General features: G+C 43.5%; 1 protein-coding gene and 1 pseudogene across 2 annotated transcripts; both read right to left on the bottom strand.

Annotated features, from left to right (window-relative positions):
* Nucleotides 1-28773: 28773 nt before the first annotated feature.
* LOC123123029 (calmodulin-binding protein 60 B) lies at nt 28774-33845 on the bottom strand. Of its 2 annotated transcripts, none has more exons than XM_044543441.1 (15): nt 33630-33845; nt 33462-33519; nt 33170-33306; nt 32712-32763; nt 32565-32617; nt 31942-32417; nt 31042-31202; nt 30543-30740; nt 30252-30444; nt 30050-30178; nt 29823-29920; nt 29625-29736; nt 29433-29527; nt 29253-29312; nt 28774-28976 (listed from the first exon to the last, which is right to left on the bottom strand). In XM_044543441.1, exons 1-14 carry the CDS (start codon nt 33728-33730, stop codon nt 29280-29282), a joined length of 1896 nt encoding a protein of 631 aa, XP_044399376.1. In that variant the 5' UTR covers nt 33731-33845; the 3' UTR covers nt 28774-28976; nt 29253-29279. The 2 variants fall into 2 exon arrangements, with proteins under 2 accessions (XP_044399376.1, XP_044399377.1); XM_044543442.1 differs by having other exon boundaries at nt 28774-28973.
* Nucleotides 33846-62802: 28957 nt separating this feature from the next.
* On the bottom strand, nt 62803-67613 carry LOC123125631 (uncharacterized; annotated as a pseudogene).
* Nucleotides 67614-72089: the final 4476 nt, after the last annotated feature.

Below are 72089 nucleotides of genomic sequence, written 5' to 3'. Positions count from 1 at the left end.
TAGGGGTTGGCACACGTTTTCGTCTTGACTCTCTGGTAGAAACTTTGGGGCACTCTTTGAAGTTCTTTGTGTTGGTTGAATAGATGAATCTGAGATTGTGTGATGCATATCGTATAATCATGCCCACGGATACTTGAGGTGACATTGGAGTATCTAGGTGACAGTAGGGTTTTGGTTGATATGTGTCTTAAGGTGTTATTCTAGTACGAACTCTTGAATAGATTGATCCGAAAGAATAACTTTGAGGTGGTTTCGTACCCTACAATAATCTCTTCGTTTGTTCTCCGCTATTAGTGACTTTGGAGTGACTCTTTGTTGCATGTTGAGGGATAGTTATATGATCCAATTATGTTATTATTGTTGAGAGAACTTGCACTAGTGAAAGTATGAACCCTAGGCCTTGTTTCCTAGCATTGCAATACCGTTTACGCTCACTTTTATCGCTTGCTACCTTGCTGTTTTTATATTTTCAGATTACAAAAACCTATATCTACCATTCATATTGCACTTGTATCACCATCTCTTCGCCGAACTAGTGCACCTATACAATTTACCATTGTATTAAGTGTGTTGGGGACACAAGAGACTCTTTGTTATTTGGTTGCAGGGTTGCTTGAGAGAGACCATCTTCATCCTACACCTCCCACGGATTGATAAACCTTAGGTCATCCACTTGAGGGAAATTTGCTACTGTCCTACAAACCTCTGCACTTGGAGGCCCAACAACGTCTACAAGAAGAAGGTTTTGTAGTAGACTTCACGCGTGTATATGAGCGCTTGTGTCTGTACTGTGTTAAAAAAAAAGTCAGCTGACATTACAGGGGTTCACAAGTGATGTGAGGAGAGGAACTCACACCAAGGCCGACGTGGCCCTTTAAGGTATCAGACTTAAGTCGATGAGACCAAATAACCAACTCATCCATGATAGCTCTAACAGAAACTGACGCGTCAATATCAAGGCCTTGGGAAACTTTCTTGTTCCTGGCATCCCAAATTTTCAAAAGGATGAGAAGGAACATGAAGGGACGAACCGAAGTGGGCAGCTGCGCGGGAAGGGGAGTGTTGAAGAGCTCGCTAATGGGCGCTGCCATAGGCCAAATGCCCGTTGCACTCCAAATCCCTCAGGCTGCTGGACAGGAAAAGAAGAGATAGTCGCGATCCTCCACCAAGTGACTACATCTTGAGAAAACTTCAGTATCCAGGATGTTTTTCTTGTGTAGGTTGTGCCTTGTCTTAAGGCAGTCAAGGTAGAACAACCAACCAAAAATCATAACCTTTTTTGGCACCTTTGAATCGTAAATTTTAGTGAGCATTGGCTCAGCAAGCTGAACCGAGAGAGCAGCATACGCGAAACGAGTGGAGAAGGCAGCACGGTTGAGCAAGCGACGAATATCCGGAACCTGAGAAAGCAAACAATCCTGCAATAGTGAGTTTAGAGAAGCGAGTTCTGCGATCGCAGTAGAGGTTACTCGATTACGAAGAGCAAGTTCGATCCCATCAACGAAAGGAATTCGTTTAGTCAACGCCAAGCGGAGAGAGAGGGGGGTGGATGGTGGATTGTGCTTGTGGGAGCGAGAGAGATTCCCTTTTCATCATCTGAAAAAGGGTAAACCAACCCAAAAGGGGACCAGCCCGAGTCAGCCACAATGTGCGCTAAAGCCTAGTAGCTATTCCATCCGTGATGTAAAAGAAAAAAAAAAGCTATTTCATCCGTTCACCATTACACTTACAACCTTCTAAACACATCAAAGGAGTAGATCTCTTCATACCCCTTCATAATAAAGGGTAGGATGATCTTCTCCAAAAGTATGTCACTCGCGCTGGTCTGTGTACATACTGGTCGTACATACACAAACACCCATACGTTTAAAAAATTGTGGGGGCGTCAGTGGCGAAGCCATGAGTTCAAAGTTGTGATGTCAATTCAAAATTATGATGTCAAGTAGTTGTATTTAGATTAATTCTACATTATTTTTTGGAGGATTTCTACTGTTTTTGTCTTAATCATGTGTAGTCAGCTGACTACACAGAACACCCCTGGCACCGCCACCGGGGGCGTGATTCAAACCCAGGACATCCTTGTTAAGTGTACGCTGCAGTAGCCAACCAGACAACTCCTTTCTTCTTTCTTCTGATCGTGTCCCACTAAATGAGGAGGTCGCACGTTTTCATTTCTTCTTTTATGGTTTTGTTTGGCCGAGGAGGTTGAGGGCTTTTTTTCAAATTTTTTTACTAAATTCACAATTTTTTTTAAAAAAAATTGATGATAGCGACCAGTTTACCGTAGCGAAACCAGTCTTTTCGCACTATTTGTTTTTTTCTTTTTCAAAGAAAAATTCCTTTTTTGATTCTTTTCCCTTTTTCCAAATAAAATTGAACTTTAAAATTTTATTCAAAACTTACTTTGAAAGCTTTTACATAAATTTCAAAAAACTTATTGTATGTTTAAAAATTGCTCATAATGTCAAAACATGAACATTTTTAAAAAGAGCAAAGAAAATTTTGAACAAGAACATTTTCTAAAAAATAATAATAATTGAAATTTAAAAATTCAGAAGTATGAACAAAAAATTTAAGCCATTTTTATGAATTTCCCCGAACATTTTTTATAGTTGCATAGAAAAACAATTAAAAACATGAACATTTTTTAAATTCCGAAAAAAATTTAAAGCATGAACATTATTTGAAACTCCCTGGACGTTTTTTTTTTTGAATATTTGAATTTTTTTTAGAAAAATTTAACATTTTTTTGAATTTGCGTACAACTTTGAAAATAGGAACATTGGGCTTCCCCAACCGGCGCCTGAAGGGAGCGAGGTCGTCGCCTAGTTGGTGCCGGAAATGATTTAAATATGTCATGGATGCCTATCATGGGCATGTCCACCTGCTTGCAAAAGTTTGGATTCATTTTAAGAATGTCCAAAAATAGACCATCTTCAATGGAGAGTGTTCAGGTAGGCCAGAAGGCTCTGTCTAAAAGCTCGTTGTTTCTCGACATCCTTGAAATGCCCTCAATTTTTGCCATGTCCTTTTATGACCAATTTATGGCATCATGCCAAGTTGTTTGGGTTTTCGACAAGTTTTGCCTTTTCTACAGTTTGTTGGTGAAAAAGGCCGATAAATGGACGGACGTGCCGCAACGTACAAACGGTGTCAGAAGTCATTCAACCTAGCATGGATGCATCATATTTTTGTGCCAAGCTGCTCCAAGAAGTCGGGCTCATTTATCCATAGTCCCAAAATCCCCAATTCAGAGAAGTGTGCCAGACTACGCTAGAGGGGTGCATCCCTGAGCATGTAGTTTTTTCTAATTTGAATGTTTGTGTTATTTGCAATTTTCATCATTATCAACCAACATGAACATTTCTTATGCCCAAAACATTTCTTGAAATTTGCAAAAAAAATTTGCAAAAAAAATTGAATTTCAAATTGTTTATGAAAATTTTACAAAATTGAACACTTTTTTCAAATTGTTAAAAATATCCAACAATTGATGAAAATTTTGAACAGAAATTGCAAAATACATACTTTTTGCAAAATACGTACTTTTTTATTATATCATTTTTTTAAAACACAAACTTTCTTATATCGGTGAACAAAAAAAATTCGAAAACAAGAACATTTCTTGAAATCTAGATTTTTTTAAAATAGAAATATTTGAAAATAAGAACATTTTTTGGTATTCCAAATAATATTTCAAACTTTTTAACAGATTTGAAGTGGAATAACAAAATTCAGAAAGAATTATAATAAATTAATGAAAAAAGAGAAGCAAAACAAAAAAATAGAAAGGAAAAAATGCTTAGGCCTTGGCCCAACTAGGCAACGACATCGCTTTCATCGCGTATTTGACGCTTAGAACTTTTTTGCCAAACTTGTGAATTTTGGAATTTTGCGATTTTTTTATTTCGAAAAAGTTAAATTGTATTAACCAATATAAAAAAATACAAAAAAATACAAAAGATAAATTGTATTACGCAAAGACCACCAATTAACCAGTATAAAAAAAATACAAAATGCGTAGTAACTTACAAAGGTACCACACACCTACCGATCCCAACCAGCTTGATGCATCGATCGATCATCCCTCCGAAACAAAGTGAGAGGCTGCAGCGTGTTACCAGCTAGCTAGCGCGCGCGAACATGAAGAGCAGGAGACGGCAGGGGCCGTCTATATATCTCGCACAAGCCGCCATTAGCTGAAGAAGTCGTGTGTGTGTGAACGATGGAGACGCTGCGTCGCCTGCGCGGGTGCGGGGATGGACGGGGTAATCCCTGCGCTGCTTCCGCCTGCGAAACGGATCAATAAAAAACATAGAATTCGGAGAGATTAAAGCGGACCGCGAAGACGGGGAGCGGAGACTTGACTTGGCGGCGTAGGATGGTTTTTTTTTCTATGCCTTTTCCCATCCATTTTCCGTGGGGTTTCAGGGGATCTTCTGGGCGTTTTGGTCAGACTATGCAGGACTGCGGGGCTATTTGGTTCTAGGCCTAGGAATGTCACATTCTGCCATACAATTTTTGCAACACTTGCCTAATGTTAGTTTTTCAAATAAGAGTTATAAGTTGGCAAGTCTAAGGAAATCTTGCACATTTTTTGAGTGTATGTCATGTGGGGCCCTAATGTGACAAAAAGTATATTGTCTAAGATAAGACTTGAACCAAACACCCTTCTAAATTGGTCAATGTTGCCTAACCTTAGGTGTGGCAACATGTGGCAACCATAGTCACAAACCAAACAGCCCCTGCATTTCATCGAGATTAACCTATAGAGCCAGTCTCCAATCCTCCAACGGAGGAACGCTGATCGGCCGGCCTTTTCCTGATATGCATTCTTCCTGGAAAGCTGAACGAGGTTTCTATTCTACCGTTTTTTACTTCACACTATCTTGGATGGATTTTAATAAATGAGTTCTCTAAAGTAGTGAAATAATGGAGTAAAGATGCAGCTGGATGAAGTAGCTTTGTCCCGTCTTGTCAAAAACTAGTTTTAAGTATCTCTCGGAACAGCCTCAGAACGAACGTCAAAGCAGAAAATAATGTTCAGGGAAATGAACCGGCCAGTCAAAAAGATTGAACTCCGCATCCAACTCAATATCAATATTCCTCGAAAGAGGCTATATCTCGTCATGCTTTGTAGATAAAGCATAGATCAAAGTGCATGGCCGAAACCGCCAACTGAACATCAATATTCAGGCCTTAGTGTTTTTGAACGCTAATGGACGTAGGCTCCCTATTGTCCTTTTCGATTTTGGAAGAAAAACTAACTAGGAATGATCATGTAATGAAAAATTGAATAATCCAATTTCAACGTATTTGAGCAATCAAATCTCTCAACATATAGTCTTTGAGAGATCTTGTAAATTTCAACTAAATATTTTTCTAGATATCCTAACAACAATAATGTCATGCAAGCATGCAAATGACTCCTAATGACATCTGGTGGGCGCATACAGACAAGCAAACACCATAGCCTTCATATGACATGCCTGATCGATGTTGATGCAACCTACCTATCGATCTAGCATGCCCAAAGTCTCTCATGACGTTTTTATTGGAATGTACCTAGGCTCTTAAATATTTCCACCATTCGTTACCCTTTTTTGTTACTCTTCATTATTATGTTGCATCTATAAATATATACATACACGCTTCTGTTTTTAGTCATGTCACGCACAAGCTCAATCCTCCCTCGGTGAGAATGCATACGTTTCTTAGATGCTCAATCGGAGGGAGGAGTTTGTTTTGCTTTGCTTCTTCGGAATGGGTGGCATCGAGAAATGTGTTAACATAGTTCATCATTCCTGTACGGTGTTGTGGGATACACCTCCATATGAATGCATGCCGTAGGTCCTAGCTAAACCCCTGCTCTTGCATCGAGAAAATGCAGAGATCATTAAGTAGTATTAGGAATGCGGAGATCATTAACTAGTATCACTAGTAGAAAACTGGGCTTTGGTCACAGGGCAATATTCACATTAGTTCCGGTTCAGTCACGAACCGGGACTAATGTGAGCATTGGTCCCGGTTCGTGCGGCCAGGGGCCTGCCGGGCCTCGTGGGGGCATTGGTCCCGGTTGGTGGGACAAACCGGGACCAATGGGCCACGCTCCTAGCCCACCACCCTTTAGTCCCGGTTCATACCACAAACCGGGACTAAAGGGCTGGTCCTAGTTGCGGCCAGTGTTTAGTCCCACCTCGCCAACCGAAGGGCGCTCACACCAGTTTATAAGCCCGTCCCTCTCTGCCTTGTTGAGCTCCTCTTAAACTGAAAATAGATGCCCTTATACAGGGAATTTGACCTAAATTCACAGTAAATTTCATAGAAATTTATTATGAATTTAGATTGAATTTCCTCTATAAGCGCATCTATGTTCATTTTTTTTATAGTAAATAAAATAAATAAATCTTAATAAAATAAAATAAAATAAACTATAGTAACTAAAATAAATAAACCTTAATAAATTAAATAAAAATAGCAGCAGTAAAATAAATAAAAATAGCAGCAGTAAAATAAATATAAATAAAATAATTAAAGTAAAATACATAAGTAATTAGAAATAAAATAAATAAGTTTTTTGTTGTAAGTAGAAACAAAACAAAACAAATAAAGCAAAAGAGAAAACAAAAAACAGAGAAAAAAATTATGCCACCTACTGGGCCACCACGGCCTGAATACGACTTGAAACCCATCCGTGGGCCAGGATTCAGGCCCGCAGAAGGCCCAGTAGGCCCCACAGGCAAAGAGAACGGTTAGGCCCGAAAGCCTGCAGTTGAGAGGAGCTCGAGAGGGTGGGCGCAGCAGCGCTTATAAACCACTCTCGAGCCCTCTCAACTAGCGAGGTGGGACTAAACTTTTGACGCGGGGCAGCACAAGGCCTTTGGTCCCGGTTGGTGCCACCAACCGGGACTAAAGGGGGCATTGGTCCCGGTTCGTGGCACCAACCGGGACCAAAGGCCTTTAGTCCCGGTTGGTGCCACGAACCGGGACCAAAGAGTTCCCTATATATACCCCATCGCCACAGCAGAGCACTCCAGAGTGCTCTGTTTTTTCTGGCCGGCGAGGGGAGGGCATTTGGGTGCTCTAGCTCACCTCCTATGCACATGAGGTGTTCGATGAAATGTCTGAGCCACACTAGTTAATCTTTCTCCTCTCGAAACTCGACCTCCGAGCTCCATTTTCCCCGAGATTTGTCTAGGTTTAGCGGTCCGTCACGTCCCGTCCCCGTCTTCACCGCCGTCGATCGCCCGCGCCGATCTCGTCGCCAGCACCACCGTGGTGAGCCTCTTGTTCTTATCTTCTTTCTGAAAGGAAAAAATTCTTACTTTAGATAGTTACTTGTCTAATTTTGTTACTTTTATTATTCCTTCTTATTACATAGTGCGATGGTTTTGGTATCCGCCCCCGTCGGCCCTCGTCCTGTCTATGATTCGGATGTGGTATATATTATCTTTTTATAACTATTTGGTTCATTTATTGTTTATGACAAATATACCGACCAACGTGACATAGATTTTATTTATCTAGGAGGTGGTTGAACCGGAAATTCTAACCGACCCTATTGTCGAGAGGTTAAATTTAGTTGAAGAAGAAAACAATTACTTGAAGGAAAAAATAAAAAAAATTGAGGAGGAGAAGATGATATTGGAGTTGCATGTTGCGGATGTCGTCGATGATCACAAGATCAAGATGGATGCAATGCGCTTGAAGATTAGAAAGATTAGAAAATATGCCATTCATACCGAGGCTTGGTATCATTATGCCGTTGGATCAATTGTTACCTTGGTTGCGATTATGATCGCATTTGTTTTCGCATTGAAATGTTTTACATAGTTTCAATGTATGGTTTAATTAATTAGATGCTCTGGAGAGCTATATATATGTTGTTAGATGAGAACTATGTATGTACTTTGGTTTTAATGTGATGATGAACTTCTATTAATTTGGTCACTTAATTATCTATTCATGATGTTCTGTAATGGTTTTTGACACACTTAATTATATATAATGCACGCAGATGAACCGGCAATGGATGTACGGTGACAGACACACCTCCGAGTACATTAAGGGCGTGCATGATTTTCTCGAAGTGGCTGAGGCAAACAAGCAGAATGGTTTTATGTGTTGTCCATGCCCTATATGTGGGAATACGAAGTCTTACTCTGACCGGAAAATCCTTCACACCCACCTGCTTTACAAGGGTTTCATGCCACACTATAATGTTTGGACGAGGCACGGAGAAATAGGTGTTATGATGGAAGACGGCGAAGAAGAAGAGGACGATGACAACTATGTGCCCCCTGAATACGGTGATGCTGCAACGGGGGAAGCTGCTGAAGATCAAGAGGAACCAGACGATGTGCCCAATGATGCTGCAAGGGGGGAAGCTGCTGAAGATCAAGAGGAACCAGTGCCCGATGATGATGATCTCCGCCGGGTCATTGTCGATGCAAGGACGCAATGCGAAAGTCAAAAGGAGAAGCTGAAGTTCGATCGCATGTTAGAGGATCACAAAAAAGGGTTGTACCCCAATTGCGAAGATGGCAACACAAAGCTCGGTACCGTACTGGAATTGCTGCAGTGGAAGGCAGAGAATGCTGTGCCTGACAAAGGATTTGAGAAGCTATTGAAAATATTGAAGAAGAAGCTTCCAAAGGATAACGAATTGCCCGACAGTACATACGCAGCAAAGAAGGTCGTATGCCCTCTAGGATTGGAGGTGCAGAAGATACATGCATGCCCTAATGACTGCATCCTCTACCGCGGTGCGTACAAGGATCTGAACGCATGCCCGGTATGCGGTGCATTGCGGTATAAGATCAGACGAGATGACCCTGGTGATGTTGACGGCGAGCCCCCCAGGAAGAGGGTTCCTGCGAAGGTGATGTGGTATGCTCCTATAATACCACGGTTGAAACGTCTGTTCAGAAACGAAGAGCATGCCAAGTTGATGCGATGGCACAGTGAGGACCGTAAGAAAGACGGGAAGTTGAGAGCACCCGCTGACGGGTCGCAGTGGAGAAAAATCGAGAGAAAGTACTGGGCTGAGTTTGCAGCTGACCCAAGGAACGTATGGTTTGGTTTAAGCGCGGATGGCATTAATCCTTTCGGGGAGCAGAGCAGCAATCACAGCACCTGGCCCGTGACTCTATGTATGTATAACCTTCCTCCTTGGATGTGCATGAAGCGGAAGTTCATTATGATGCCAGTTCTCATCCAAGGCCCTAAGCAACCCGGCAACGACATTGATGTGTACCTAAGGCCATTAGTTGAAGAACTTTTACAGCTGTGGAATGGAAACGGTGTACGTACGTGGGATGAGCACAAACAGGAGGAATTTAACCTGCACGCGTTGCTGTTTGTAACCATCAACGATTGGCCCGCTCTCAGTAACCTTTCAGGACAGACAAACAAGGGATACCACGCATGCACGCACTGTTTAGATGACACTGAAAGTATATACCTGGACAAATGCAGGAAGAATGTGTACCTGGGCCATCGTCGATTTCTTCCGACCAACCATCAATGTCGAAAGAAAGGCAAGCATTTCAAAGGCGAGGCAGATCACCGGAAGAAGCCCGCCATGCGTACCGGTGATCACGTACTTGCTATGGTCAATGATTTACACGTAATCTTTGGAAAGGGTCCCGGCGGACTAGCTGTTCCGAATGACGCTGAGGGACACGCACCCATGTGGAAGAAGAAATCTATATTTTGGGACCTACCCTACTGGAAAGAGCTAGAGGTCCGCTCTTCAATCGACGTGATGCACGTGACGAAGAACCTTTGCGTGAACCTGCTAGGCTTCTTGGGCGTGTATGGGAAGACAAAAGATACACCTGAGGCACGGGAGGACCTGCAACGTTTGCACGAAAAAGACGGCATGCCTCCGAAGCAGTATGAAGGTCCTGCCAGCTACGCTCTTACGAAAGAAGAGAAAGAAATCTTCTTTGAATGCCTGCTCAGTATGAAGGTCCCGACTGGCTTCTCGTCGAATATAAAGGGAATAATAAATATGCCAGAGAAAAAGTTCCAGAACCTAAAGTCTCATGACTGCCACGTGATTATGACGCAACTGCTTCCGGTTGCATTGAGGGGGCTTCTACCGGAAAACGTCCGATTAGCCATTGTGAAGCTATGTGCATTCCTCAATGCAATCTCTCAGAAGGTGATCGATCCAGAAATCATACCAAGGCTAAGGAGTGATGTGGCGCAATGTCTTGTCAGTTTCGAGCTGGTGTTCCCACCATCCTTCTTCAATATCATGACGCACGTCCTAGTTCATCTAGTCGACGAGATTGTCATTCTGGGGCCCGTATTTCTACACAATATGTTCCCCTTTGAGAGGTTCATGGGAGTCCTAAAGAAATATGTCCGTAACCGCGCTAGGCCAGAAGGAAGCATCTCCATGGGCCATCAAACAGAGGATGTCATTGGGTTTTGTGTTGACTTCATTCCTGGCCTTAAGAAGATAGGTCTCCCTAAATCGCGGTATGAGGGGAGACTGACTGGAAAAGGCACGCTTGGAGGGGACTCAATAATATGCAGGGACGGATATTCTTGGTCTCAAGCACACTACACAGTTCTACAGAACTCTACCTTGGTGACCCCGTATGTCGATGAACACAAGAACAGTCTGCGCTCCAAACACCCGGAGCAGTGTGACGACTGGATTACATGTGAACACATCAGGACTTTCAGCAGTTGGTTGGAAACACGTCTCAGAGGTGACAGCACTGTTTGTGATGAGTTGTACTCGTTGTCCAGGGGACCATCTTCGACTGTATTGACTTACAAAGGATACGAGATAAATGGGAATACATTTTACACGATCGCCCAAGATCAAAAGAGCACCAACCAAAACAGCGGTGTCCGCTTTGATGCAGCAACCGAGAGGGGAAAGGACACATATTATGGTTACATAATGGACATATGGGAACTTGACTACGGACATGATTTTAAGGTCCCTTTGTTTAAGTGCAAATGGGTCAATCTGTCAGGAGGCGGGGTACAGGTAGACCCACAGTACGGAATGACAACAGTGGATCTGAACAATCTTGGGTACACTGACGAACCGTTCGTCCTAGCCAATGATGTGGCACAGGTTATCTATGTGAAGGACATGTCTACCAGACCGAGGAAAAGAAAAGATAAGGAAGCGAATACATCATACGATGAGCCAAAGCGCCACATAGTTCTTTCAGGAAAAAGGGACATTGTGGGAGTGGAGGGCAAGACAGACATGTCTGAAGATTATGAAAAGTTTCATGAAATTCCTCCCTTCAAAGTCAAGGCTGACCCAAGCATCCTGATAAACGATGAAGATTATCCATGGTTACGGCGCAATAAGCAAATGACACAAGCGAAGAAAAAGTGAAGACTTTCTCCCGCAACTATTATGATGATACCATGCCAACTTTGTAACAGACGAGTATGATACCATTGTCCGTTTTGTACAAGAAGTGCATCTAGTTTTTGCCGTAACCCTCTCAACTTTCTTGCACATGCTATGTGGATGAAATGATGATACCATGCCAACTTTCAACCTTTTCAGAGTTCATTTGAAATGCTTTTCAATTTTAGGGTCTTATAGCTCAAAATAATTAGTAAATGCATGAAAAATAACAGGCCAAAAATTAAAAATTATGCCACCTACTGGGCCACCACGGCCTGAATACGATTAGAAACCCATCCATGGGCCAGGATTCAGGCCCGCAGAAGGCCCAGTAGGCCCACAGGCATGTACAGAGAGGTTAGGCCCGTAAGCCTGCTTTAGAGAGGAGCTCGACAGCTCAGGCGCACCGCACCTTATAAACAGGTGCGGCTCTCTCTCAGCTAGCGAGGTGGGACTAAACTCACCACCACGCCGCTGTGCAAGGCCATTGGTCCCGGTTGGTGGCACGAACCGGGACCAATTCCACCCTTTGGTCCCTGTTGGTGCCACGAACCGGTACTAATGAGGCTGTGGCCCCACGAGCACCTTTAGTACCGGTTCGTGGCACGAACCGGTACTAGAGTTTCTTACTAAGCAGTTTTTTAGTCCCACCTCGCTAGCTGAGAGGCACTAGGAGCGGTTTATAAGCCCTGAGTGCAGAGACGATGAAGAAGAGGCGCAATGCTCACGTTGCTTAGCTTCAAGCCTTGAGGAATAAGGTAGACTGCATGGAGCTATGTGCAGTGCAGTCTACACTATTCCGAAAGGCTTGAAGCAAATCAACGAGCATTGCGCCTCTTTTTTATTTTTAATAACTTATTACAACTCCGGACTTCTTGTGTTCCGACAAAATAAAATAAACTTTAATAAAATTTATGAAACTAAAATTAACAAAGTATTTTCTGTTCAAAACATTATAAGAAACCTCTATTATTATTGAAACTAAAATCATATAAAATTGATGCAACTAAAATTATCGAAGTATTTTCTGTTCAAAATCATTAAAAGCAAAAAGAATTTTCATAAAGAACTTTTTTTGATAGAAACTTTAATAGCAAAAGAATTATCATAAAGTAAAATAAATAAGTAATTAGAAACAAAATAAAATAAAATAAATAAGTTTTTTGTTGTAAGTAGAAACAAAACAAAATAAATAAAGCAAAAAAGAAAACAAAAAACTAAATACAGCAAAAAGAATTTTCATAAAGAACTTTTTTGATAGAAACTTTAATAGCAAAAAGAATTATCATAAAGTAAAATAAATAAGTAATTAGAAACAAAATAAAATAAAATAAATAAGTTTTTTGTTGTAAGTAGAAACAAAACAAAATAAATAAAGCAAAAAGAAAACAAAAAACAGGCAAAAAATAAAAATTATGCCACCTACTGGGCCACCACGGCCTGAATACGACTAGAAACCCATCCATGGGCCAGGATTCAGGCCCGCAGAAGGCCCAGTAGGCCCACAGGCATGTACAGAGAGGTTAGGCCCGTAAGCCTGCTTTAGAGAGGAGCTCGATAGCTCAGGCGCACCGCACCTTATAAACAGGTGCGGCTCTCTCTCAGCTAGCGAGGTGGGACTAAACTCCCACCACCACGCCGCTGTGCAAGGCCATTGGTCCCGGTTGGTGGCACGAACCGGGACCAATGCCACCCTTTGGTCCCGGTTCGTGGCACCAACCGGGACCAATGCCCCCCCTTTAGTCCCGGTTGGTGCCACCAACCGGGACCAAAGGCCGCCGGACCAAAGGCCGCCGCTTCCCGCCCTTTTCGTTGCTGAAAAGAGGGCTTTGGTCCCGGTTGGTGGCACCAACCGGGACTAATGCCTACCTTTAGTCCCGGTTGGTGCCACGAACCGGGACTAAAGGCTTTGCTATATAAGCAAACACTCAGGAAATTTTTCAGAGTTCATCTGCAGTTTGCCCCGACGCCGCCGACGCCGCCAGGCTGCCCCGACGCCGCCCGCCGCCCCCGCTGTCGCCGTCGCCCGTGCCCGTCATCGCCGTCGCCGTTGCCCGTGCCCTCGCCGTCAGCCGCGCCCCTGCCCCGATGCGCGCCGCCCCGGCCCGTCCCCGTCGTCGCCGTCGCCCTGCCCCGCCCTTCGCCGCCGTCGCCCCCTACCCCGAGTGCGCGCCCACTGCCTCGTTGCCATCCTCGCCGCCGACCCCGCGGTCCTCCTCACCTTGGTCCGGCCGGCACCCTTTTTTCATATATATGCTTGTTTTTTTTCATATATATGCTTGTTTTTTCATATATATGATGATATGTTCATGTATGAGTATATGTATGTATATATGTTCTCTGTGTATATATATGTTCATGTATATATGCAAAAGATAGATTTTTAGAAAAAAGTTAGGATTTTTTTTCTGTTCATAGATTTTTTTGGTGACATTAATTATTGTAGAATATGCAAATGTTTGTATATTCATATGAACAATGCATTAGGCAAAACCTTTACTTTTTTCGAAATTTTCTATTTGAACATTTTTTTTATGAATGAGAGGAAAAAGGAAAATAAGAAGAGGAAGAAAGGAGAAGAAGAGGAGAGGAAGAAGAGGAGAAATAAATAAGAAGAGGAAAAAAGAAGAAAAAGAAGAGGAGAAGAAGAAAGGAATAGAAGAGAAGAAGAAAAAATAGAATTTTTTCTATTTTTTCTTCTTGTCTTCTATTCCTTTCTTCTTCTCCTCTTCTTTTTTATTCTTTTTTTCTTCGATCTTCTCCTCTATTCCTTTTCTTCTTCTCCTCTTTTTATTTCTTCTTCGTTTTCTTATGTTTTATCGGGTCTGTCGTCGTCAATATACCCCTCTCCCGATAACTTCAACACGAGGGGGGGTCGATATACCCCCTCCCCGATAATATTATTTTCCCATGTACGTATCTAGTCGTTGTCGATATAACCCCCTCCCGATAACTTCAACACGTGGGGGGGGGGTCGATATACCCCCTCCCTGATAACATTATTTTCCCATGTATGTATGTCGTCGTTGTCGATATATATAACTCCCTCCTAGATAACTTCGACATGATGGACGGTCGATATTTATACCCCCTCTCGACCGTGATAACTTATACCACGGGAGCATCCCCCGGCCCTCTCGCTCGACCAAAACTCTCGAGGACACCCAAACCCTAGAAAAAAACGATGTCGGTCTCCTACCCCCTCCCACCGCGCCCCTACCCTTGAAGCGTTGCCGAGGCCACCCCAAACCCGGAATAAGCTAGGTCTACGTTTGCACTAATATATCCACCTGCTGTCATGTTTGTGTAATAATTGCCATGTTGTAATATTTGCAGAAACGATGGAGCACGGACGAGACGAGCAAGCAGAAGAGATGTTGGGGGACATAATCTTAGCCGGAGGTGATATCTTGTCGTATCTTAACGACAATGATGGTCTGGAAGAACAGGGTGAAGAAGCAGGCTACGGTGATCGAAGAGTGGAGGAGGAAAGACATGATTATGATGGCTCCGATGACCCAATGCTGGTGCAAGAAGGAGCCCGTGGTGACGGCTCCGGTGACCGAACAGAGTCCGGCCAGGTAAATATATTAGTTAAGCCTGTGCTGACTAGCTAGTTGATGCATTCATTATTTTGGTATGTACACATATTAATTAACACTCGTCTTTCTTCTTTTTTCTAGTCCTCCAGATCGAGCACAACTGCAGTAAAGAGACGAGGCTCGAAGAGAAAGTTGCGCTCGAATGAAAGGTTTGAGATCACAGCAATCGCGCGCGACGGCCAACCGATTGAACCCATCCGGACAAAGGATGCATTTGCTGCTCAGTGCGGGGTTCTAGTTAGGGACAAGATCCCGATTTGCATCCACCAATGGTATAAGCCTAAGAAGGAAGACCCTGAGGTGTCTTATGTCAATGATATGCAGAAAGATGATCTTTGGACTGAGCTGAAGGCAAATTTCACCCTACCGCCAGAGGAGGATCCGGAGAAGCCAGTTAAAGAGCAATTAATCAAGTCTCATGCTCTTAAGAAGATGGCAGACCTATTCAGGAGGTGGAAGAATGAGCTGAAAACGTTTGTCGACAAAGAAGAGACACCAGAATTCATCGGCCGGTATGAGAAGATCAGAGATCACTGGCCCGCATTTGTGGCCCACAAGACATCGGAAAAGAGTAAGAAGATGTCAGCGACAAACAAGAAGAATGCTGCGAAGAAGAAGCTTCACCATCGCACGGGGTCAGGTGGCTACCTCAAAGCCCGACCTAAGTGGGCCAAGGCTGAGAATGATCTGCTTGAAAAAGGGATCGAACCACAGACAATGAACTGGACAGACCGTTGCCGGACTTGGTTCTTCGGGGCTGGCGGAACCTTGGACCCTGTATCAGGGAGGTGCGTTTGGACGAACGAGATTTTGAGAATACCATTCAAGAAGATTCAGCAATATATCAATGCAGCGCAGGAAGGGATGTTCGTTCCAGACAGAGAGAACGACGAGCTCACAATGGCCCTCGGGAATCCTGAGCACCCTGGATGGACACGAGGCACGCCAGGCTCCGTTCCGTGGAAGGCTGGTTTTCCGGACGCGGGCTGTTACAAAAGCCAGGAGAGGAGGAAAAAAGTGGAGCAGATCCAAATTCAGAAGCTGCACGAAAGGGTTCAAGCGCTAGAGGAACGAGACGGCAATCGACATGCCGAAACTGCCCCCGAAGCTACACCGCCATCTCAGCGGAGAAGCAGCGTGGCTTCCACCGAGCTGCTTCAGCTGGAGCATGCGGCTCCTGCTAGCTACCCCGTGGATGCTATCACGGAGTCTCAACATTGCCACCTTATGGCGGAATGGCAGAATTTCAAAGTCAAGGCGGCTGTTGGCTCTGTTTTACCTCCTGAACCCGGCGCAACCTACCACTGCCGGCCGATTCCAGAAGGATATGCTAGGGTGATGGTGGATGAAATAACGGAGGGATTTGAGGAGCTCCAGCTTGACCACCCTACCGGTGAAGGGGAGACTCGGCTGGGTTCTGCTCTAAAGACTCCATGCCTATGGCGGAAGGAGCTCATCAAGCTTCCGAACTGGATGGCTCCGGCGTGTAAGGGCACTCCGCCTCCTCCTCCGGCGAGTGATCAGGGCACTCAGCCTCCTTCTCCGGCGCGTGGCGGCACTCCGCCTCCTCCTTCGCCTCCTCCTCTGGCGAGTGATCAGGGCACTCAGCCTCCTTCTCCGGCGCGTGGCGGCACTCCGCCTCCTTCTCCGCCTGCGCCGGCGCGCCAGAGCAGCCAGCCTCCTCCTTCTCCGCCTCGTCAGCAAGGGCGGAAGAGACCCGCCGCCGCTGCGGCTGCTCCGGCGCGTCGTAGTCCTTCTCCTCCGCCTCGTAAGCAAGGAAAGAAGACAGCCGCAGCCGCTCCGTCTGCTCTGCCGACGTCTAGCAGTACAGCTGCCAGAGGCGGGAGGCAATACAGATTCGGTCCTTCTCTGAAGACTCCAGAGAAGTTACCATACGAGAGGACCGAGGAGGAAACCAGGAAGATCGTGCGAGCCGAAGTGACAAACTTCTTTGAAGGGGTGAAAGCAAAGAAACATCCACCTCCGGAGGAGAAGGTAGATCCGGTGAAAGCAAAGCGCACTCTGGCTGCCCTGACAAAACCACCAAAGTCTCCGCCGAGAGGCAACTATGAGCGCATTCTTGCAAAGACATATGCCGAAGCGGAGCGGTTGGGAAGTACTGTCAGTGATCAAAGGTTAAAAGAACAACGAGCTGGGAAAAAAAATTGCCCAACTCGGCGAACAAGCGAACCAATCGTGCCCCCCGCTCAAGGTGTCAAAAGACATCGTCGCTAATGATCCGAGGATGATGCCCGGTTATAGCAATCTTGGAGATTACCTGCCCGACGATGTACATTATGAAATCATGGAAGTGGACGAACACAAATACCATTACGGGAAGCCTCTCGTCAAAGATGAAAGATCTCTAACAACGATGATGCGAAGATTACATGATTGGTACATGAAAACCTGCAGAGTGTCTGATGGGACGAGTACTTTGACGCTGAGAGTTAAACCGGAGCATGACCTCGTTGGAATTGAACTGCTGAATGTTCCATTTGAGGATTTCTTCCAGTTTTAAAATCAAAAGGCCCTCGATAAAACAACGATCACTTGCTACTGTCTGTAAGTAGTACTACTTCTGTCATTAAGTCTCTCTATATAGGTCAACTCTTTCATTGCATGTATATATAATTATCCTCACTATATTATGCAGATTGAAGATCGCCAATTGAGGAAAAGACAAATCGGTGATATTGGGTTCATTAACACAAATCTCATAGATGCATATACGGTTGAAAAACATCCCAAAGAAGCTGAGGCCAACTTGCTACAATCGTTGGTATTAAATCAAAACAAAGATATAATACTCTTTCCTTACAACTTCAAGTGAGTGTTACTGTCTTGTGCATATTCGGTTTCCCTTATTAGTCCAGGTTATGGTAATGTAATTGATGACTTATGCATGCATGCGCAGCTTCCACTATATTCTCCTAGAGATTAAGCTTGAGCAGGGAGTAGTAACCATCTTAGACTCGAGACAAAAAGATCCCCAGGACTATGCGAACATGACTCAAATGCTCGAGAAGTAAGTTAAATCGATCATTATCTACCATATCAGCAACTTTGTTCATTTCCTGATATCAAGTAATTGTTTTCTTTGTCTGGCAGGGTTTGGAGAAAATTCACCACAAAAGCTCCGGGACTGCTGAAGAAGCTGCAATTTAAACACCCGAAAGTAAGTACTATAGTAGCATGTTCCGCGCATCTCCTAGTTATTCAAGCGCTAGTTTCATCAATACCATTTAGCATGCTTGCTTATCAGTTTGATTGACCTCTATTTCTTGTAAAGTGGTTGTGGCAGGAACCCGGGAATAATTACTGTGGATACTACGTTTGCGAGTCCATCCGCTACACGACCTGTGAGCGGGGCTACACTGAAGAACAATATGAAGTGCGTAAGCAATAATATTCACAATTTTATTTTATTACCATCATTTGTGTTGAGTTTCATTTATTCATATATATATGTATTGACCCCCTTCTTCAAATTAGATGTTTCGGAAGCGGGATGAACTCCTAGCACCAGATCGTATGCGAGCAATTCAAGAGGAATTGGCGGCATTCTTCCTTGACCACGTGATCGCTGAAAACGGAGAATACTATGTGGACCCTGTGTTCTTACAATTTAATTAGGAGATTGTATTGTAAGATATAATTATTGTATATATGTAGCCGGTAGTGTCGGATAGATATACGAGAACTTGTTGTCGACCAATCTCTCGGAGAAGGAGAGGTGGTCGATATCACTTCTCTCTGTATTGCATATGTTCATGACGATCTTCTGTTTCCTTTATTTGATTACTAGCTAGCGTGTCTAGTCCTCTCCATATGTATATAGTACGTAGCGTCGACCAAGCACGGAGATAAGAGAGGACACTTCTCTCTATTAATTAGCTAGCTAACACAATATATGAAACACCTAAATTAACCCCCCAAAACCCCTAAACCACCCCCTTTAAAAAAAACCCAGCCCCTGAAATGGTGACGCGTGGATGCCTATTGGTCCCGGTTGGTGACACCAACCGGGACAAAAGGCCCTGCCTATTGGTCCCGGTTGGTGGCACCAACCGGGACCAAAGGCCCCCCTGCCTGGGCTGGCAGCAGCGGCCACGTGGAGGACCTTCTGTCCCGGTTCGTGTAAGAACCGGGACTAAAGGGTTAGGGCTTTAGTAACGACCTTTTAGTCCCGGTTCGAAAACCAGGACAAAAGGCCCTTACAAACCGGGGTAAAAGCCCCTTTTCCTACTAGTGTATAAGGAATATGAGATGAGTATATCTCAAAAGACGATCATCGACACTGCATACCAAAGACGATCATCGACACTTGCAGTGTATCTCGCTCGGCCCGCTAGCAGTGTATTAGCAGCACGCAGGAACATGAAGAAGATGTCGGAGGGCAAGTTATAGATCTATGTTGCGCATGCATGAATAAAAATAATTGGAAAAAAATCTAATTGAACTTCGTGGGAATGCAGGGGGGTTGATGGCCACGATGGTAGATGGTAGGATGAGGAGTTCATGTTCCTTCACCATCCATTTTCCGGCGGTTTTCAGGGGATCTTCTTGGAATTTTTGCCTTGCCTTTGTAGGATGCAAGACTGCACTTCACCGAGGTTACGAAGAATCCCCTAACCTTAGATTGAGGAACACTGACCGGCTTGCCTCTTCCTGGAAAGTAGAACACAATTTCAGAGGCTTTTTTAAAACTTGAGACTTTTTTCACTGGCCAAAATTTAAGAAGCTGCAGATGGATGAAATAGTTATGCCTTCCCACAAAAAAAAGTGATACACTTCTCAGAACAGACCTCAAAAAAATGATGTTCAGAGAACTAAACTAAACAACTGAAAACATTAGGTTTGTAATGAAACTGAAAATATTAAACTACACAATGAGTGGAACATCAATTTAGGCCTCAATATAATTAAACGGCTAATCACATAAGGCTATAAGCGCATATAATAGTGTGTCTTAATTTTGAATAGAAATGATTATTTAATTGAAAAACAGTCTGTTTTAGAAATTCTTGTGAATAATCCCAGCCTTTTCGGCCACTTAAAGTGGGCTCCTCGCCATGCTGGAATGCCAAGTCAGAGCTGCTGGCGTATACAACACCGTATTTGCACCGTCAAGCCAAGTTCTTGAACCACTTATATGTACACCACAAGTTCTAGGACTAAAGTGATTATTTGTGTCAAGTTCTAGAACCAGTGGTGTAATTGACTCTTCTTTTTAACTACAAAACCCAATGTATGACTATATACTCTTATGATAAGTCTGCATTGTAATAAAGTGCAAGAGTCCTCAGATATCTCTATATTTATTGTACATGCCCAAATGTTCATGTTTTTTTACAATCTCAAAGGTTCGGGCTATCAAACAACTCCTATTAATATCTGGTGGGCGCAAACAGACAACCAAAGAACCATATAACTTGCATAACATGCATGGTCAATATTTTTACAGAGCATTACTTTCTCTTGTTTATGTGACCTAGGCTCTTAAGGGTGTGTTTGGTTTCAGAACCAAATGGAATGGAATGGAATGTCATGGTTCCATTCGTGTCGAACGGGTCGGTTCCATTCCCATGTTTGATAGTTGTAGAAAAGTAGAATGAGTTGATTCCGTTTTTGTGTTTGGTTGGAGAGGTAGAATCAGAAGAATCTAGTTGAGCTTACTTTCCATATGCACACCATGTGTAAAGTGAACAAATATATTCATGTGATGTAGAATCTCAAGATTTATAACTCTTTGTATTTTTAGAAGCATATTATTTCAATTTTTAAAAGTATTTATTTGTATTTGTAACATAACTATTTGTATTTAGGGTCTATCTAGGGAATATCTAGATGTGCTCTAGTTATTGCACATCTAAGTGACTCAATCAAGCATTAAAATAGAAGGAAAAAGAAAAAAGAAAATACCCACACGAATCTCCTTGTAAGATCAATAACATAGAACTTAGTTGTGCAATATTAATAATATTAATGGCACATCTACATGTGCTTCAACAAAATTGTTGTATTTACAATGTACCATCGCACAAAATGAAAAAGTAGCTTAGAACTAGTCATGCTTGCTATTCATTGCCCATTTCGATTTTTTAAGACAAAATAACTAGGAATGATTGTAATGAAAAAAATGAATAATCCAATTTTGACATATTTGAGGAACCAAATCCCTCAACTAAGAGGGTGATATTCGCGAATATTTTTCTAGATATCCTAACATCAATAATGTGTTCACATCTAGCCAAAAGAAAACCAAAACTACAACTTTTAGCTATATACATCATGCGAGACTGCCTTCTCTTATGATTGACTCTACAATTTTAGGTAATCCATGGAGGGGTCCTTGTGATTGAAGATAATTTAGATAAAGGCAACTAGAGGTAGTAAACTTTGTGCATTCACCAATCATGTATATTCTTTGATTGTCACTTTGCGTTATGGCTTCGTTATGCTGTGATAATTATTTAAATTTAAACATGTCTCAATTTATGGTACAAAGAAACGCATAAGCATTGCGGCTTGCTTTACCGATTCTACCAAAAGGGGGTTTGTGTGTGACTAGGGTTCTTGGCATCCATGCAGTGTGTCCGTGTTGTAGCTTGCAATGTGAGCGTCTAATGTTATGACGGTGGCTTGGAAAAATGGTGTTGTCGGGTTGTGCATGGTATCGTGGTGTATCTAGAAGTCGGGGGCAGCGACCCTAGAAATGTACTTTAATTAGGCGGGTCTAGCTTGTCTTGTGGATTTCGGCCAACTTTACATATTGATCATCAATTATTATTGAAGGCACATGTGTTCCATGATTTTTCAAACAAAGTTCGTGCTGTATCAAAAGAAGTTCGCAAATTCAAAAGTTTACGTATTTGAAAAAATATTGCAAAATAAAAAAGGCCACAAATTTTGGGAAAAGTTCATGGTGATTTTGATAAAAAAGTTTGTGGTTTTGAAAAAAGGTCATCGTTTAAAAAAAATACTTATTTGTAAGAAAGTTTGCAGATTTAAAAAAAGTTCATAGTTTTTGAGAAAAAAAGTCACAGGTTTGGAAAAAGTTCATGGGTTTTAACAAAAATTTCATGGTTCAGAAAAAAGTTCACGGATTTAATTTTTTCGTGAATTTATGAAAATGGGCATGAATTTGAAAAGTTCATGAATTTAAGAAATGTTCATGAAAACAAGGAAAAAAACAAGAGAGAGAGAGAGAGAGAAGAAAAAAACAAGGAAAAATTGGCCAAACAAACAAACATGAAATTATTGCATTTTTTAGCGTTACATTTGATGAAAAAAAGAAGTAAAATAGGCACAACAGGTACGATATGCCACTCTGTTATTGCGGTTTGAACTAAAACAAATGGTGTGGAGTCCGAATCACGTCACACACACCCATTTTTTGAAGGTTACCAGAAAAAATATTAAATGGGTTGCGGCCCAGGAAGGAGGGGGGTGCGCTGGTTGGCGAAATATACTATAACCGCGCAAAGGCTATATTCGCTTCAAACGAGACGGAAGGATCTCTCGGGTGAAGCATCTAAGGTAACGGGCAAAGGCTATATCTCGTTTCGCACGAGACAGAAGGATCCCTTGCGTGAAGCATCTACAGTAACTGGCTGAACCACTCGCGAACACTTGAAAGAAATAAGTGAAGAAAAAGGGAGCGCTCACGGGATTCGATCCTATGTCTCGTGTAGAGTTGGCAGCGTGCTAGCCACCGGGCTCTCATTGGGTTCCTGATGAAAAAGTAGGGCGCAACATACTTGGGGCAAGACGAGCCCGGTATCAACTAGTTTTTCCCGATATCTCTATTTTTATTGGGTTTTCTATTTTCTTTCTTTTTGCTTCATTTCATTTTGTTTCCTTCATTTTTTCTTTCTTTCTTTTGTTTTTGGTTTGGTTTTCTTATTTCTTCTCTTTTTTGTTTCTCTTTTTGTTTTTCATTTTGGTTTTTCTTTGTTTCTTAAATTGTTTTTATTAGGTTTTTTCTTACTAATTTTTTTGTCTTGATTTTCAACATTTTTTGGGTTATTCTTTGTTTCTTTTGCTTTTCATTCTACATTTTTAAATATTTTTCAAGAACATTTTTCGAATACATGTTTAACATTTTCCAATACATATTTAACATTTTCTAAATACATGGACAAAACAAGCTTTATACACATTTCCAACGCTTTTTCAAATGCTTGATTATCATTTTTCAAATATAAATTTAACCTTTTTAATACATGGAACATAAATACACAGTTTTTAACATTTTTCAAATGTTTGATTAACAGTTTTCAAGTACAAGGTCAACAAGTTTCCTATACACACTTTCTAAACATTTTTCAAATGCTCGATTAACATTTTTTAACACATGGTCAACATTTTTTTCTATACTCATTTAACATTTTTCTAAATTCCTGATTAATATTTTTCACATACTTGTCCAACATTTTTCAAATGCTTGATTAACATGATTTTTCAAGTACAAGATTAAGGTTTTCTAATACATGGTCAACATTTTTATTATACACATGTAACATTTTTAAAATGCTTGATTAATATTTTTCATATACTTGTTCAACATTTTTCGAATGCTTGATTAACAATTTTTCAAATACGATATTTATGATTTTTTAAACATAGTCAACATTTTCTCCATACAAATTTACAATTTTTCAAATTCTTGGTCAACATTTTTTGCATACTTGTCCAACAATTTTTCAAATGCTTAATTAACATTTTTTAACACACGATCAACATTTTTTTGTACACATTTAACATTTTTCAAATGCTTGATTAACTTTTTTCACTACTTGTTCTACATTTTTCTTCAAATGCTTGATAATGTTTTTAAAAAAATACACGATAATTTTTTTGGTACACTTTGTATATTTTAGTGTACATTTTTTGTATACATGCTGAACATTTTCTCTATACACATTAAATATTTTTCAAATGCTTGGTTTTCTAATGTTTTATGTAGAGTGTTTTCGGTAATATATATAATTAGAATAGTTGAAAGTATGAACAAAATTTAAAAATAAATCCAAAAGGAGCGACTAGGCCTTACGTTTTTCTCTTCCCTTATTTCGAGTGATCTGATCCTCAATTTTTGTTTTTGAGTGATCATGACACCTCGTCTGTAGACGGTCTATCTTCCCTACGGGGAGCTCCGCCAGTGCTTCCATCTCTTATATATGCAAGAGACTCCTCCTCCTGCTGCATCCCCGTCCATCTGTTATTCGATTAATCATTTACTCGTCTACCATATCTCTATGAGGGAAGACTGTGTACAGGTAGGAGTTAAATATATCACTTTTCAACCAATTAGTTAAGCTTTGACACTGAGGCCTACACCATGTCATGAGTCCTCGTGTTCTTACATTGATTCCCCTTTGAAATGAGTGGCATCAGGAAGAGGTAGATGGTGCATGCCCTTACCGCACCAATGTGTCGTGGGACATCATCTAGATCCTCTAAATTTAGTCAGGCATAGAAGATGTTGCTCTGTCACAGCCACCAATGTTGGCCGGGTTACGAGACACTCTTATCTGACTTTGCGGGTTTGGGGACTGCATCTCGTTAGCATCATACTGCTAGCAAGTCTGAAACTCCTATATAGTGCAGGAACACTGACTGACCGACGTATTTTATATATATGCGTTTTTCCTGAAAATCAGCTTCAAGCGTTTTTTTTACACTTGAAGACTTTTATTCAGTAGCCTTTCCTTCACTAGTTCAAATTAAGAAGATGCGTCTGGATGAAGTGGTCACCGCTTTGGAAAAAGTGATATAGGTTTGTTGTAACAATATCAGAACCGAAGCAGAGGAATAATGTCCATGGGCTAAACTGATCAACAGAAAAGATTAAACTCTAAAGCAAATTGAACAACAACATTTGGTCCTCAGTTTTTTTAATGTCCACGGCTATTCATAGAGGACCACAAGCGCATATAATAGTATATGTCTTTTGTTGTCCTTTTTGGAATAAAATTAGGAATGATTTTTTAACAAAAAAAATGTATTTTAGATATTATTTCGAATCCAGTGCAGCCATGTTGAATAAGAAAATGCATCCACATAGTTTTTCGAATTCTTATAAAACTGGACTAATTAATAGGGCGATATTCAGGAAAAGGTTTCTGTATATTCTAAGAAAAATATATGTTTACATCGAGCCAAAATTAAATGATAACTACAAATTTTAGCTACTTAGCTTCCATTTCCCTTTTTAACAAAAGAAGTTAGTTGTCCCTTATGATTAACTCCTTGTGTGCAAACAATTTTGGTCCCTTTATAGAAGTGTCCTTTTGACTAGGGATAATTCAGCGAACGCAATTGGAATGGTAGTAAACTTTGTTCATTCTGCAATCAGGAGGAGATTATTCAACAACTTTTCCTTGATTACCGTTGCGCTATGGCCAGTTTTATGGTACAAATAGCATTTAATTTAACCCCTCCACATCCAATCACGCAAATGTTTGGTAATTAGTTGCGGGGAATTTTTGTTGGGGTTAGCACATTATGTTGGTAATTTTCTGTACATCGTAATGGTGTTGTGGTTTTATTAAAAAAAATAGATAACTTCTAATCCTTTGTAGGTTACATTCTTTTCTATGGGTTAGTTGTGGTCTTGGTCCATGTTGGTTGCATTAGAGCGCCACGAACATGGTTGCAGGGAGTACCCCACTGCAGCGAGTTACTAGGATAATTATGTACCACCATGGGTGTTGGTGAGTGTTTTTTTTTTTTGAGGGAATGGGTGGTGAGTGTGTTAGTTCCTCATTGCTTTTGTTTTGTTTTATTATTTTTAATGAGCTCTCAAACTTTGTAACAATAGGCTGTCTACATATGTAGCTAGCTAGGTGTTCGAGTTTCATGTACTATCATATGACTTCCATGCAACTTTGCAAGAGAGTACATGCATGTTCATAGAGGTACATCATATATATGCATAATTGTCTTTCATCGTGTGGGACGCAACCATCAATCAATGGCCACCTGCACCACTTTGTAATCTCATGATATTAATTCCAGGTGTCAACTCCACCTCCTGACACATTAACATTGTCTTCTTCCTTTCTATCCATCCATCTCTTATATACGAGACTCTTACTCTTGCTGCATCCCCATCCTATCTCTTAGTTACTAATTTACTCAGCTACCATATCTACATGATAGAAGAGCGTTTAGGAGGGAGTCAAAATAGATCACTTTTCCCACCAATCAATGAAGGCTCACACTAAGGCCTAGACTATGCCATGCGTCCTCAAAATCCCCTTGGGAATGAATGGCATCAGGAAGAGATACACCATGCACACCCTTACGGCACCAACGTGTCATCTGGCATCAACTAGGTTCTCTGTGTGAAGTTGAACACGCAGGATATTTTTTAGTACAAAGACGAACCACACAATTTTGAACCTAGTATAGGAAATCGATCGTGTGTCTGGCGTCACTATGATGATTGTTGGCTGGGTTGCGGCCCTCTGCTGTCCCTTCGCTGGCGAGGAAACTTCACCTTGGAGGAATTATACTGCCAGCTAGTGTGACAATCCTAGAATCCAGGAACATTGATCGGCCAATGTCTTTTAGATATGCATTCCTACGAATCAGTTTCAATCCCTTTTTTTTTTAACTTTCGAATCAGTTTCAATACTTTTCTTTTTACAGTTGAGACTTTTATAATTGAGCTAGTATGGCTAGATTGTAACACCGGAGTTTCCTTCACTAGTCCAAATTAAGAAGGTTGATGCAGCTTGATGAAGTAGTTGTCTCTTCATGCAAAAAAAGGTAATAACCTTGAACAATATCTGAACCGAAGTCGAGGAGAAATGTTCAGAGAACTGAAACTGACCAGTAAAAAAGTTGAACTCTAGGACAAACTGAACATCATCAATTTGGTGAAATTTTGTGGATGTCAATGGCTAATCACAGAAGCCCATGAGGGCATGTAATAGTGTAAGATTATTTATTGTACTTTTGGAATAAAACTTGGAATCATTGGTTAATGAAAAATCCATATTTTCAAATACTATTACTAATCCATTGCAGCCAAATATTGAGTAATGTAATCCCTCAGCTCATAGTTTTCGACTTCTTACAAAATTCAAGTTTGGGATACAACAGGATGCCTTTGCGGCTATCATCAAGAATATGTGAAAGGCCCTCCGTTGGTTGAACGACAATTCAGAGACGGAATTCTAGAATTCACGCCACGCGGCAATTCCTAACTGGAGGGGAAAAATATATCAGCGGGATATACAAAAAAAATTGAAAGAACCGCCTCACTGCTATCATTGAAACCTCAATAAAATCACAAAGACTCACACACTACCCACAGAAGAGATTGATGTGAAAAACTTAATCCAACGAGCAGATAACATGTCAACTATGAGAGGATGATCAAGAGGCACGAGAGATCCACGGCTCAGTTCATCTTAGAAGGGCCTCTAGTAGCGCTCCAGGCGCAGGCACCTTGAAGACGCCGCCGGGAAATTCTCAAATTCTCCCACCAGCTCTCATCGGCAAGCCACCCTTCTCTCTCAAACTCTATAGCCACCTCATTCGTATCTAAGCTGGTTGATGTCCTTGTCCCTTTGCGCCTGGCCTAGAGGCTGTCAAGAGGAATATGAGCTAACCTAGCCTCGTGACCTCAAACCCTTGCTTAGTTTGGCCCATGACTTAGGAGCCTTGATTATCCTGGACCGGGTGCTAGGAACCGGTCGGCCGGGAACAACCTGGCAACAAATACTACTTTAATCAGCTTATTTTTCCCATGGGCCAGGTCTGAAATGAAGCTTCTTCTTTCACATTAAGCCTTTTTCAGACCAGGTACGCAACCAAACAAGGTAATACCTGATGCTCAAAAAAAACCCAAACAAGGTAATACCTATTTGACGTTCTTTCCATTAAATTGCCGACAATTCACACACGACGATTGCTCCTGGGCTGGCCCAATTAGTGTTAGCTCGGTTTTCGGTTTTGGGAGGGTTTGGGTGCGGTTTTCTCAGTTTTAGGAAGGTTTTCTTCTGGGTTTTTTTCTTCTCTTGTTTTCTCTGCCCATTTTTACCGGTTATCGTTTTCTTTTTTTACTTTTTTCATTTACATTTATTACATGTTCGTTTTTTTTCTTTTTTTCCATCCCTTTTCTCTTTCTCTTTTTCTTTTCTTAATATTTTTACAATATTTAAATAATATTCCCAAAATTTTAAAATATTCGGGGTTTTAAGAAATTTTCCCTTTTATTTTTTTCTTTTTAAATTTTTTAGAACAGTTAAAATAATTATGTGTACATTTCTGAAAACATATTTTTTTAATTCACAAAATTTGTGGAAAATGTTCGGAATTTTTTGAAAATGAACAGAAAAACCGAATGGCCACGATAAAACAAAGAGAAATTAGAATAACCCATTGAAACTGTTGGACATATAGTATTGCAAAGAACGCTCGCCAAAATGGCCCGGCCCATGCAGCTCACGTTGTTGGGTTTAAGAAACAAACTGAAATGTTGTACGTATGTAGCTATTCTAGTATCTCTTCTGCTGTGAGTATTTTACTACCATGTTCAAATTGTTGAGAACATTTTCGTGATGCACATCATACTATGACTGAAAATGTGTGAACATACCCAGGAAAAACTCTAACTTACAAAAAAAAATGGATTAACAGGATTACACAATGTTTAGCAATGTGAATATTTGCTCTCAGGATTCAATGCAAGCCAAATACTCTCTTTTGTAAAGGATTGTTCTTTAAGAATACAAGACAAATTTTTACTGCAACAGGTAGCAAATTTAGCATATATGGAGCAATATGAAAAAATATGTGTTGCTATTTAAAAATTATTCATATCTACAACAAATGTTTAGTTACACTGAATAATTTACTATGGTAGAGAACAGCCAGTTCAGTTGCTTCGTGGTTTAATCAGCGGTCGCCGCCGTCATGTTCATAACCGTAAAATTGGCTGTCGGAATTCGGCAGTTCTGCTGAAATGAAACAAACGCTCCGTCATTGCATGGAACAAAAGGAAGATCTTAGATTCACCCCTAATTGTAACTTTGAAGGGGCCAGCATTTCAATAATTTGGTACTCATCAGTTATGCATACAAGGTCTAGTTATTCTGTAGGTATAAACACTAATTTACTATCATCTCATCTTAGTTTCGAAGTCTGAAAGAATTCTGACTGGAAAGGACTTTTGTTGGAGCTTAATTGTCAACAGAGGTGACCGCAACAGAAGTAACTTAAATAGTATCACATACCGATGTTAGCTTGCACGAAGTCCTCTGTCAGATGTGTTTGTAGTTCCGCAATTCCTCTGACTGCAAGAACAAACGTAATCATGACATAGAAAAGGGAAGAAAAAAACTTCCATAAAATCGTTTGTGAAGATATTTGTTCTGTTCTTAAGAATGATTCCCATGATATATTTAAAAACGTACTTCAAATGGACTTAACCCACTGAAGATGTCAGCCTGCACATTGTTAACTGAAGAGGTTCCCAGACTAACTCCATCTGAGGAAGTCCCAGCGACACCTTCAGCACCCAACAATGCATAATGGAGAAGTGATTTGAGAATTATTGATCTAAAAGACTGCATATAAATTAGAAAAACTGGGCGTATCAAGCACACCTGCTACAGGATAAGAAGTAACAGGAGCATCAGTTGTCGAGAAGCTCAAGTGTCCATTCTGTTGGCCAGTTAGACTTGCAGCTGTGAATGTGATTGGGTCATCCTCTGGAACCTACCATCCAGGAAACATTTCAGGTTGTCAATGAAAAACTGTGGGATGGAATTGTTGATTGTGCCATAGGTAACTTTATAACTTACTGGTACAGGCATGTGGGACGGAATAGTTGGCTCTGCTGAAAATGATCCCTGTCCCTGATCATTTATGAAATTTCCCTGGGCCAGATAGTAAGGAGTTCCTACAGCAAGTTGATCCCCAAAACTATCAGAATTCAGAAGGCATAAAATATAAAAAATTCTTGCGATGAAGCAGCAATTACAGTATGGAGGATGTGTGATACAAAATTATGCAGGTGTTTAATATTGACCTTGATGCACAGTCTGTCCATACGTGGGCTGTGAAAACGGCAGTGTTTCTTGGTTTGAAGGACCGGCATCATTGTTTGACAGGACTGCGGCCCGTGAGAACCCATTCAATGGGCGTCGATCACCAAATTCTGCAATAAGTTGAATTTAGAGAAACATGTAGCGCAACAAAGATCAGTGATGGAACAAAATATTAAAAATCACCATGTTGTGCGGCCATGCCATTAGGATATTGCCATGTTGGTCTAGCTTGTACAGAAGGACCTGCATCATTGTTCAGAGGCATTGCACGGACAGGGCGGCCATCGTTCATGAAGTAATCAGGGGTAAGACCACCTGAGCTCTCCAGCTCGTCAAACTTCTTATACGCAGACTTTTTCCAATTGTTCACTTTATGCTGTAACAGAATTTTTCAAGGTAATTGCCAGCACTATTATTTTAGTGAGTATCAACTGGCTAACTATGATAGAAGTGGGACAGTATTAGATATAATACCTGTGGAAACTGATTGACGTTGTTGACACTGTAAGGAACATAGTTATCAGTCATCTTACCCACAAGATCGTAGAAATCATTGAATAAGATTTCACAATTATCCTCTGGAACCCAATAGGAATAGATCTCATCCCCAGGAACAGACGTGTTGGCATGTTTAATCATGGTATTCCAATCCCCTTTCTTCATGCCAATAAGCTAATTGCCACAAATTGGGAGTTATCTTATCAGTTAATGAAATGCTACCAGATATTATAGTGCATGTTAATACATTTAGCAGTGCATATCCAAATAAGTCCTAACTCCTAAGAGATGTTGGATATCTTATTTCGACAATGATTAACTAATAACTACTCCCTCCGTAAACTAATATAAGAACGTTTAGATTACTATTTTAGTTATCTAAATACTTTTATATTAGTTTACGGAGGGAGTAATATCTATTGCAGGTAATTTGAAACGCTGAAGACTGTAGAAGTATCATTATGACTATATTTACCTTTTGGAGAACAGATTCATCCCTGTGATACTGACGCATCAAGTGCTTCACTGTAGTGATATTTTTCTCAACAAGGATAGCACAATGTTTTCCCTTTAGAGAAATTTTCTCCAAACAATGTACCGCTTCTTCTTTAGATGGAGGATAACTCTTTTTATTTACTGAAAGTAAACAAAATTGTAGGATGTGTTAAGATAAGATTGCTAAGATGCAATTGCTTCATTCTGGCTACCATTGCATCTGATGATAATGGCATTGAGAAAAGGATTAATGTACATGGTAAACAATAAATCGATTTACTATGCTTAGATATTAATCTACGACCTAATAGTCAACTCTAAATAAGATCTGTATTGACCAAAGAAAAGTGCAATCCCAAATCCAAGTCACAGTATTAAGTATAGTTTTGTCAGATTCGAAGTACCACTAGGCGAGGTGGTTAGCCTCCGCCTAGCACCTAGGAGGTCATACAGTTTTGACTGTCAGTGTGTATTTGGGATATTATATGCCCATAGATATTAATTTACAGAATTTTTGTGACGGAACAAGCCATTCCCTTCTAAAAGCAGAACATTTAGTGCTAAGACTTCATATTTTCAGATGAAATAATGTTTTTCTTTTATGATATAATGTTTCAGATGAAATAATGTCACTGCACAAGGCCATAAAATTTTATGGAAGATATGATATGTGTTTAACATTTTTTTAAACTTAAATTAGCCTGGCAGCCACTTATAGGACGAGCTTGTTCTTCAGCTAACTATGGGAGACAATAAATGTTTCATTGAATGAGAAAAAATAAAATAAAATGGAAGAACAGGGAGGACCTCCCTGGTTCCACCACGAATGAGCAAATTACAGTGTATTAAATTTCCAATGCAATATATTTAATATACTCACATTCGCTTCGGCGGTCTTTGACGACAAAAGGATCAGTGATTGCTTCCTGAACTCTGGTAGTAAGAACCTGCCTTTTCACTCGTGCTGTCAATCTTAACTTTTTCCCATGGGAGCTCTCTGGAAAAAGGAAGGAACCAAGAGAGGACTCGCCATTTATTAGATTAACAGTTGACAACACTAACTCTTTCCCTTTATGCATATATATCTGCTTGTTGAATTCCTCTTTGGTGAAGTCCGCTTGCCCTTGCTCAGTAAAGAAATCAGCATGGACTGCTAAAATCTCAATTTGCAATTTAGAAAGGTCTCCCTGCATGATTTGCCTATCATTTTCAAATATCGCTACCTTAGCGTTTCCTCCATTCTGCCATTGTACTGAGCAACCGGTGAAAAGTGTATCTATTGGTCTGTCAACATCGACAAAGCGCAGTTTGACTCCAGTGACGCCTCCAGTTTCAGGAAAACCTTCTGATATCTGCCTATATTTTTTTAAAATAAGATGAGAGTGAGGCAGTGACAAGAGGAAACTTCCCAGATTATGTTGAAAGCAAATACTTGGTTTGACAGTAAGGATCATGACATGAACCAAAGAACATGTATGGCGAGAAAAATAAAATGGCAGATACCTAGGAGGTTCATTCATGCCATTAGGAAGTGAAGCTGCTTGTCGTCCTTGTATCTATTGCATAACATAGCCAAAAGTAGTTAGGATAGAGTGCAGGTACAGATAAACAAAATATACTTATTACACAGATAAAGATCCAGATTCTAACCTCTGTCTGTACAGATGATCGAATCGTATCTTGTATGGATACCATCAAAGATCTGTTGGATACAAAACAAGAGATAACATTAATTAACTAAACAAAGGATGCATTTTATCCATCACATCCACAACATTCCAAAGTGGAATACTCAATAAAATATACTCATAGAGACAATTTCCATATATTTAGGAAGAACAAATCCATGACTCATGAATATAACTTCATAACCTGAACCTGAAATAGTACTATGCTTATCAAGTATTCGTTTCGAAAAATATGAGCTGTTATGTTGCCAACAGCAATCTTGCCAATTAGGCATAGCGATGGCTGTTTATTTCTTATCAGAGGATAAAATTGGCAGTTCCCAGAAAAGCAAACCAGGACTTCAATTATTACTCTAGTCAGTTTCCTGAAATGTGCCATTTCCTATATTCGGACATCTCAAGGCATGGACATGTGTGTACCTCTGAAGAGCATCAAACTGCTGCGCCAACAATGTCTGGATTATGTTGGGGAGGTCCAGGAGCAGCCTCTCCATGGAGCCAAGCCGCGCCACAAGCACCATGAGCAGCATAAACAGTTTGGCCATATCCAGTTGCGCCTGTCGCATGAAAACAAATCAAAACCCACCAGACTTTCAGTTATCGCTCGCCACAGCACCAAACGCACAGTAAGGAGGAACGGGATAGAAATAAAAAAAAATTGGAAATGCGGAGAGAGGGGAACCGGCCGGGAGCCGCGAAGGAATGGCCTCACCTGGCGAACCATCTGCGCCATCTGGCCGACGGTGACCGCCCTCGCCCTCCTCCTCTCCCTGCGGCGAAGCGGGCAGGCGCGGCCGGTGAGTTCAAATCAAGGAAGGAAGCGAGAGAAGGAGACGAACGGCTAGCCGGCTGGGTAGGGGAGGATTGGAGAGATACTGACAGCCACATCATGAGGAGCACCGTCCGGCGCAGCCGCTTCCTCGGGGACCGCGGCGCCTCCTGCTCCGGCGGGGCGGCCTCCAGCGGCCGCTTGTGCGCCATCACGCGCTTCCGCGGGGTGGGTGGGGGCGCTGCGGCGGTGTGGCGGAGCGGCAGTGCAGTAGGCAGCGGAGCAGAGAGTGGGGAATGGCGATGCCGTTGCTTTGGGAGGCTTTGGGAGGCGAGCTTTGGCTGCTTCTATATATAAAAATGGAGGGAAGAGGAGAAGAGGGTCGCGCGCTCGCGGGCCGCTCGGGGCTCGACTGCGAGGGAGACCCAACCGCGTTGCGTGCGAGGGTGGGGGACTGCTCGGGCCGGCCCGGCTGCGTCCGCCCCGCCAACGCGCTAGCTCCACCAAAAGATTCCACTCAAGTTTATTCTTTCTTTTTCTTTTCAGTTTAATATACTACTAATTGACAAGGACATTTATCTCTCTCTCTCTCTTACTCGTCATTTTGACTTTGTAGACAATGGGTTACTTTTTACATAGGAAGTTCACAGGTCAACTTTAAATTAAATAAAGTCAACCGGATGAATGATACATAGTGGCGCTGTTGAAGAAACCGACTTACGATATCTTCAAAGCTGACCCGCAAATGACTCCGGTATATGTATGTCTATTTTTATGTCCGGACGTGGTTCGCGGACATGATGCGGGAGAGAGCCATCCAACGCTTTTTCATAAATTAATCCTTATTTGTCCGGATGGGAGAAAGAGAGGGTAGGAGACCATGCATGTGCGGAGAGATAAAAGAGACGAGGACCACGTGATGGCTTTTTGTTGGTCAAGTGGATATCCGGACACCGCTATAACTCCCTCGCGTTTGTCGCGGATTTGCCGGAAACGGACGTCCGGACCACTTCGTGGATCGACGATGTCCCAATTGGATGACAAAAGTCGAAACAAATGGTCTGGACACCACAATCCAGACATATGCCGGAGCTTTGAGGGTCTCCTTTGGAGATGCCCTTACGAAAAGAGATCAAGGAACAATACAAATAGAAGAAAGCGCGACACACCAACAATGAACCCAACATCACTCCGCTACTAGTTGAAGGCACCGGACACGACTCGTGGGGCATCCCTACGCACCCGATGTGTGATCACAGCAAGGGTGCCCACCTGTGGGACCAACCCTCGATCGTCACAAATAGGGGACAACCTTGACGTCCAACAAGCCTTTATTAAAATGAAGAATCCCTAGAGACTAGATAGGACCCATGTCCTCTGGCTTTAGATCAAGGGAGGGCTAACCATGCCCCACATGCTCAACCTATGAGCCTACCAACCGCCGGTGACTAATAAGGGCTAGGCAGCCACCACTTATCTCCCCGATCACATAAAAGCTTCATTTTGCCGTCGACCATAGTCACAAAGAAGCCAAGACAACAAAAAAAGTTATGGCCAATGCCTCCAACAAGGACACGACACCGAACCTAGCCATCATCCGAACCACAAAGCAAACCAGGATTTTTCACCTCTAACATGAAGGGGAAAGAGGTCGAACCATGTCATTGCCTCCATGGGAGGAGAGAGGGACGACATTTATGGCGCTAACGGCGGGCATGAGAAGCATCTGGCGGAGTTTTCACTAGACTCCACCACCGCCCCACACCGAGGGAAAGCGGATGTGGCCCCAACTGCAAAGGAGAGTACCACTATGATGCCATATGGGCCTCCAAATCTGGATATACACAACGAACATCGTCGTGCCTAAACCTCGCCATGAACTGTAGTTGCCACCCTAGATGGGAAAATTGTTGCTTCTGAGCCTATATGCGAGTGAGGGCACCTACTGCCACAGTTGAACGGCGTGTCTTGGAAACTAGTGTCTTCGGCTTGTCCTAGAAGCCCCTATAGGTATGCATGACCGTTGGCATAAAAAAAACAGAGGAAGCATGCGGTCAACCATCTAGAAAATCCCATATGATGGGATGGCATTTTATTACAATTTACAAGGTCCAAGCTACACCCCAATCATGTCCTCTGCTATGCCCAACAGAAAGCTCATTACCCCTTTGACATTGATCAACCATTGACTATGGTCGTTACTACCTCGACGTGCAATCTTCATTTCTCACTCATCCTTCTTCCTTTTCATCCATTTTCTCCCCCTTTTTCTTCCTCTGCCCTGGTTCCTTCTCCCTTTCGTTCGTCTAACCTGCATCGGATACTGTCAAATGGCTCACTTCACAAGACTATGTACCAACTAGTGGCAATTTAGGGGTTTTGTATTAATGTACTTCCTTTTTAGACTATCTGTTGGATTTACAATGATGTTTAACCCCAAGTATCCTACTGTAGTGTAATTTCCCTAACTTCTGTACGTCCTTTGTTCTATAATATAGTGCATATATATATTCTGGAAAGTCAAACATTACTAACTTTGATCAAATTTATAGAGAAAACTATGCATATCTATAGTATCAAATTTATACAATATGAAAATATGTCATATGATTATCTAATGATATGTATTTAGTATTTTATATAAATATATTTTCTCTATAAACTTGGTCAAACTTTATAAAGTTTGACTTTTCAAAAAATATCCAGATGAAATACATTGTGGAACGGAGGAAGTACTAATGTATTGATGTTTGGCACCCCAAATACTTAAGTCCTAGGTCCACCACTAGTATACCAACAAAAGTTCATAGGAAAATGTCATTTTTACTAATATTGGTTATGACACTTAATTAAACGTAAAGTGCAAACATAGGTTCATGAGCTATGAGACTACATATAGGTCATGGCACTTTGAAACGTAATATTTGGACCAGCGTACACTTTTGTTAGTGCACATGGAACTACTACCTCCGTTCATTAATGTATGACGTTTTGGCAATTCAATTTAAAGTTTTAAACTGCCCAAATGTCCTACATTAGTGCACGGATGGTGTAGGTGTCAGATTTTGGTTATTGGCGCGAATCCTTCCCACCGGTATCTGTTAGAAAATTTGCATCCCATAATGTTTTAAAATGTTTTTTAGCAACCATCTCCTTTTTCTTTCCTGGACCTCTACTCCCACCCTCCACCATGCATGATTGGTAGGTTGCGAGTATCTTCCTCCTCTTTCGAAACGCAAGTACCATTGATGAAATGCCATTCGGAATTTCAAGCCGAAGAACAATCTCAACAAAGTTAAAAGCCCAAATCACCATGTAAGTTTGGTTATTAGATCTGTTATTCGCTTGCTAAGGCCAACTCCAGATTGTTGAACTGTTTTCCATAGCAGGGTCGTCAGTCGTGAGCTCGGCGATCCTCTTGCTTGAGAGAAATCATGCCGTGCTAGCTACAACTTGTCATGATCAACCCTGTATACAACCTCTCTGTCATATTGTCGCTGGCAGGCCGTCTAGTATAATATTTGCCCCTGCATGCGTCGAGAAAAAAAAATGCCGAGGCCATTAGTTAACCAGCATAAGAACTACAAAATGCATAGGAACTTACAGAAGTAACCCACCTACAAAATGCAGAGGCCATCAATTAACCAGCTTGATCCCCACCCGGTCATTCCTAAAAAAAAAGCAGCAACTAGCACGCGCGAAGATGAAGAAGAGGAGATGGCGGGAGGCCGTCTATATAGCTAGCACAAGCCGCCATTAGCTGAAGATGTCATGTGTGAACGATGGAGGCGCTGCGTCGCCCGCGCGCGCGCGTGGATCGGACGCGGTAATCCCTGCGATGCTCCCGTCCGCGAAAACAAAATTCAGGGAAATTAAAGCGAACCCCGTAGGCAGGGAGCGGAGACTTGACTTGGCGGCGTAGGACGGGGTGTTTTTCTGTGCCTTTTCCCTCCATTTTCCGTGGGGTTTCAGGGGATCTTCTGGGCGTTTTGGTCAGACCATGCAGGACTGCGGTTCATCAAGATTACCGGTGGAGCGCTAGAACTATAGTCTCCAAATCGCCCTACGGATCGGACGAACACTGAACGCGGATATGCACTCTGCTTCTTCCTGGAAAGCTGAACGCGGTTTAGAGCGTGTTTTTTTAACGATCGAGACTTTTCTTCTCTAGCTTGGGCGGATTGTAACACATGAGTTCTCTGCAGTAGTAATAACAAAATTAACATGCAGCTGGATGAATTAGTTTTGTCCCTGCTAATTTGCCAGAAACAAGTTTCCAGTATCTCAAAAAGAAACAAGTTTCAAGTATCTGGGAACAGCCTCAAAACGGACGTCAAAGCAGAGAAAATAATGTTCAGAGAATGAAACTGGCCGATCAAAAAGATTGAACTCTGCAGCCAACTGAAAATCAACACCTCGGACCTCACTGTTTTTGAATGCCAATGGACGTAGGTTCTTTATTGTCCTTTCGATTCTGGCAGAAAAAAATAACTACGGATGATTATGTAATGAAAAATTGAAAAATCCATTTTCGACCTAGCTGAGCAATCAAATCCCTCAACCTATAGTTTTCGAGAGATCTTGTAAACTTCAACTAGGAGGGTGATATTCACAAATATTTTTCTAGATATCCTAACAACAATATGTGTTCACATCTTGCCAGACCAAAACTAAAACTACAAACTTTAGCTATATAGCTTTCCTTTTTTCCTTTTTAACAACTGTGAAGACTGCCGTCTCTTGTGTATGATTACAATTTTAGTTCCTGTATGGAGGTGTCCTCGTGATTGAAGATAATTTAGACAAGCACAACTACTACCTCCATTTCAAAATTATTGAAGTATGGGGTTTTTCCCAAGTCAAATTTGATTAAGTTTGACCACGTCTAGAGAAAAATGTATTAACATTTTAAACACCAATTAGTACTAGAGATTATTTATGCAATATATTTTCATACTTTGTGTATTTGGTGTTGTAGATCTTGGCACATTTCCTTATAAGCTCGGTAAAGCATAAGCAAGTTTGACTTAGGATAAATCTAGAACTTCAGTTATTTTGGAACGGATAAAGTACAATGGTAGTAAACTTTGTGCATTCCGCGATAAAGAGAAGACTATTGACCGTATCTTATTTGATTTGCCACTTTGCGTTATGGCTTGGTTTATGGTGCAGATAAGCAGTGGCGGAGCTACAGTGGCAAATTTGGGTGGGCCGGTACAAAGGGATACCCACTATTTTTCTCAAAATGGCCCAGTCTAATCCCAAGCCTCATCTGTCTTTGCTCTGGGCTGGGCGGGCCATGGCCCATCCAGCTTTGCTGTAGCTCCGCCAGTGCAGATAAGGCTGCGGAGGACATCGTGGTGTAGTAGGGGTGGCGACCCTAGAAATGTTTTGGGGTATACTTTAACTAGGCAGGTCTAGCCTGTCTTGTGGATTTACGGATAGACTTTCCATATTGACCAATCAATTATTTTCTTGTTAGTAAATAGCTAGTAGAGCTCTTGGTGGTTCCTCAAAAATGCTATTATTGAAGGCTTGGGTGTTCTATCCGTTTAGAGCTCCAGCAACTTAACAAGTATGATTAAGATACGAAGTCGACACTTTCTACTACTCTCGACAATGTGTAGCCAGATGCTTGGAGCGGAATAAGTTATGTGTGGTCTAGTGAGGTGTCAAGGCTAACCACACATACACACTAGTAGAAAAGAGGGCTTTGGTTCAGGCCGGGTCAGCCCATTAGTCCCGGTTCAGTCCAGAACCGGGACCCATGGGGGCACTGGTCCCGGTTCGTGAGGCCAGGGGCCTGCCGGGCCTCGTGGGGGCATTGGTTCCGGTTCGTCTGGCCCCTTTGGTCCCGGTTGGTGGGACGAACCGGGACCAATGGGCCTCGCTCCTGGCCCACCACCATTGGTCCCGGTTGGTGGCTTGAACCGGGACCACAGGCTGCCCTTTAGTCCCTGTTCATGCCACGAACCGGGACCAATGGGCCTCGCTCCTGGCCCACCACCATTGGTCCTGGTTGGTGGCTTGAACCGGGACCACAGGCTGCCCTTTAGTCCCTGTTCATGCCACGAACCGGGACCAATGGGCCTCGCTCCTGGCCCACCACCATTGGTCCCGGTTGGTGGCTTGAACCAGGACCACAGGCTGCCCTTTAGTCCCTGTTCATGCCACGAACCGGGACCAATGAGGTGCCTATATATACCCCTTTACTCCAGTTCTCTATTTTTCTCTGGCCGGCGAGGGGAGGGCTTTGTGGTGCTCTAGCTCACCTCCTATGCACATGAGGTGTTCGATGAAATGTCCGAGCCACACTAGTTAAGCTTTCTCCTCTCGAAGCTCGACCTCAAAGCTCCATTTTCCTCGAGATTTGTCTAGGTTTAGCGGCCCGTCACGTCCCAATCCCGTCTTCACCGCCGTCGATCGCCCGCGCCAATCTCGTCGCCGGCACCACCGTGGTGAGCCTCTTGTTCTTATCTTCTTTCTGAAAGAAAAAAATTCTTACTTAGATGTATGGTTTAATTAATTAGATGCTCTGGAGAGCTATATGTTGTTAGATGAGAACTATGTATGTACTTTGGTTTTAATGTGATGATGAACTTCTATTAATTTGGTCACTTAATTATCTATTCATGATGTTCTGTAATGGTTTTTGACACACTTAATTATATATAATGCACGCAGATGAACCGGCAATGGATGTATGGTGACAGACACACCTCCGAGTACATTAAGGGCGCGCATGATTTTCTCGAAGTGGTTGAGGCAAACAAGCAGAATGGTTTTATGTGTTGTCCATGCCCTAAATGTGGGAATACGAAGTCTTACTCTGTCCGAAAAATCCTTCACACCCACCTGCTTTACAAGGGTTTCATGCCACACTATAATGTTTGGACGAGGCACGGAGAAATAGGGGTTATGATGGAAGACGGCGAAGAAGAAGAGGACGATGACAACTATGTGCCCCCTGAATACGGTGATGCTGCAACGGGGGAAGCTGCTGAAGATCAAGAGGAACCAGACGATGTGCCCAATGATGCTGCAACGGGGAAAGCTACTGAAGATCAAGAGGAACCAGTGGCCGATGATGATTCTCTCCGCCGGGTCATTGTCGATGCAAGGCACAATGCGAAAGTCAAAAGGAGAAGCTGAAGTTCGATCGCATGTTAGAGGATCACAAAAAAGGGTTGTACCCCAATTGCGAAGATGGCAACACAAAGCTCGGTACCGTACTGGAATTGCTGCAGTGGAAGGCAGAGAATGCTGTGCCTGACAAAGGATTTGAGAAGCTATTGAAAATATTGAAGAAGAAGCTTCCAAAGGATAACGAATTGCCTGACAGTACATACGCATCAAAGAAGGTCGTATGCCCTCTAGGATTGGAGGTGCAGAAGATACATGCATGCCCTAATGACTGCATCCTCTACCGCGGTGCGTACAAGGATCTGAACGCACGCCCGGTATGCGCTTCATTGCGGTATAAGATCAGACGAGATGACCCTGGTGATGTTGACGGCGAGCCCCCCAGGAAGAGGGTTCCTGCGAAGGTGATGTGGTATGCTCCTATAATACCACGGTTGAAACGTCTGTTCAGAAACGAAGAGCATGCCAAGTTGATGCGATGCACAGTGAGGACCGTAAGAAAGACGGGAAGTTGAGAGCACCCGCTGACGGGTCACAGTGGAGAAAAATCGAGAGAAAGTACTGGGCTGAGTTTGCAGGTGACCCAAGGAACGTATGGTTTGGTTTAAGCGCGGATGGCATTAATCCTTTCGGGGAGCAGAGCAGCAATCACAGCACCTGGCCCGTGACTCTATGTATGTATAACCTTCCTCCTTGGATGTGCATGAAGCGGAAGTTCATTATGATGCCAGTTCTCATCCAAGGCCCTAAGCAACCCGGCAACGACATTGATGTGTACCTAAGGCCATTAGTTGAAGAACTTTTACAGCTGTGGAATGAAAACGGTGTACGTACGTGGGATGAGCACAAAGAGGAGGAATTTAACCTGCACGCGTTGCTGTTTGTAACCATCAACGATTGGCCCGCTCTCAGTAACCTTTGAGGAGAGACAAACAAGGGATACCACGCATGCACACATTGTTTAGATGACACTGAAAGTATATACCTGGACAAATGCAGGAAGAATGTGTACCTGGGCCATCGTCGATTTCTTCCGACCAACCATCAATGTCGAAAGAAAGGCAAGCATTTCAAAGGCGAGGCAGATCACCGGAAGAAGTCCGCCATGTGTACCGGTGATCACGTACTTGCTATGGTCAATGATTTACACGTAATCTTTGGAAAGGTCCCGGCGGACTAGCTGTTCCGAATAATCAATAAATGCATGAAAAATAACAAATGAAGTCAGAAAGGGTTGAAAATTGATGATGTGGCTTTGAATGGTGCATTTTGAACACACAAAAAGTCAGGAGTTCAAATAGGTTAAAAAAAATGAAATCCCTTTGTAACAAACGAGTTTCCGTATGAAATCCTAATATTGAAAGTGGGAGCAATTAGCTAAGAGTAGCTCCGTGCAGAGCATTGTAGACATAGAAATTTGCAAAATACTTACGGATCTGAATGTGACAGACCCGTTGACTAAAATTATCTCACACTCAAAACATGATCACACCTTAGTACTCTTTGGGTGTCAATCACATAGCAATGTGAACTAGATTATTGACTCTAGTAAACCCTTTGAGTGTTGGTCACATAGAGATGTGAACTGTGGGTGTTAATCACATGGTGATGTGAATTATTGATGTTAAATCACATGGCGATGTGAACTAGATTATTGACTCTAGTGCAAGTGGGAGACTGAAGGAAATATGCCCTAGAGGCAATAATAAAGTATTATTTATTTCCTTGTATCATGATAAATGTTTATTATTCATGCTAGAATTGTATTAACCGGAAACATAATACATGTGTGAATATATAGACAAACAGAGTGTCACTAGTATGCCTCTACTTGACTAGCTCGTTAATCAAAGATGGTTATGTTTCCTAGCCATAGACATAAGTTGTCATTTGATTAACGAGATCACCTCATTAGGAGAATGACGTGATTGACTTGACCCATTCTGTTAGGTTAGCACTCGATCGTTTAGTATGTTGCTATTGCTTTCTTCATGACTTATACATGTTCCTATGACTATGAGATTTGTAGGGGAACGCAGCAGAAAACTAAAAATTTCCGACCTACGCACCAGCCCAGGACCACTATGGAGACTGCATACATGGTTTGATCTTTTTCGTTACCGACTCGTAGCGCAGCGGGAAGTAGAGTCGATGAGGATCGGCGGTGCAGATCCCCGCAGCTAGGATTTACAACCTCCCAACCGCGAGGATGTATACCCTCATCTGCTCCTCAGACAGCCCTCCGGGAGGCGGTCTAACAGCCCCCCGGACGGTGTCGCAGACAGCCCTTCGGGAGGACCTTCGAAACTCGAACGGTCACTCGGACAGCCCTTCGGGAGGACCTTCGAAACTCGGACGGTCACACGGACAGCCCTTCGGGAGGCACTCACGAACTAAGACCGAAACTACGATCTCTCTACAGAGTTGCACACATACGGTGTCATCTATCCGGCAGGGCTTCGCCGTCCAGAACTAGTTCCTGCCGGAACCCAGACAGCCTTACGGCTCTACGAAACTCTTTTCGTGGGAGGGAGAGAAGAAGCCAGATAATGCATGGCATGTGTATGAGAGCAAGGGATGAGTGTGGAGGGCTGCCCCTCCACCTCTATTTATAGGAAATCCCAAGGGGGTAGGGTAGTTTCACAAAAAACCCAAAATGCACATGAATGAAGTCCTTCCACAAGGACCTAGGAGTGAAACCAAGGAACAAGAGGGTCCCCAAGGGGGGATACCCCATGTGGCCGGCCACACCCCCATGAGGGGCCCAAAAAATGGCTCCTATCCATCCATGTCATCCCCAATATCTTTTGGAGCAAAGCCCCAAAAGGTGGCTTTCCATAAAGTAACCATAAAGCTGATTTTCACTATTCGCGACGACATTTTTCAGCGTCTGATCGAACTGAAAATATTTATGTGGGCTAAGAACATTTCCAGTACCCACTAAAATGATTTTCAACGCGTTCCGAAACAATTCCGGTTTTAGTGATTTTCATCTGCGAAACGCATCTGAAGTGGCTCCGGCAGCTCCGGAACATTTCCGGTTTTTATCTCAGAAAATTCCAAAAAGCTTCCAGAATGATTCTGGCATCCTCCAAGAATTATCAGGCATGTGCCGAAACCAATTTGACTTAATGGTGTATCCCGAAACAACTTTTCGGTATCATCAAAACTTATCCGATGACCTCTCTCTGCGGTACGATTCCGCTGTCCGAAACTTTTTCGGTGATTTTCTCTCAGACTCCCTGTCTAGTATTCAGCAGATAGATGACCCTTAAGCGTGTGACCCTATAGGTTCGGTGAAGTATAGACATGACCCGGAACCCCTTCCGATCAATGATCAACATCGGAGCCGTGGACACCCATATTGACCCCTATACCCACACGAATAAATATTTGAGTGAACCTCCAGTTGCCGTGTGCTATTCCTGTTGCTTCGCGATATGTTACAAATACCCGAGGTGAGACATGTTGGCATTCCCGTGGATCAACAACTTGTCCACTATGCTAGTTACCTCGTTACCGGTATTGTTCTCTTTTCTCGTTATCGTGTTCCGGCATCCCCGTGATCAAATCACAAAGTGTCTGGCCAGACGATGATGGATACCGTAACACCAAGAGGGCCCAGAGATATCTCTCCATCGTCGGAGGAGCAAATCCCAATCTTGAGCTATCAAGTTACTTGACACACTTTTCCATGAACCCGTAAGCCGCCGTAATAGCCACCCATTTACGGATGACGTTTAACAAACCCCAAAGTTCATGAAGCAAGCATGAAGAAACTCGATACTCTCATGGTCTAAGGAATCATGCAAACGTTAACCATCTCTGTGTTATGTACCAATAAACTTGTGACGAATGAATCTCATAGCATAACATCAATCCGGGTCGATTCAACACAAATGTTCTCTTAACATTGTGCCCTCAAGGTTGTTGACATAGACATGCCCATGATCAGGAAACATAACCATCATGCAACACTTGAGCTAGTCTTAGAGGCCAGACTAGGAATACATTTTACCGTTTATTATTCCACACGTGCATATGAGTCTTCCTCCGAGCCTCGTGGTTATTGCAGAATCGAGAACCGTAGCAGTTATAGCATGGAACATAAACATAATTATGAACTCGGAGATAAATAATATCATTTATTATTACCTCTAGGGCATATCTCCTACAAGATTATGCAACTCCCGTTTACCGGAGGAACACTTTGTGTGCTACCAAACGTCACAACGTAAATGGGTGATTATAAAGGTGCTCTACAGGTGTCTCAATAGGTACTTGTTGGGTTGGCGTATTTCGAGATTATGATTTGTCACTCCAATTGTCGGAGAGGTATCTCTGGACCCACTCGGTAATGCACATCACTATAAGCCTTGCAAGCATTGTGACTAATGAGTTAGTTGCGGGATGATGTGTTACGGAACGAGTAAAGATACTTGCCGGTAATGAGATTGAACTAGGTATCGAGATACCGACGATAGAATCTCGGGCAAGTAACATACCGATGACAAAGGGAACAACGTATGTTGTTATGCGGTCTGACCGATAAAGATCTTCGTAGAATAGGTGGGAGCCAATATGGGCATCCAGGTCCCGCTATTGGTTATTGACCGGAGATGTGTCTCGGTCATGTCTACATAGTTCTCGAACCCGTAGGGTCCGCATGCTTAACGTTACGATGACAGTTTTATTGAGTTTTGATGTACCGAAGGAGTTCGGAGTCCCGGATGAGATCGGAGATATGACGAGGAGTCTCGAAATGGTTGAGACGTAAAAATCGATATATTGGACGACTATATTCGGACTTCGGAAAGGTTCCGAGTGATTCGGGTATTTTTCGGAGTACCGGAGAGTTACGGGAATTCGTATTGGGCCTTAATGGGCCATACGGGAAAGGAGAGAAAGGCCTCAAAAGGTGGCCGCACCCCTCCCCATGGTCTGGTCCGAATTGGACTAGGGAAGGGGGGCGCATCCTTCCTTCTTTCTCCTTCCCCCTTCCCTTCTCCTACTCCCACAAGGAAAGGAGGAGTCCTACTCCCGGTGGGAGTAGGACTCCCCCCTATGGCGCGCCTCTCCCCTTGGCCGGCTGCCTCCCCCTTGCTCCTTTATATACGGGGGCAGGGGGCACCCCCCAGAGACACAACAATTGATCCTTGAGATCTCTTAGCCGTGTGCGGTGCCCCCTCCATCATATTACACCTCGATAATACCGTTGCGGAGCTTAGGCGAAGCCCTGCGTTGGTAGAACAACATCATCGTCACCATGTCGTCGTGCTGACGAAACTCTCCCTCAACACTCGGCTGGATCGGAGTTCGAGGGACGTCATCGAGCTGAACGTGTGTAGAACTCGGAGGTGGCGTACGTTCGGTACTTGATCGGTCGGATCGTGAAGACGTACGACTACATCAACCGCGTTGTGATAACGCTTCCGCTGTCGGTCTACAAGGGTACGTGGACAACACTCTCCCCTCTCGTTGCTATGCATCACCATGATCTTGCGTGTGCGTAGGAATTTTTTTGAAATTACTACGTTCCCCAACAGTGGTATCAGAGCCTGGTTTTATGCGTTGATGCTATGCACGAGTAGAACACAAGTGAGTTGTGGGCGATATAAGTCATACTGCTTACCAGCATGTCATACTTTGGTTCAGCGGTATTGTGAGATGAAGCGGCCCGGACCGACATTACGCGTACGCTTACGCGAGACTGGTTTCACCGTTGCGAGCACTCATTGCTTAAAGGTGACCGGCAGGTGTCTGTCTCTCTCACTTTAGTTGAACCGAGTGTGGCTACGCCCGGTCCTTGCGAAGGTTAAAACAGCACCAACTTGACAAACTATCGTTGTGGTTTTGATGCGTAGGTAAGAACGGTTCTTGCTAAGCCCGTAGCAGCCACGTAAAACTTGCAACAACAAAGTAGAGGACGTCTAACTTTTTTTTGCAGGGCATGTTGTGATGTGATATGGTCAAGACATGATGTGATATAATTTGTTGTATGAGATGATCATGTTTTCTAACCGAGTTATCGGCAACTGGCAGGAGCCATATGGTTGTCGTTTTATTGTATGCAATGCAATCGCCATGTAATGCTTTACTTTATCACTAAGTGGTAGCGATAGTCGTAGAAGCATAAGATTGACGAGACGACAATGATGCTACGATGGAGATCAAGGTGTCGCGCCGGTGACGATGGTGATCATGACGGTGCTTCGGAGATGGAGATCACAAGCACAAGATGATGATGGCCATATCATATCACTTATATTGATTGCATGTGATGTTAATCCTTTATGCATCTTATCTTGCTTTGTTTGACGGTAGCATTATAAGATGATCCTTCACTAAATTATCAAAGTATAAGTGTTCTCCCTGAGTATGCACCGTTGCGAAAGTTCTTCGTGCTGAGACACCACGTGATGATCGGGTGTGATAGGCTCTACGTTCAAATACAACGGGTGCAAAACAGTTGCACACGCGGAATACTCAGGTTAAACTTGACGAGCCTAGCATATAACAGATATGGCCTCGGAACACGGAGACCGAAAGGTCGAGCGTGAATCATATAGTAGATATGATCAACATAGTGATGTTCACCCTTGAAACTACTCCATCTCACGTGATGATCGGACATGGTTTAGTTGATATGGATCACGTGATCACTTAGAGGATTAGAGGGATGTCTATCTAAGTGGGAGTTCTTAAGTAATATGATTAATTGAACTTAAATTTATCATGAACTTAGTCCTGATAGTATTTTGCAAATTATGTTGTAGATCAATAGCACACGTTGTTGCTTCCCTGTGTTTTTTTTGATATGTTCCTAGAGAAAAATTATGTTGAAAGATGTTAGTAGCAAAGATGCGGATTGGATCCGTGATCTGAGGATTATCCTCATTGCTGCACAGAAAAATTATGTCCTTGATGCACCGCTAGGTGACAGACCAATTGCAGGAGCAGATGCAGACGTTATGAACGTTTGGCTAGCTCAATATGATGACTACTTGATAGTTTAGTGCACCATGCTTAACGGCTTAGAATCGGGACTTCAAAGACGTTTTGAACGTCATGGACCATATGAGATGTTCCAGGAGTTGAAGTTAATATTTCAAGCAAATACTCGAGTTGAGAGATATGAAGTCTCCAACAAGTTCTATAGCTAAAAGATGGAGGAGAATCGCTCAACTAGTGAGCATGTGCTCAGATTGTCTGGGTACTACAATCGCTTGAATCAAGTGGGAGTTAATCTTCCAGATAAAATAGTGATTGACAGAATTCTCTAGTCATCATCACCAAGTTAGTAGAACTTCGTGATGAACTATGATATGCAAGGGATGACGAAAGTAATTCCCGAGCTCTTCATGATGCTGAAATCGACGAAGGTAGAAATCAAGAAAAACATCAAGTGTTGATGGTTGACAAGACCACTTCAAGTGTTGATGGTTGACGAGACCACTAGTTTCAAGAAAAAGGGCAAAGGGAAGAAGGGGAACTTCAAAAAGAACGGCAAGCAAGTTGCTACTCAAGTGAAGAAGCCCAAGTCTGTACCTAAGCCTGAGACTAAGTGCTTCTACTGCAAAGGAACTGGTCACTGGAGGCGGAACTGCCCCAAGTATTTGGTGGATAAGAAGGATGGCAAAGTGAACAAAGGTATATTGGATATACATGTTATTGATGTGTACTTTACTAGTGTTTATAGCAACCCCTCGGTATTTGATACTGGTTCAGTTGCTAAGAGTAGTAACTCGAAACGGGAGTTGCAGAATAAATAGAGACTAGTAAAAAGGTGAGGTGACGATATGTGTTGGAAGTAGTTCCAAAATTGATATGATCATCATCGCACACTCCCTATACTTTCGGGATTAGTGTTGAAACTAAATAAGTGTTATTTGGTGTTTGCGTTGAGCATGAATATGATTTGATCATGTTTATTGCAATACAGTTATTCATTTAAGTTAGAGAACAATTGTTGTTCTGTTTACATGAATAAAAACCTTTTATGGTCATACACACCAACGAAAATGGTTTGTTGGATCTCAATCGTAGTGACACACATATTCATAATATTGAAGCCAAAAGATGCAAAGTTAATAATGATAGTGCAACTTATTTGTGGCACTGCCGTTTAGGTCATATTGGTGTAAAGCGCATGAAGAAACTCCATACTGATGGGATTTTGGAATCACTTGATGCTTGCGAACCGTGCCTCATGGGCAAGATGACTAAAACGCCGTTCTCCAGAACTATGGAGAGAGCAACAGATTTGTTGGAAATCATACATACAGATGTATGTGGTCCGATGAATATTGAGGCTCGTTGCAGGTATCATTATTTTCTGACCTTCACAGATGATTTGAGCAGATATGGGTATATCTACTTAATGAAACAGAAGTCTGAAACATTTGAAAAGTTCATATAATTTCAGAGTGAAGCGGAAAATCATCGTAACAAGAAAATAAAGTTTCTACGATGTGATCGTGGAGAAGAGTATTTGAGTTACGAGTTTGGCCTTCAGTTAAAACAATGTGAAATTGTTTCACTACTCACGCCACCTGGAACACCACAGTGTAATGGTGTGTCCGAACATCATAACCGTACTTTATTAGATATGGTGCAATATATGATGTCGCTTACCAATCTACCACTATCGTTTTGGGGTTATGCATTAGAGACAGCTACATTCACGTTAAATAGGGCACCATCAAAATCCGTTGAGACGACGCCTTATGAACTGCGGTTTGGCAAGAAACCAAAGTTGTCGTTTCTTAAAATTTTGGGGTTGCGATGCTTATGTGAAAAAGTTTCATCCTGATAAGCTCAAAACCCAAATCGGAGAAATGTGTCTTCATAGGATACCCAAAGGAGACAGTTGGGTACACCTTCTATCACAAATCCGAAGGCAAGACATTCGTTGCTAAGAATGGATCCTTTCTAGAGAAGGAGTTTCTCTCGAAAGAAGTGAGTGGGAGGAAAGTAGAACTTGATGAGGTAACTGTACCTGCTCCCTTATTGGAAAGTAGTTCATCACAGAAATCTGTTCCTGTGACTTCTACACCAATTAGTGAGGAAGTTAATGATGATGATCATGTAACTTCAGATCAAGTTACTACCAAACCTCGTAGGTAAACCGGAGTAAGATCCGCACCAGAGTGGTACGGTAATCCTGTTCTGGAGGTTATGTTACTAGACCATGACGAACCTACGAACTATGAAGAAGCGATGGTGAGCCCAGATTCCGCAAAATGGCTTGAGGCCATGAAATCTGAGATGAGATCCATGTATGAGAACAAAGTGTGGACTTTGGTTGACTTGCCCGATGATCGGCAAGCAATTGAGAATAAATGGATCTTCAAGAGGAAGACGGACGCTGATAGTAGTATCACTATCTACAAAGCTAGAATTGTCGCAAAAAGGTTTTCGACAAGTTCAAGATGTTGACTACGATGAGAGTTTCTCACTCGTATCTGTGCTTAAAGTCTGTCTGAATCATGTTAGCAATTGCCGCATTTTATGAAATATGGCAAATGGATAAACAAAACTGCATTCCTTAATGGATTTATTAAAGAAGAGTTGTATACGATGCAACCAGGAGGTTTTGTCAATCCTAAAGGTGCTAACAAAATATGCAAGCTCTAGCGATTCATCTATGGACTGGTGCAAGCATCTCGGAGTTGGAATATACGCTTTGATAAGTTGATCAAAGGATATAGTTTTATATAGACTTGAGATGAAGCCTGTATTTACAAGAAAGTGAGTGGGAGCACTACAACATTTCTGATAAGTATATGTGAATAACATATTGTTGATCGGAAATAATGTAGAATTATTCTGCAAAGCATAAAGGAGTGTTTGGAAGGAGTTTTTCAAAGAAAGACCTCGGTGAAGCTGCTTACATATTGAGCATCAAGATCTATAGAGATAGATCAAGACGCTTGATAAGTTTTTTCAATGAGTACATACCTTAACAAGATTTTGAAGTAGTTCGAAATAGAACAGTCAAAGAAAAGAGTTTCTTGCCTGTGTTACAAGGTGTGAAATTGAGTAAGACTCAAAGCCCGACCACGGCAGAAGATAGAAAGAGAATGAAAGCCATTCCCTATGCCATGCTGTGTACCAGATCTATTGTATACCCTACACTGATTTTAGCAAGGGACTACAATAGTGATCTAGGAGTAGATCACTGGACAGCGGTCAAAAATTATCCTTAGTGGAATAAGGATATGTTTCTCGATTATGGAAGTGACAAAAGGTTCGTCGTAAAGGGTTACGTCGATGCAAGTTTTGACACTAATCTAGATGACTCTAAGTCTCGGTCTAGATACATATTGAAAGTGGGAGCAATTAGCTAAGAGTAGCTCCGTGCAGAGCATTGTAGACATAGAAATTTGCAAAATACTTACGGATCTGAATGTGACAGACCCGTTGACTAAAATTATCTCACAATCAAAACATGATCACACCTTAGTACTCTTTGGGTGTTAATCACATAGCAATGTGAACTAGATTATTGACTCTAGTAAACCCTTTGAGTGTTGGTCACATAGAGATGTGAACTGTGGGTGTTAATCACATGGTGATGTGAATTATTGATGTTAAATCACATGGCGATGTGAACTAGATTATTGACTCTAGTGCAAGTGGGAGACTGAAGGAAATATGCCCTAGAGGCAATAATAAAGTATTATTTATTTCCTTGTATCATGATAAATGTTTATTATTCATGCTAGAATTGTATTAACCGGAAACATAATACATGTGTGAATATATAGACAAACAGAGTGTCACTAGTATGCCTCTACTTGACTAGCTCGTTAATCAAAGATGGTTATGTTTCCTAGCCATAGACATAAGTTGTCATTTGATTAACGAGATCACCTCATTAGGAGAATGACGTGATTGACTTGACCCATTCCGTTAGGTTAGCACTCGATCGTTTAGTATGTTGCTATTGCTTTCTTCATGACTTATACATGTTCCTATGACTATGAGATTATGCAACTCCCGTTTACCGGAGGAACACTTTGTGTGCTACCAAACGTCACAACGTAAATGGGTGATTATAAAGGTGCTCTACATGTGTCTCCAAAGGTACTTGTTGGGTTGGCGTATTTCGAGATTAGAATTTGTCACTCCAATTGTCGGAGAGGTATCTCTGGACCCACTCGGTAATGCACATCACTATAAGCCTTGCAAGCATTGTGACTAATGAGTTAGTTGCGGGATGATGTGTTACGGAACGAGTAAAGAGACTTGCCGGTAACGAGATTGAACTAGGTATCGAGATACCGACGATCGAATCTCGGGCAAGTAACATACCGATGACAAAGGGAACAACGTATGTTGTTATGCGGTCTGAGCGATAAAGATCTTCGTAGAATATGTGGGAGCCAATATGGGCATCCAGGTCCCGCTATTGGTTATTGACCGGAGATGTGTCTCGGTCATGTCTACATAGTTCTCGAACCCGTAGGGTCCGCACGCTTAACGTTACGATGACAGTTTTATTGAGTTTTGATGTACCGAAGGAGTTCGGAGTCCCGGATGAGATCGGGGATATGACAAGGAGTCTCGAAATGGTCGAGACATAAAAATCAATATATTGGACGACTATATTCGGACTTCGGAAAGGTTCCGAGTGATTCGGGTATTTTTCGGAGTACCGGAGAGTTACGGGAATTCGTATTGGGCCTTAATGGGCCATACGGGAAAGGAGAGAAAGGCCTCAAAAGGTGGCCGCACCCCTCCCCATGGTCTGGTTCGAATTGGACTAGGGAAGGGGGGCGCACCCTTCCTTCTTTCTCCTTCCCCCTTCCCTTCTCCTACTCCCACAAGGAAAGGAGGAGTCCTACTCCCGGTGGGAGTAAGACTCCCCCCTATGGCGCGCCTCTCCCCTTGGCCGGCTGCCTCCCCCTTGCTCCTTTATATACGGGGGCAGGGGAGCACCCCAGGGACACAACAATTGATCCTTGAGATCTCTTAGCCGTGTGCGGTGCCCCCCTCCACCATATTACACCTCGATAATACCGTTGCGGAGCTTAGGCGAAGCCCTGCGTCGGTGGAACATCATCATCATCACCACGCCGTCGTGCTGACGAAACTCTCCCTCAACACTCGGCTGGATCGGAGTTCGAGGGACGTCATCGAGCTGAACGTGTGTAGAACTCGGAGGTGCCGTACGTTCGGTACTTGATCGGTCGGATCGTGAAGATGTACGACTACATCAACCGCGTTGTGATAACGCTTCCGCTGTCGGTCTACGAGGGTACGTGGACAACACTCTCCCCTCTCGTTGCTATGCATCACCATGATCTTGCGTGTGCGTAGGAAATTTTTTAAAATTACTACGTTCCCCAACATTGGTACCGGTTCGTGGCACTAACCGGTACCAATGCCCCCCCTTTAGTCCCGGTTGGTGCCACCAACCGGGACCAAAGGCCGCCCCTTCCCGCCCTTTGGGCTGCTGAAAAGAGGCCTTTGGTCCCGGTTGGTGACACCAACCGGGACTAAAGGGTGGCATTGGTACCGGTTTGTGCCACCAACCGGTACCAATGGGTTTGCTATATAAGCCAGCACTTGTGAAAATTTCGTCAGTTCTTCGATCCCTCCGACGACGCCGCCAGGCTGCCCGAGCTCGTCGTGCCTCTGCCGCGCCCCCGACCACGCCGCCGTCGCCTCTGCCCCCCGACCATGCCACGCGCCCTCGCCGTGCCTCTGCCGCGCCCCCGACCCGCCCCGTCGACGCCGTCGCCGCCCTCTGCCCCGTCGACGCCATCGCCCCTGCCCCGACCACGCCGTCGTCGCCCTTGCCCCCGACCACGCCGCCGTCGCCCCTGCCCCCCGACCACGCCGCGCGCCCTCGCCGTGCCTCTGCCGCGCCCCCGACCCGCCCCGTCGACGCCGTCACCGCCCTCTGCCCCGTCGACGCCATCGCCCCTGCCCCGACCACGCCGTCGTCGCCCCTGCCCCGACCACGCCGCCGTCGCCGCCCTCTACACCGACGTCGGCGCCGTGCCTCTGCCCCGACCACGCCGCACCTCTCCTTGGTCAGGCCGGCGCCGCCCTCCCTGTCCTCTCCTCTGATTATATGTCCTTTTTTTTAGATTTTTTGTTCATATATATGATGATTTGTTTTTTGCATTTTTATAAAAATGTATATATGTATGTATGTTCTCTGTGCATATAAAAGTTAGATTTTTAGTACATTTGGGTACATTTTAGGTTAGTTTTATCTATATATGTTCTCTGATTTAGTACATTTTAGGTTAGTTTCATTTTTAGAAAAGTTTTATATATTTAGGAAAAGAAGGAAGAGAAGGAAGAAGGAAGAAGAAGAAAAAGTTTTATATATGCAAAAGTTACATTTTTAGAAAAGTATTATATATCTAGCTAGGAAGATAATGAAGAAGAAGAAAAAGAAGGAGAGGAAAAAGGAAAATAAGAAGAAGAAAAAAGAAGAAAAAGAAAAGGAGAAGAAGAAAGGAATAGAGGAGAAGAAGAGAATTTCTAAATTCTCTTCTTCTCCTCTATTCCTTTCTTCTTCTCCTCTTTTTTTTCTTCTTTTTTTTCTTCAATCTTCTCCTCTATTAATATCTTCTTCTCCTCTTTTTATTTCTTCTTCGTCTTCTTATTTTTTATCGGTTATGTCGTTGTTGATATACCCCGTGTCCCGATAACTTCAACACGAGGGGGGGGGGGGTTCGACCTACCCCCTCCTCGATAACATTATTTTCCCATGTATGTATGTCGTCGTTGTCGATATAACCCCCTCCCGGATAACTTCGACCGTGATAACTTATACCACGGGAGCACCCCCCCCCCCGGCCCTCTCGCTCGACCAAAACTCTCGAGGACACCCAAACCCTAGAAAAAAACGATGTCGGTCTCCTACCCCCTCCCGCCGCGCCCCTACCCTTGAAGCGTTGCCGAGGCCACCCCAAACCCGGAATAAGCTAGGTTACGTTTGCACTAATATATCCACCTGCTGTCATGTTTGTGTAATAATTGCCATGTTGTAATATTTGCAGAAACAATGGAGAACGGACGAGACGAGGAAGCAGAAGAGGTGTTGGGGGACATAATCTTAGCCGGAGGTGATGTCTTGTCGTATCTTAACGACAATGATGGTCTGGAAGAACAGGGTGAAGAAGCAGGCTACGGTGATCGAAGAGTGGAGGAGGAAAGACATGATTATGATGGCTCCGGTGACCCAATGCTGGTGCAAGAAGGAGCCCGTGGTGACGGCTCCGGTGACCGAACAGAGTCCGGCCAGGTAAATATATTAGTTAAGCCTGTGCTGACTTGCTAATTGATGCATTCATTGTTTTGGTATGTACACATGTTAATTAACTCTCGTCTTTCTTCTTTTTTCTAGCCCTCCGGATCAAGCACAACTTCGGTAAAGAGACGAGGCCCGAAGAGAAAGTTGCGCTCGGATGAAAGGTTTGAGATCACAGCAATCGCGCACGACGGCCAACCGATTGAACCCATCCGGACAAAGGAAGCATTTGCTACTCAGTGCGGGGTTCTTGTTAGGGACAAGATCCCGATCAGCATCCACCAATGGTATAAGCCTAAGAAGGAAGACCCTGAGGTGTCTTATGTCAATGATATGCAGAAAGATGATCTTTGGACTGAGCTGAAGGCAAATTTCACCCTACCGCCAGAGGAGGATCCGGAGAAGCCAGTTAAAGAGCAATTAATCAAGTCTCATGCTCTTAAGAAGATGGCAGACCTATTCAGGAGGTGGAAGAATGAGCTGAAAACGTTTGTCGACAAAGAAGAGACATCAGAATTCATCGGCAAATATGAGAAGATCAGAGATCACTAGCCCGCATTTGTGGCCCACAAGACATCGGAAAAGAGTAAGAAGTTGTCAACGACAAACAAGAAAAATGCTGCGAAGAAGAAGCTTCACCATCGCACGGGGTCAGGTGGCTACCTCAAAGCCCGGCCTAAGTGGGCCAAGGCTGAGAATGATCTGCTTGATAAAGGGATCGAACCAGAGACAATGAACTGGCCAGACCGTTGCCGGACTTGGTTCTTCGGGGCTGGCGGAACCTTGGACCCTGTATCAGGGAAGTGCGTTTGGACGGACGAGCAAATGAATATACCAGTCAAGAGGCTTCAGCACTATATCGATGCAGCACAGCAAGGGACGTTCGTTCCAGACAGAGAGAACGACGAGCTCACAATGGCCCTCGGGAATCCTGAGCATCCTGGACAGACACGAGGCACGCCAGGCTCCGTTCCGTGGAAGGCTGGTTTTCCGGACGCAGGCGGTTACAAATGCCAGGAGAGGAGGAAAAAAGTGGAGCAGACCCAAATTCAGAAGCTGCACGAAAGGGTTCAAGCGCTAGAGGAATGAGACGTAGCTCGCAACAAGCGACCTGCCGAAACTACCCCCGAAGCTACCCCGCCATCTCAGCGGAGAAGCAGCGTGGCTTCCACCGAGCTACTTCAGCCGGAGCATGTCTTGACGGCTCCTGCTAGCTACCCCGTGGATGCTATCACGGAGTCTCAACATTGCCACCTTATGACGCAATGGCAGAACTTCAAAGTCAAGGCGGCTGTCGGCTCTGTTCGACCTCCTGAACCCGGCGCAACTTTTCACTGTCATCCGATTCCAGAAGGATATGCTAGGGTGACGGTGGACGAAATAACGGAGGGATTTGAGGACCTCCAGCTTGACCACCCTACCGGTGAAGGGGAGACTCGGCTGGGTTCTGCTCTGAAGACTCCATGCCTATGGCGGAAGGAGCTCATCAACCTTCCGAACTGGATGCCTCCGCCTCCTCCTCCTCCTCCGGCGGGTAAGGGCACTCCACCTCCTCCTCCGCCTCCTCCGGCGTGTGATCAGGGCACTCAGCCTCCTTCTCCGGCACGTGGCGGCACTCCGCCCCCTCCTCCGGCGAGTGATCAGGGCACTCAACCTCCTTCTTCGGCGCGTGGCGGCACTCCGCCTCTTTCTCCGCCTGCGCCGGCGCGCCCGAGCAGCGAGCCTCCTCCTTCTCCGCCTCGTCAGCAAGGGCGGAAGAGACCTGTCGCCGCTCCGGCTGCTCCGGCGCGTCGTAGTCCTTCTCCTCCGCCTCGTAAGCAAGGAAAGAAGACAGCCGCAGCCGCTCCGTCTGCTCTGCCGGCGTCTAGCAGTACAGCCAGAGGCGGGAGGCAATACAGATTCGGTCCTTCTCTGAAGACTCCAGAGAAGTTACCATACGAGAGGACCGAGAAGGAAACCACGAAGATCGTGCGAGCCGAAGTGACGAACTTCTTTGAAGGGGTGAAAGCAAAGAAACATCCACCTCCGGAGGAGAAGGTAGATCCGGTGAAAGCGAAGCGCACTCTTGCTGCCCTGACAAAACCACCAAAGTCTCCGCCGAAAGGCAACTATGAGCGCATTATTGCAAAGACATTTGTCGAAGCGGAGCGGTCGGGAAGTACTGTCAGTGATCAAAGGTTAAAAGAACGACGAGCTGGGAAAAAAATTGCCCAGCTCGGCCAACAAGCGAACCAATCGTGCCCCCCGCTCAAGGTGTCTAGCGACATCGTCGTTAATGATCCGAGGATGGTGCCCGGTTATAGCAATCTTGGAGATTACCTGCCCGACGATGTACATTGTGATTTCTTGGAGGTGGACGAACACAAATACCATTACGGGAAGCCTCTCGTCAAAGATGAAAGATCTCTAACAACGATGATGCGAAGATTACATGATTGGTACATGAAAACCTGCAGAGAGTCTGATGGGATGAATACTTTGACGCTGAGAGTTAAAGAAGAGCATGACCTCGTTGGAATTGAAATGTTGAATGTTCCATTTGAGGAGTTCTTCCAGTTTTTCAATCAAAAGGCCCTCGATAAATCAACGATCACTTGGTACTGTCTGTAAGTAGTACTACTTCTATCATTAAGTCTCTCTATATAGGTCAGCTCTTTCATTGCATGTATTTATAATTATCCTCACTAAATTATGCAGATTGAAGATCGCCGAATTGAAGAAAAGACAAATCGGTGATATTGGATTCATTAACACAAATCTCATAGATGCAACTGAGGTTAAATATCATGCCGAAAATACCGAGGCCAACTTGCTACGATCGTTGGTAATAAATAAAACAAAGATATAATACTCTTTCCTTACAACTTCAAGTGAGTGTTACTGTCTTGTGCATATTCGGTTTCCCTTATTAGTCCAGGTTATAGTAATGTAATTGATGACTTATGCATGCGTGCGCAGCTTCCACTATATTCTCCTAGAGATTAAGCTTGAGCAGGGACTAGTAACCGTCTTAGACTCGAGACGAAAAGATCCCCAGGACTATGCGGACATGACTCAAATGCTCGAGAAGTAAGTTAAATCGATCATTATCCACCATATCAGCAACTTTGTTCATTTCCTGATATCAAGTAATTATTTTCTTTGTCTGGCAGGGTTTGGAGAAAATTCACCAAAAAAACTCCGGGACTGCCGAAGAAGCTGCAATTTAGACACCCGAAAGTAAGTACTATAGTAGCATGTTCCGCGCATCTCCTAGTGATTCAAGCGCTAGTTTCATCAATACCATTTAGCATGCTTGCTTATCAGTTTGATTGACCTCTATTTCTTGTAAAGTGGTTGTGGCAGGAACAAGGGAATGATTTATGTGGATACTACGTTTGCGAGTCCATCCGCTACACGACCTGTGAGCGGGGCTACTCTGACGAACAATATGAAGTGTGTAAGCAATAATATTCACAATTTTATTTTATTACCATCATTTGTGTTGAGTTTCATTTATTCATATATATATGTATTGACCCCTTCTTCAAATTAGATCTTTCGGATGCGGGATGAACTCCTACCACCAGATCGTATGCGAGCAATTCAAGAGGAATTGGCGGCATTCTTCCTTGACCACGTGATCGCTGAAAACGGAGAATACTATGTGGACCCTGTGTTCATATATAATTAGGAGATTATATTGTAAGAGATAATTATTGTATATATGTAGCCGGTAGTGTCGGATAGATATACGAGAACTTGTTGTTCGACCAATCTCTCGGAGAAGGAGAGGTGGTCGATATCACTTCTCTCTGTATGCATATATATGTTCATGACGATCTTCTGTTTCCTTCATTTGCTTACTAGCTAGCGTGTCTAGTCCTCTCTATACGTATATAGTACGTAGCGTCGACCAAGCACGGAGATAAGAGAGGACACTTCTCTCTATTAATTAGCTAGCTAACACAATATATGAAACACCTAAATTAACCCCCCCCAAAACCCCCAAACCCCCCCCCCTTAAAAAAACAAAAACCCCAGCCCCTGAAATGATGACGCGTGGATGCCTATTGGTCCCGGTTAGTGCCACCAACCGGGACCAAAGGCCCTCCTGCCTGGGCTCGCCGCACCGGCCACGTGGAGGCCCATCTGTCCCGGTTCGTGTAAGAACCGGGACTAAAGGGCTAGGGCATTAGTAACGACCCTTTAGTCCCGGTTCAACAACCGGGACAAAAGGCCCTTACCAACCGGGACATATGACCCTTTTTTACTAGTGACACCATGAGTAGTAACATTTGAACAACATGTGAGTAGATTCATATGCCATATTGAGAAGATGGCATAACTGCTACTGAGGTCATCCCCTTTTGGCGAGTCTATCAGATGGTATAGGGCCGACCATCCCCCCCCCCCCCCCACCCCAATATTTTTGCAAATCGGTCATATTTTTAACTAAAACCCCACCCCACTGTTTACTAACAACAAACTCCACTGTGATTGTATACTTTTATGTTAAAGTCTAGATGAAAAAGGGTGCAGGAGTCCTCAGATATATCTCTATATTTATTGTGTGTGCCCAAAGATGCTTTAAGGTTCATGTTGGTCTAGAGGAGTCATGCAAGCAATGAAACAATTCATATTAACATATGGTGGGCTCATACAGACAACCAAACAACCATAGCTTGCATCTGACATGCCTGGTCGGTTGATACAGCCTACCTATCATGCCCAAAGACTCTTGTAAAGTTTTGATAGAGCAGTATCTCCAATTATTTATCTGCAGCTAGACTCTTAAATGTTTCCATCTCTCATAATTCTTCCTTGCGTTTAATGTGACTCTTCCTTGCTATTCCACATCTATAAATATCTACAGACATGCTTCTCGTTTTTAATCATTTGACACACAGGCTCAATCCTCTCCCGGCAAGAACGTATAAGTATCTTAGTTGCCCAAGCGAAGGCAGAAATTTGTTTCGCTTTGCTTCTTCGGAACAGGCAGCAAGCTATAAAGCTTTCAATTTTCCCTTTTAACAACATAGAAGGCCTTCTCTTATGATTGCCTCCACAATTTTTGTTCCTCTATGGAGGTGTTCTTGGGATTGAAGATTATTAGATAAACACAAGTAGAATGGTAGTAAACTTTGTGCATTAGGCGATCAATAGAACTATAGAAGACTTTTTTTTTGCAAACTGAAGACTCTTGAACGTATATTCTTTGATTCCCACTTTGTGTTATGCCTTCATTTATGCAACGGATAAGTATTTAAATTTAACATGTCTCAGTTTATGATACGGAGAAACACATAAGCATTATGACTTGGTTTTTCGATTCTACCAAAAGGGTGGGAACAACTAGTGCTCTGGGCATCCAGGCCGTGTTGGCGTTGTAGCTTGCAATGTGAGTGTTGAATGTAGGGATGATGGCTTGGAAAAATGGTGCCGACAGGCTGCGCAGAGTATTGTAGTGCAGCTGGAAGTCGGGTGGTGATCCTGAAAATGTTTTTTTTTTCAGGTTCAGTTTAACTTGGCAGACCTAGCTTGTCTCCTAGATTTTTGGCCGATTTTCCATATTGATCATCAATTATCATTATTGAATGCCCGGGTGTTCCATCCCTTCCAAAGCTCGAGCAAATTAACAAGTATGATCTAGGCCGCGCGGTGGCGGTGATGGTCAGATCCGGCCAGGTTGGGAGCTTGGTGTCACCAAAGCTGGCCGGGGCGCGGGGGCGCAGGGTTGGGGCCGCGGCCAAGGCGCAAGAGATCGGCCTCACCAGAGCGGTTCGAGGCGCGGGCGCGAGGGAGCTCGATGGCTCATGGCCGGTGGACGGGAGAGCCGAAGAGCGCCGGTGCGCAGCGGCCCTGACGGGAATTGAGAGGACCCCAACCACCAGCCAAGCTCTGCCACGGCCATCCCCGGGTTTGCCGCATGTTCGGCGGAGGAGCTAAATGTGGCAGCACTTTGCCACGGTCGTCTTTGCCAAGCCATCGTCCTAGAGCTCCCTTGCCACCCCCGCGTCGACTACTAGCTCCCCTGCACGGCGGTGGGCTTCCGGCGATGGCGACGTGAGCTAGTGTGTGGGGGGAGGGGGGGGGGCGACCAAGGGAGCCGGTGGGGGCGGCGGGGCGCGGTCGGGTGGGTGGGTGCGGTTTCCTCCTGGGGAGAACATATCTAGTGCACCGGATGCACCAGTAATATCGGAGCCCTTGGATATGAATCTGAAGGATTGGAGCAGTCTGAAAGATAGATTGATGGAACATTTACAAAAGAGAGCTCATACTATGCTGAAATCAACCCGCACTGTATCCAAGTGAGGTTCTCTCCGATCATTGAAACAGTGTCATTTATTTCTTTTTCAAGCATAAACATGTTGATCCTTACGCTCAGAATTCAGCTTTTCTTTGACCAACATTTTTATTTTAGCAAGATGTTCGCAACAAGGTCAACATTGAACCTATTTTCTTGACTTTCAAACTTAACAACAAAATTTGTAAAAGTTTTTTTACTGGCACTTAATTGTATTATTTAATTTTGTAACCCTCGCTCTCCCCCACATGTCGGTCCCACACACATATGCTTTTGCCCCAAACAAAGTAGTTTCAAGCCAAGTTTCAGAATGCAAATAAAATAAAATTTCAAAAACATATTCAACATTGATCTTGTATCAAAGATCTCATCAAGAAAAAGATGATGGTCAAAACGGAACTGAAACTGGACATTCAGTTCAAATTATATAACCATTTTTGTGTTTGGGCCATAAAATTAAATCCACAGATTTATTGATGGGAGAGAGTGTTGTGGAGTGCGGGTCAAATGCAATAAACTACTAGTAGAATGCCCGTGCGTTGCCAAGGGCTTTTAATTTATTTATTTTGATTACACCTATGAATAGAACGCATATCAAATTTCACATGTATTTTTTTCTTCTGATTATGCATATAATGTATATCATATTTCACATATATAGAAAAATAGCCTGCGACAATTGGAAAATAATTGAAGTCCACTGCAATGTAACTTGATTATGTATAGGTAGAGAGCAATATTATATGTTACAATTAAGGTCTACATGATGCGCTTAAGATATTTCCAGTCAGGATTGTTGCCTTTAGCTTCATTTGGATGGTATCTATAATACAAAAATATATTTCTCATCTCATAACCATCCTGCACAAGCACTATATAATTAGTATGAAGATTTAAGCAAGCTAACATATACCTATAGATTTCTTGTTCAGTTTAGTTTTTTTTATCAATAATAAATCACTCAACATCTATCTCTTTGTCCAACAACTCTCAACTCTCTCTGCAACCCCAGTCCATGGTTGCCACCTCTGTCCGTCTCTCTCTCTCTCTCCCTCTCTCCCTCCCTCCCTCCCTCCCATCAATCACTTGACTTGGAATAAAAAAGGGTTAGAAAAGATACTGTATAAATTGCATGCAGTCTTGCTAAATATTGCAGTGTGATAATAATATAGTACTTGTGTAACACCTTCTTATGATTTGCAACAAAGAGAAATTTACGGTCAAGGTTCAACAACACACTGTATTTTCGAAAAGATGGAGTAACACTCTAATGTCCGTTTCAGTTTGATGTGTGTTGCTAAGATATGGTACCCATAAACCAGTTTGTGAGCTATTAAGAGGGACAATGCATACTCCAAATCTGTTTTGCACGGATTATGGTTCAAATAAAGATATTTCGTTGGCTGCCAAGAAGAGTGTAACAAATCTAGTAGACTATGTGCCCTTATCACTTTGTAGCTTTGTTCGTACCTCTACATCAACACAATGGAAAGTAAAAGTATGATGACAGCAGATATGCAAAATAACTTACAATCTGAGTAACCAAATGTAGTGGTTGAGATAGAAGTGCAATCCTTTTGCGTTAATAGTCACCATGTAGAAGAAGACCCATCTGATCATCCAAATACTATATATACAATCTGCACCGTAAGCACTACATTCTTAACCCAATTCAGGAATTGTAAGTAACAAGAAATTTTAAAATTATCTCTCTTAGCTGTAGACTTTGTTGATTTTTCTAGTGGTGAACCTTCCATGATGCACTACTTTCCCATGGTTAATTGTCAGTCCTTTGAGTTAAACCGAAAAAGGCTTTCGCCCCGCTTTATAAATAAAGCAAACCGCCACATAGCACCAGTACACAAGAAGGTTCACACCACACACACACGTCTCACAAGACAGAGTACAAAAGGTTTTGCTGAGGGCACAGCTCAACAAGCCCAAAATAAACACAAAATGGGGCCGGGGAGGGACCCGACCCCTAATCCGGCTCGGGAGGTGGCGGAGGGAGCGGCGGCGATAAGTGGACGGCCATCGAGCGGAGGTCGGCGATGAAGGCAGAGATGGCGTCCCGATCCTGGGGCGGCTAAGCGGCTGCCAGAGCTGCAAGTAACCAGACAGTTTGAAGAGAGCGTCAGTAGCACGCCGAAGCGGAATGCGCTGGATCACAAATCTATTGCGGATCGTCCAGAGGGTCCAAGCAAGAGTCCCAATCTCCAGCCACCTAATGTGGCGAGAATGCGGGGAGGAGGCCTGGAGTTCAGCGAACATGTCGGGGAAATTGGTGTGGCACCAGTTGCCACCAACCACCTCACGAAAACAGCCCCAAAGAAATTGGGCAGACACACAAGTGAAGAAGATGTGATTCGAGTCTTCAGGGACGCCACAAAGCGGGAAAAGGCCGGTACCAGGGCCATTGCGCTTGCGGACCTCTACGCCAGAAGGAATCCGTCCGCGGATCCATTGCCACATCAAGATCCGGATCTTTAGGGGAAGGCGGACAGGCCAAACCGCCGTGAGGGGAGGCGGGGCGGAGGAGGGGGCGATAGCCCGGTAGAGGAACTTGGTGGAGAATTGTCCCAACGGCTCTAGGCGCCACTGAACAGAATCCGGGCCAGCGTCAACCTGAGGCTCGTGGAGGGCAATGCAGTCAAGCAGCTCCTGCCAGTCGGCAGTTTCCGGAGGCCCAAATGGTCTCCGGAAGGCGAGGCGCCCTAAGTCAATAAGGGCCCTCTCAACCGAGATCCTAGGATCTACGGCGATGGAGAAGAGGTCGGGGAAGCGCACAGCGAAGGGGGAGTCGCCCACCCAGCGGACAAACCAGAACAGAGTCGTAGCTCCAGATCCAACCGAGATGGATGTCCCGATGCAAAGCACCGGGAGCAGCTGGATGACCGACTGCCAGAACTGGGAGCCGCCAGTTCTCTGGCAGAAGGCAAGTTGGCTGTCCACGAAGGTATTTATTTCGGATAATGTGTAACCAGAGGCCACCTTGCCCTTGGGCAATCCGCCAAAGCCAGCAGGATAGTAGGGCGATGTTCATGTGCTTAAAGCACATGATCTCAAGCCCTCCTACTCCCGAGGCTTGCAAATGTCCGTCCAGCTGACCATATGGTATTTCTATCTATCGTTGTCGCCCACCCAGTAGAAACGAGACTGGACTTTGGCGATCTCATGATGCAGGGTTGTCAGTCTTCTTCAGAAAAAAGATCACATTACCAACAAAAGCTTCATCTTCCACCAAAAGAGCACATGTACCGTTGCCTTGCTAAAATGCTTCAGATTTGGTAACTTGATTGCTGCAATTACCACACACAACTGAAATAAACCACAATAGGACAGACAAACTTAATTTCGGACGTCAAGTTAATAATCATGGAGAATTAGCATCTCTTTGAAGATTGTCCAGAATGCAATCAAATCATATTTTGTTGTAGCTTAACACAAAACAAAACAAACACATTTTCTAAAAGCATAATCTCAACAGTGAAAAACATCAAAAGGGCGTTAGCCGTGCATACAGATTAATTAGTCCTAGCAAATCTATAACACCAGTATAGTTTTCAAATTAGTCATAGCAGCTCTAGATTGACACTAAACCTTCTACTAACTATGTCAAACTAAACAGGAACTTTGCATTGTCTGGTCACTGCGTCTACAATCCGACATGATTGATTAATTAAGTTGGCAAATTTTTTATTTGAAAAGAGAGTTGGCAGATGATTTTAAACTGCAACAACTGATATATGTGTGTGGCATGCACGCACACCTAGCTAGCTTCTTGGTAATGGTCACCGACTAACAATCAAACGAAGACATACACGGTGCTTAACCAATAATAATTCAGCAAATTACAAGTTAACTAAAGCATCAAATTAATTGATAGATTCTTGGTCATGGTCAATGATTAACAATCAAAGCATCAAATTAATTACCAGCATATGGATGCAGAGGCAGTTGGTTGTGGGGCCTTGGACCTCTGGACCCTGAGGCGGGCGAGGTTGCAGTTGGTCCTCCGGTCGTCAATCACCGATACGGACCGAAGCACGCCCTAATGGCCGCCTCCGCCTCCCAAAATGTAACCTGCCAAGCATCCATCTAGGCATAGCATCAACTAACGGGGCTGAATTAAACAAGAGAATTAACTACTGAACATGAATCGATGATGAGGGGAAGAGAGAATTGTTTGGGTGGGTACTCATGAATCTGCGGCCTTGGATATGTCGGTGCCCTTGTTGGCGATGACGACGGCCTCGAGGATCTCGCCGAAGAGCTCGAACTGGTCGTGCACACCCTCCTTGCTCATCTTTCACGCCAGGCCATCCACGAACACCTTCGCAGCCGCGTGTCATCGCTGCCCGCCGACGCCTGGTGAGCCATGGAGACCCTCTTCTCCTTCTTCTTCTGGCTCTGGGATCGGCCTGGTTTCTAGTGTAGCGCTTCGTGTCCGTCGATGTAGTGAATAGATCAACGGCGTTCTAGGGATCCGGCGATCCCGTACGTGTACAAGATTCGGCGGCGTCTTGTCTGTGAGGTCGGCGGCGGCGATCTCGTGCGTCTGTGTGAGGAAGATCACATGACGGTGGCTGCATGTCCTCCAGGGGATCGATAGGATCGGTGTTTGTGCGGGTTGGTTTTTTTGGGGTGCTTGCGTGGGGTGGGGTGGGGGGACAAAAAACCAACGAAAAAAAAACGGACGAAAATGGTGGGACGAAAAAAATTCGTGGAGACTATTCTACCAACTGAGACATTAGGGGTAGAGATATTAGTGCATGATGCTATAAAACAAAGGATTCCATCCGTCAGAATTAGCATACACAACCAATACTTCATAAATTCATATGCTCAATCAATTAGAACACAAAGTTACTTCCATTCAAGATGAAAAACTAACACAGGTGAATGCCCGTGCTACCATGAAACAACAAACTAAGACACTAATCAAAACATCATTTCAATTCATAATGTGAACGTCACATGCGACTTATGACTGTGTTGCGACAAAAATTGATAGTACAAATCAAGACGAACATATTTGTCATCATGAGTCAATCTATTTTTTTGTCTTTCTTGATTAGTTCATTAAATGAGATATTGATTAAAATATCTATGTCATGTGCATGTGTCACAACATGTTGTGTAAAACATTGGACTATTTCTCATATTTTCTGTTCTCAACACCATCTCAGTATTTTTGTTTCAACCTGTTGTGCTCGGCGATACTTACCCCTAGGGACTCTCTTCCTCTTGTCTTCTCCTCTTTCCCGATGAAATCAAAGCATACGGTAAAACAATGTTAAAATCAAACATTTTCACGCGTCTTTTGTGCAAGTACCTCAACTGTAACTAAGGGTGAGTTGCCAACAACACGTCTCTTACCTGTTGTCAGGTATAGCTAGCGCCTAGCAAGGAAAATGATTTCAGTTGGAAAAACATAACTGCTGCTGTAGTAAGATATTTGTGACCAATCCAATCTACTTCTATGTATTTTATTGAGGAAGAAAATCTACACCGGTACCAACCAGAACGTAGGAACAAAACAGAAAACGAAAAAACTGTGTTGGTCATTGCCATCGCTGCAAGTGAATGAATTCTAAAATATTCTCCAGCTCAATAGATACACCACCATACATGCAATGCAAGCTACATAGTCATTATCATCTCTGAATTATGTTTAATTCACAAAAAGGATCTATTCACCATTTACTCATTAGAAAGGAGATACAAAACTTATGCGTAAAATATAATATGATGGAAAATTAGATGCCAGCAGTTTCTGTAATATTCAAACTTTGTACATTGCAAATTGCAAAAGAAAAAACTTTAGACAAAAGCCTGCACGATTACCGGCTGGATATCATATAGAAATATATTCAGAATTATAGAGCGGTGATTACTGATAGCACATATGCTAGTGCAGAGAGAACTCACTTGTTGTGAGAAGAGGAAGAAGCTATGGCCAAAGGTTCGTTGACATTTTCGTTGAACATGCTTCTCAAGCAGGTAAACACACACCGGCATCCTCCCGTGGCTGGCAACGGCGTGTAGAGCCCTGGAGCCACCGTCCCTAGCTGCCTCCTTGATGCGGCCGTTCCTGCCATCCAGCGCCCTCGCCATGCCTGGAAAAAAATCACCCAAATCAGAAACAAGGGCAAAAAAACAAACGCCCAAATCAGGATCTGGATGACCTGGACGCAGGGCGTCATTGGAAGGCGCGGCGGCGAGCTCCATGACACGGCCATGGCGGCACCTGCAGAGAGGAATGGCATGCAGCGCATAGGCATCACGTGTGGATACCTGCCTGCGGCGACGAGCTGCCGAGGGGCCGAGGGAGGGCACGTAGAGGACGCTCGATCAGCCAGCTGAGGAAGAGGCAAACACAATCACACATGTATCGATCGATCCATGAAAAACTTTGCTCGCTGCCTCGCTCGCCTCCTGGACTGCCCAGCCGCGGCGTTGCCCTTTGTATGGATGGGGCGCTCGGCTGGGAAAAGGTAGGGAGGGAGGGCAAGGGGTGCGGGGCGGGGGCGGCGGCTGCTGGTGTAGAAGGGGATGAGCGCGGGCTAGCTAGGGATCACGGGAGCCGGGAGGGAGGCCCTGCGTAGGTTTTCACGTTTGGTCTTTTTTTGAGGATGACGAACGAACGACTTATGCTCAGGACAAAAGATAAGCGCGTCTAGTGCGTGTTCGAAGGAGCTAAGTATGGAAGGGGATCGGTGAAAAAAATAAATGGAGAGGTAGGTGATTTGTTTGGAAGCTGATCCAATGTATATGATATTATTTCTGAATTCTTAATTACCAAATATTTACATGATTGAATTCAATCGACACCTACAAAGTAAGCACGAATAAATGAAAAGAGGATCGGACGCGATTCGGTTTTAGTTGCGAAGGAGAAAAAATTAAAATGAGGGAGATGGTGAGAGGGGGACGAAAAAACCCAGCGAAAATAAACCGTGGATGCTATTCACCAACTCAGACATTAGGAGTAGAGATTTGTTTTCTAATTAATGTGAACGAGCAATTTAAGGTAAGGTTAATTAATTTAGATGTGGTCTTTAAAGATTGATCGTGATTGATTCTTTCACATAAAGACACTCCTCAATAACTTGCGCCAGAATGGAAAGTTCTGATCCGTTCAGATTTTTTTGTTGTGTGTGAGGGTGACGCGAAACTAAACCGGTGGGGTGGGGGAGGTGACAAAAAAACCAGCGAAAAAAAACCGTGGAGACTATTCACCAACTGCTCCATTAGGAGTCTCTACTCCTAATGGAGCAGTTGGTAGTCTCGCTTCTAGGTTTTCTTTAGTCCCACCTTTCATGGTTTTTTTTGGTACCTCCTCCCACCTCTGACTTATCCACCAGAAACCGAAAAAACCTCCTCCTGAGGCCCCAACCCGCACCCATCCACGTACCAAAAAAATAGACCTACGAAGGTTAACCAACGAAAAAAGACCTGCCAAGATTAACCAGCGAAAAAAACCTAATGGAGGAGTTGGTAGTCCGGTACGGTTTATTTTCAACACTTTCCTAATGACAAAAGATCACGGATCTAACTTTTCTAGCTTAGCCAAATCAACGAATCTCTTTCATAAATGCAATTTGCTTTAGGAAACAAATAATAGATTCTTTCCTACCTTAGCCAAATCAACGGATCTCTTCCATTAATGCAATTTGCTTTAGGAAACAAATAATAGATTCTTTCCTACCTTAACCAAATCAGTGAATTTCTCTCATTAATGCAATTTGCTTTAGGAAATAAATAATAGATTTTCAGGAAACAAATAATGGGTTTAATACGGTTTATTTTCAACACTTTCCTAATGACAAAAGATCACGGATCTAACTTTCCTAGCTTTGCCAAATCAACGAATCTCTTTCATAAATGCAATTTGCTTTAGGAAACAAATGATAGATTCTTTCCTACCTTAGCCAAATCAACGGATCTCTTCCATTAATGCAATTTGCTTTAGGAAACAAATAATATATTCTTTCCTACCTTAACCAAATCAACGGATCTCTTACATTAATGCAATTTGCTTTAGGAAACAAATAATAGATTCTTTCCTACCTTAACCAAATCAATGAATTTCTCTCATTAATGCAATTTGCTTTAGGAAATAAATAATAGATTTTCAGGAAACAAATAATGGATTTAATACGGTTTATTTTCAACACTTTCGTAATGACAAAAGATCACGGATCTAACTTTCCTAGCTTAGCCAAATCAACGAATCTCTTTCATAAATGCAATTTGCTTTAGGAAACAAATGATAGAATATTTCCTACCTTAGCCAAATCAACGGATCTCTTCCATTAATGCAATTTGCTTTAGGAAACAAATAATAGATTCTTTCCTACCTTAACCAAATCAGTGAATTTCTCTCATTAATGCAATTTGCTTTAGGAAATAAATAATAGATTTTGAGGAAACAAATAATGGATTTAAAGAAATTCATAGGTAAACCATCTGTACTACTTATTAAACAAGAAAACATGTACATCGCTAAGTGTACCCAGCCTAACGTACACATAACAACATAGCTCAATTATAACCACACGATCAGAATCACTTAATTTAATCTAATCCAGAGCCAAAAACGCGCTTAGCAATTTACCTGGGCGGACGAAAACTCTGCCGTACCAAACGTTCCGCGCGCCCCGCGTCGACCCCGGTACATCGTTTCCTAATCCAAGGAAAGGAAAACACAATCCGATATCGAAAGATCCCTGAATGCAGGTGAGCAATGCGGTCAACACGGGGAGGCGGCGGCATCTCGAGGGAACGGTGATGGCCAAGTTGTGGGCTCCGGCGGGGCTGCTGCGGATCTGGCGGATGGCAGCAGGATCGGGTCGACGACGGACGGCTCCGGCGAGAGTCGGAGGGACGACGGCGGCGGCTGAGCTCCTCCATGGCCTGCTGCGGTTCCAGGGAGAACAGAAGGAAGGGAGGGGAGGAAGGGCACGGCCAGCAGGCTCTCACCTCTCTTACCTCCATGCCGCCGTCGACACGACCCCCGAGCCTAGACCACGACCCATGCGACGGGACCCCGCTGATGCCGGCGGCGGCGCCGGGTTCCATGATCTATTCGACTTCATGTGTCGAATCATCAAGTCCGCACGAGCACTCCACCGGGCCCCTCAGTGGGATCGGCGTCCGTATCAGCTCCTGCCTCTGCAAGTCAAGGGGTAGGCTGCTCGATCGCATCTCCAAGAGTCCCTCGCCGCCACAACGCCTGCAGTCGCGGACGGCCGTACCTGTCGACGGGAGCGGCTGAGCAGGGGACATCCCGCCGATCCGATGGCGGAAGGGCGAGATAATGGGCAAGTCTACCTCGGGTTGAATCTGGACACCAGCGAGCTCCTTGCAGTAAACCAGGTGCTGGACTTTTGCGTTTTGTTTATCAGGTTTGCACTGTGTGAATCACGCCGGTCCGGCTCTCACCCCTCTCTGACCTCCATGCCGCAGTTGGGCGCTCCTTCGAAACAAGATTATCGTGTCCAGGTATACAGTCCGCCACAAAACTCTCCCGTGCAGCGGGCGTACAGAAGGTACCTTCCTCTCCTGATTTTGTATATGGCAGTGTAGTACTATGTGGTTAACTGAAAACGAAGAGTAAGCAAATTAGTTCCTGTCAGAACAACTGTAGCCGGCATCGCCGCCGTCGCTTATGGAGCTCCACACCATTCCCCAATTGTACGAGAGCATGTTCAATCTTCGCCATTCTATACTATGTGCAAATGGTCAACTCTTTTCCAAACAAGAAGATATGAGGATTAGGCATATATGCCCCATAAGGTAGCTATATTCATGTGTTGTAGTGTGGATTATGGTCACGCTCTGTCTTGGACTGCAGATAGCTAGGTTAACAAAAATGGATACTCTGCATATTTTCTGAATTTTTAGTAAGGTCTACATGAATAAGGTTAGCAGTAGTTCTGACTTGGGGCACTGGTTAATTCTTCACATGCAGGAACGTGGAGAGATGGTGGGCTCCAAGCCCATGGTGATTTTATTGTGCTTGCAGCTTGAGATGTACTTGGTCCAAATGAAAATCATCATTTTGAAGGGTTAGTAGATGATGCACGTATATAGTTAGATCTTAATTTTGTTTATTATTCAAAATGCTTGTACCCACTAGATTTCATTTTTTTACCTTGAAGGAGTATTATATTACTATTATTTAGAATCCACCTTGATCCTCCACTTCTATTTTTCCTAGGCAACTTTGCATGGAATTAGGATCACTTAATAAGGTTCTGGTTTCTTTTTCAAATTCACTTGCTTTATGCATGAACCTATTATAGATTTGTTGGTGTTGATTTGCAGTAAGAGCAAATGTAATATTGTTCTCATCAATTTCTTTCATAGCATGTGTAATGCGTTATAACATCAGTTTCATTGGATTGGAAAAGGTGATAAACATGCAACCATTCTTACTCGATGATATGAATACTTCAGGAGCAATGGTGGCATTTGTTTGCACATTAGTATTCCATTATGTAGTAAAGGATATGGTCTGGTAGTCATTCTTTATCGTTATAGTTATTGTCAAATGGTGGAATATTGCTGTCTAGCAGCTCTGGTTCATGCGTGTGTGAAAAACAATGTAAAATCATTTTTGTTGCTGTAGAATCTCATGAGTCGTATGAAAAAGAAGGCATACCTTTTGTTTGAGATAAATTTGGGCATAAATTGTCACAAATAAATGGGTGGCGTTGGGTCAAGGTTCAGGAACCCAGGGGCATCATGCTTCTTTTGAGCCACATGGGGAGAAGTACATCCATGTATTAGAAAAACTAGGTGCCCGCTTAAACAGAAAAAATACAACTCTTGCTGACCGGGAGCTTCATGGTAGTGGCTA

The sequence above is a fragment of the Triticum aestivum genome, chromosome 5D (genome assembly GCF_018294505.1).
Source record: "Triticum aestivum cultivar Chinese Spring chromosome 5D, IWGSC CS RefSeq v2.1, whole genome shotgun sequence".
Lineage (NCBI taxonomy): Eukaryota > Viridiplantae > Streptophyta > Magnoliopsida > Poales > Poaceae > Triticum > Triticum aestivum.
The sequence above is the reverse complement of the archived record's forward strand: the minus strand, read 5'-3'. Positions and strand labels throughout refer to the sequence as shown.

Excerpts from the sequence above, each read along its gene's own strand:
- LOC123123029 (XM_044543441.1), bottom strand. The coding sequence starts at position 33,730 with ATGGCGCACAAGCGGCCGCTGGAGGCCGCCCCGCCGGAGCAGGAGGCG. Across the intron at positions 32,418-32,564 it reads GGCATGAATGAACCTCCTAG|GCAGATATCAGAAGGTTTTC; the intron begins GTATCTGCCATT and ends AAAAAAATATAG. Across the intron at positions 29,737-29,822 it reads CGTCCCACATGCCTGTACCA|GTTCCAGAGGATGACCCAAT; the intron begins GTAAGTTATAAA and ends CCTGGATGGTAG.